At 37.0% G+C, this 72089-nt stretch overlaps 1 protein-coding gene and 1 pseudogene across 12 annotated transcripts; one reads left to right on the forward strand and one right to left on the reverse strand.

Annotated features, from left to right (window-relative positions):
- Positions 1-1860: 1860 nt before the first annotated feature.
- LOC148045111 (centrosomal protein 43-like) lies at positions 1861-40932 on the reverse strand (annotated as a pseudogene). Its single transcript, XR_015697056.1, has 13 exons — positions 40526-40932; positions 33827-33880; positions 32489-32543; positions 25103-25191; positions 23447-23584; positions 22946-23029; positions 16895-16951; positions 10668-10882; positions 9173-9282; positions 7392-7454; positions 6478-6511; positions 5369-5462; positions 1861-2699 (listed from the first exon to the last, which is right to left on the reverse strand). The product of XR_015697056.1 is annotated as a centrosomal protein 43-like (transcript).
- Positions 40933-44679: 3747 nt separating this feature from the next.
- Positions 44680-67543, forward strand: LOC148045112 (ribonuclease T2-like). Of its 11 annotated transcripts, none has more exons than XM_087718549.1 (11): positions 44680-44803; positions 51850-51910; positions 55153-55197; positions 57982-58054; positions 58764-58819; positions 59383-59440; positions 60031-60095; positions 63665-63778; positions 65158-65203; positions 65559-65633; positions 67133-67543. In XM_087718549.1, exons 5-11 carry the CDS (start codon positions 58764-58766, stop codon positions 67343-67345), a joined length of 627 nt encoding a protein of 208 aa, XP_087574675.1. In that variant the 5' UTR covers positions 44680-44803; positions 51850-51910; positions 55153-55197; positions 57982-58054; the 3' UTR covers positions 67346-67543. The 11 variants fall into 11 exon arrangements, with proteins under 11 accessions (XP_087574675.1, XP_087574667.1, XP_087574674.1 ...); XM_087718542.1 differs by lacking the exons at positions 55153-55197; positions 57982-58054 and adding exons at positions 44967-45128; positions 49680-49785 and having other exon boundaries at positions 44684-44803; XM_087718547.1 differs by lacking the exon at positions 44680-44803 and adding an exon at positions 44813-45128.
- Positions 67544-72089: the final 4546 nt, after the last annotated feature.

Genomic DNA, 72089 nt, shown 5'->3' on the forward strand with positions numbered 1-72089 from the left:
CATCTGTCCCGCAGGCCGCCAGTTTGACACCCATCTTATACATATATGTAGTTGCATTATAAGTCACATTGTCTCATACTCGAGATGCAACCCTGTGTTGTGTGCAGTACTCAAAATATGTCCCACTGAACTAAGTAGGACATTTTATCAGGTGAATTGATATAGTACAACTTTAGTATTCCCTAGGAAGCTTGGACCACAGCTTCAGGGACACTTCATTCTCAACATGTGACCTGGAGCATATAGAAAATGCAGTGCAATACCAGAAAAGCTTTAAAAATTTCAGTGATGTAATTATATCACTACATGTAATTACGGAACTAGCTTAGGGCCTTTCAAATACCACTGGCTTAGTACTTGGTATTAACTGAGCCACTATAATCACAGCTTATGGCTTGATAGGAAAAGTGAATTTGGCCACAGAATGCAATGGAAACTTCTGACTTCATACTGAACTTCAGTAGATCCATCTTTTCCTAATACTTAATACCTAATGAAAGTATGCTGTATAAAACTCGATTATTTTTTGTGAGTCCTTTGCAGTTATTCTTCTCATATTTACCATCTAACTACAATGAATAGTAGTTTAGGTAGGAATAGATCTTTGAAAGTACTATTTATAAAAGGAGAAAATGGAATGAAAACACAATGTCTGCAAATCTCAACACATTTTTTTTTGTTTTAAGCTAAGTAGGGACTCTTGTTAAACAGTATTTATCCCACATGACTCCAACCCACCAAAGCCCATCACAACACTAGTAACAGTTGCATGGACGTCAGCAACCGTAGTTGTATTAATTCATGAAAAACTATATAAATTCATTGTTGGCTTCACCAACTAAAGTGGCAAAAAAGTACACGCAAGTGTTACCTTCTCTAGAACTCAGTCTACCACAGAAACAAGATTTGGGGGGGGGAGGGGAGCCCAAAATTTAAATGTTCACAATGTTTCCACCATAAGTGCTTGTATGGAAAGGAATCACTTTGTTATTTAATATACTCAACAAGTAGAAAGCAGACTGAAACTAAAGCAGCCTTTCCTACTAATACCTTCCTCAACTGCTTGGCTATAATTCATATGAATTACAAATATCATGGCCTAACAAGCCAGTGGTGGAAGGCAACCTTAAAAATAAACTGCAAATCACAACCAATTTCAGTTTACTGATAGTAATTGGAATAATTTTAATTTTAAAAAAATACTTCAAAAGTTGTCAGTTTTTATTAAGGTGCACTAAGATGCTCAAAAAAATGGCCAAGGATTAATATAACTAAATCACAGATAATATATTGCTGAGTATCAATTAAAATTCTTGTACAAAGCTTATTAGTAAACACTGTATTTCTATATGTATTTAAACATAAGCATAGCCATATATGATATACAGACCACTTAGGTTTTATAACTTAAGGTGTCTAGAAGCAGGCTAAAGAAGGTTCATACTCAGCATTAAAAGACAAGGATGTATGTGTTCCTTGTGCATTGATTTTACATCCTTTTTCGAGCCAGTTATACCACCTATTCCATATCTTGTGGTACTGTTTCCTCTCTATCTCTTAGTTCCATCGTAAACATAATGAAAAGAGATGGCATATACTTAGAAAGCAATAGAAATGGGAATATTGTATATAGATGTATATATTGTAAAAATGAGAAAGTAGGAAACAAAGAATATGTATAAGATAATAGAATGGAAAATGGTAAACCCGAAATCAGAAAAAAGAAATACCGATAACGGAAAGCTGTAAAAGTATAATTGTGATTTTAATGTTTAGAAAATGTCAAATAATACTTAAAAAAAATAAAAGACAAGGATCACAAAGAGAATTATTTTAAATAAAGGACTGTTATCACAGAACTTTTAAGTTTTTTGGAAATATTTTTATTTTGCATTCACCTGTGTTTCAAAGAAAAAAAACATGCTAATAATCATTTATAATTTTCATTAAATTAAACAAAATGGTAACAATGTTTTAATATATATAAAAATAGGTTTAAAGTTAAGGCTCATATTTCAGCGGCAATATTCAGAAGTACTTAGCAATCTTGGCCACAAAACTAAACACTTAAAGCTGCAAAAAAGGTCAACTTGCTAGAAATCCTGAGGGATTCATAATTCAGAACATGTAATATACCTCAAGTTAGGTATTCTATTGCCATTTTGAGAATTATGCCCTGTCAACTAAAATAACTTCAGTAGCTAAAAGATAAATTATACTGAAAACTGAGTCAACAAAATAGCAACCTTGCTGAATTTTCTTACTTTCTTCAGCTAAAAAAACCTAGATAGTTGCCATAACATCAAACCATGTCTGCCATTCTTCATATACTTTATGGATTTCTTCCCTTATGAATGTTTATAAATCAAATGGTGGTGTGTCTGTCGCCTGCAACAGACATCTCTCTGGGACCTAACTACTACCTTAGTTGAACTAGTCAGCAGTATTAAACTCCATTCTTTGCGAGCTTAAAATCTTTCCCCTCTCCAGCTTTGTTGGGTTGTTTTATTTTTTCTCTTGAAATAAAAGGCACGATTTGTGAGGGGTATTTCAGAAGATTGATTGTCTTAAAATACAGTCTACAAAGGTCGACAGTCCCACCATTTAAGATTTCTGCTCTCTACTCATGCAACATCCTCTAGGTAATCTGCTTCAACGCTTAACTGAGAAACAGTGAAGTCTTGTGTGAGGTCTTCAAGCTAGAAAGAAAAAAAATAGGGAAATTACTAATATTAAAATTTAGATTAATGTATGTTGTCTGTTAAATACATTGTTTTTGTTTTAAAAAGGCTGTATCAGAGACTTTAGGAAACATACAGTGCAAAATATATATACAATAATACAATAGCAGAGTTGGAAGGGACCTTGGAGGTCTTCTAGTCCAACCCCCTGCCTAGGCAGGAAACCTTATACCATTTCAGACAAATGGCTATCCAACATCTTCTTAAAGATTTCCAGAGTAGGAGCATTCACAACTTCTGGAGGCAAGCTGTTCCACTCATTAATTGTTCTAACTGTTAGGAAATTTTTCCTCGGTTCTAAATTGCTTCTCTCCTTGATTACTTTCCACCCATTGCTTCTTGTTCTACACTCAGGCGCCCTGGAGAACAGCTTGACTCCCTCTTCTTTGCGGCAACCCTTGAGATATTGTAACACTGATATCTGTTATTGAAGAAAGGTCCCGTTCAGAATGTGGCATAATCCAATCTTGATTCAAAGTTTCAGATTAGCTTCAATTTTGCTTTCGAATTGGCAGCGAGAAATAAACTAAACTAAAAGGCTCATACCTATTGGCAGCCATGGTGGTGCAATGGTCAGAGTGCAGTATTGCAAGCTAATTCTGCCCACATTCTGGTTTTGATCCTGACCGGCTCAGGTTGACTCATCCTTCCATCCCCCCCGAGGTTGGCAAAATGAGGACCCAGATTGTTGGGACAATATGCTGACTCTGTGAACTGCTTAGAGAGGGCTGTAAAGCACTGTAAAGCAGTATATAAGTCTAAGCGTTATTGTTATTCTTCAGGTAAGATTATCGTACCCTGCATATCTTGAATATCTGGCCATCAACCACTTCAAATATTGTATTCTGGGACTGGGCTAACTAAATGAAATTCTGTCACTTATAGCCAGGTTTTTCGGTGCAGGTTTTTCCTACTTTGTCAATGGAAGAAGTATGACTAGATTTTGTATTTGTCCCCCTTTTTGCCATGCCTTCTAAAGCAGCGGGGCTTCTTTTTCAAGCACAATATTAGAGCCGTGATGGTGAACACAGGTGGCACATGGAGCCATTTGTCAGGGCACACAAGTCATTGCCCTGTCAGCTGGCCAGCCTTCTTTTGAGGCCATTTTTCACCCTCCGGAGCATGCGAAAACTGGCCCTACGGGCAAACCAGAAATCACTTCCAGTTTGCTCATAGGGCCATTTTTCGTCCTCCGGAGCCTTCAGGGAAGCCTCCTGAAAGCTCCTGAAGCCTCCGGAGGGTGAAAAACGGACCTATGGGGAACCCGAAGTTCGACTTCCGGGGCCTTCAGGCTTCTCTGAAGGCTCCAGAGGGCAAAAACGGGCCCTATGAGCAAACCAGAATGACTTCTGGTTTGTCCATAGGTCCATTTTTTGCTCAAGGAAGCCTCCTGAAGACTCAGGAGGTCGAAAATCGCTTCTACGGACAAATCGGAAGTCACCATTCCCAAACTTCCGGGTTCCCTGTAGGTCCATTTTTTGCCCTCCGGAGCCTTCAGGCAAGCTCCCGAGGCCTCTGGAGGGCGTTGGGGAGAAAGCTGTTTTCGCCCTCCCCAGGCTCCTAGAAAGCCTCAGGAACCTGGGAAGTCCAAAAAAGTCATGGCAAATGTGGGGTGGTGGTGTTGCTGGTCGTGCACATGCGTGCAGGTGGTGGTGGTGTCGCACGCATAGCATTATGGGTGTGGCACGCCGGCGCACGACCCCCCCTTGTGCTCCCCCCACTTTTGGCACGGCAGCCAAAAAAGGTTCGCTATCACTGTTTTAGAGTATACAGATGATACTTTCATGGTCATTGTTCTCATTAGTTTTCCCCCTATTGCTCATTTTGTTATTTGTGAGCTTTATTAAAAGCTGCAATCGTATAGATGACTGCAAAAAACAGTGCATGCATTGTGTTCCCTTTTTCTCTAGCTCTTCCCATTCATGCCAACAGTTATACTAATCAAAGATGAAAAACGTATGGTGGTGTTCAAACTGGAGTTTATTACATTTAAGATCCTAAATGAGGATTTGCTTTTTGCTTATAAATTGTGGACTGAAAGAAGTAAAATCAGCTAAGATCTTAGACCTGTGCATCATATTAATATTTGAGTTTCTGATCATTTAGCACTGCTTACACTAATGCAAAAAGCCACACAGAAGCAAACAAATGCAGTCCATATGCATTTGTAACAATTAGTATTTCTGCAATTCCTCCTTTATATTTTTGTACAAACTGGGGACCTGCACAAACAAGTATGGGAACTGCTCACTTATCTTGGAGTAATATTCTCAATTCAGCTACAAAAATATCATCTTCCTTCCCTTTTCTTTACCATATGATTGTCTCAAACCTTTGTTGTTTTAAAACATATCCTATATTGAAATCTGCTAATATTCAATAGCCACCTCATTTATATAAAATATTATTGGGAACAGTTCTGGATCAAAAGCAATATATTGACTCTCTCTCTCTCTCTCTCTCTCTCTCTCTCTGTGTGTGTGTGTGTGTGTGTGTGTGTGTGTGTGTGTGTGTGTGTGTATCAATTTGTGATATTAATTCCTTTGCAAGTAATGGTTTATTTTGCTATATACTACATAGATATATCATCAACCCCAATTAGAGTGTTAAATTAAAGCAAATCATACCTTTTCACTAGTAATGAAGTCTTCTATTTCCATAGAAATATCATCAATTTCTTCACCAATGCTGACTTCGCTTTTCTCTGACCGATGACTGGTGCTATAAAAAAAGTTAAAATATGAAAATTAAATGATCATATTACATAAATATTACTGCACTGAAATTTGTCTTGAAACAGTACAATATATGATTTATAACATTACAATAAACATGGAGGCAAAGAACATTTAATCCCATTTATTCTTTTTTGAAACCTCTACAAGAAAAATCTGAAATCCAGAGATATAAGAAGCCAGAAGCATTTATTACACAATAACATAAATCCTTGTGCAATGAAATTTATTATAAAGGATTTATTCCTACATGTAATATTGTGCATATAAAATGATATATAGACTACTTCAAACAAAGTTCATAACTTGGCATCAAATCCAATTTGATATTGATTTACAAATAATTTTGCTCCTAAAAACTCATCTAAGCATTTAATCAGATGCAATGTCAACTGACTTTACAGTTAATGACATATGAATTGCCAGATATCAAAGAATTTATAAAATTAACCAAACTTAAAATTTTATAAAATGTTTAAAATATTAAATATAAAACAAATTTTCAAGCCCCGCTTTTTAAAGTGTAAAGCACTTGAGTAAATTGAATAGTGCTACTGCAGAAAACAATTATAACAATGAAGAGATTTAGGTGAGTTTTCCTGAAAAAAATGATCTCCATTTTGTATTCCTGTGCATAGCATGGTCAAGCAAGATTAGATTTCTAAAAGCAAGCTTTTCCTCCAGCTGCTTCTCTTAATTAGCTATTTCCCCATCCAATTTATCTCAAGTGTTATCTCTCTCCTTTGGAAATACTCAATCATAGCAGGCCTGAAAGGACCAGATAGGTAAAAGGTACTGTTTCACATAACATTTTTGATCATTTCTAGGGAGGAAAATATAAACAATGTAAGCTTAATTAGAAATATGTGAAATTATAAATAGAGTATATCTACTGTAGCGTATAAGCTGGGAAAGTCCTCCTAGGAGTGACCTATCCCTGAATGATGCTATTTATATCCATCTTCCTGAAAATTAATAGTTTTAAATATTTTTCCTCTTACCTGTTGAAATCATCAATATATTCATTTTCCTCTCCTGTTTGTAAACAATTAAATGAAGAATTAGAAGACTTGAAATTTAACCTTTCAATATACATTGATATTTGACATCATTAATAGTTAAGTGTGATTGGAAGATATGGCTCTTTGTCCAGGCTTTGGCTGAGGAACACCCCTGTCTACTTTTTCCTTGTTCCTTTGCGGGATTTTTGTTCTTTTTTTTATGTTGCTGCAGTTTGTATTGTTCTGTTTTAAAATGTTTTTAATAATTGTGAATCGCCCATAATCATGGAGAGTCAGGCAGCATATAAATGTAATATTTTAATATCTATTATTATAAAACACAAGTATTTTTTGAGAAAAATAATGAAGTTTGAGAATAACATGTTTAATGTATAACGCTTACAGGTAATCCTTGATTTATAACCAATTGCTTAGCAACCATTAAAAGTTAGGATAGACTCCCAGAAGGCATTTATAACCTAATTTTAAAGTTCCAATGGCTGGCTCTCAGTCATCTGGTTGCACCAGCCTGCATTTACAATCATCTGCAGTATCTCATGACATCTATGACATTTTTGCCAAAATCTTACATTTATTTCCAGTTTTTGGCAAAAATGCTCCATAGAAAATAATGGGTTTGCTTAACACCTGCAGCATTTCCTTAACACCTGCAGAATCAGTTGACAACTATGGTTATTTGCTTAATAACCACCTCAAAAAAGGTAATAAAATCAAGTCTGCCACACGGTGACCCATTTTATGAACATCATTATTTAACAACCATAATGAGCAGTATCCATTACATCTGTTAATCGAGGACTATCTGTAAGGGCAAACCATACTAATTCCTAGAAAAAACATTCTGCAACTACATATACAAATGTTAACTGTACTTCTGCAGACAAGCTACTTGCCTAGTTCAAGTGATCCGAGTTTAGAATTCACCATCTTTACATCTTTCAAAACTGAATTTGCATCTGAAAAATAAAAATTAGATTAAAATGATGCTTGCATTTTACGTAAACCTGTTAATCAAAGTAAGAGTTTGAAAACATTATTAATATTAAATCCTATTTTAGGTTAATATATTGCTATTATGACTGGTAATGGGAACAGAAATCGATCTTTTACTTCCCTTTTCTCTACATTTGTAAAAATCTATTCCAGAAGGGGTTTGTGAATCTTTTTAAACAATGGGAATTGTTCAAACTGGACAGTGATCTTTGCTTGCTCTTTACCACCTGCACTGTTTGGGTGTGGAGAGCTGTAGTGATAGAAAAAGAGAACCTACAAAAGGATTTTTCAAACATTTCAGGCTGCACAATGTGTTAAATAAAAAATAATAATCCTGGAAACTTTAATCTAGGCAAAGCGCTAATGACAGAGCTGCATGAACTTTTTTCCTCTTTAAATTTATCACAGAATCCTATCAAGTTCTCATGGAACCCTAAGGTTCTGCAGAACGCAATCTGAAAAACCTGGCCTAGAAAAGGGACTTTTTATGCGTACAAAGACTTGTGAAAAAGAGTTTATATGTGAATGGAAATTGGAGAATTAGCATCAGAGAAACAGAAGGGAAATTATATTGGATGAACTTTTACCCATTGGGATTTCTTTTCTGACTGGTGGTATAAGGCCTCAAACCTGCTTGCTTAGGACTATCCATTCCTGCTTTTGGAAGGGTAGTATGCAGTGGGAATGGGAAAGAAGAAGGAATCCTAATGCATAAGTCAAAATCCACTCATGTCTTTGGGTACATCTAAAGGACAAATAGTACATTTTTGCTATCCCATTTTTAACACTTAACTTGGCTTTTGGAGGAAAGCTACCGTATTTTTCGGAGTATAAGATGCTCCAAAGTATAAGACGCACCTAGATTTTGGGGAGGAAAACAAGGGAAAAATATCTGCCTCTCAGCAATTTGCCTGCTTGCAACAAACAGTACAGACAATATACACTGTTTGTAGTGTTATATTTCAGACTATACTTGTACAGATGCTGTTAAAATAATTATTCTCTGCTATTTAAAAGAATAGCACTTTTTAAAACAATAGCATGGGGCCTCTTCAGATCAAGCATTTATTTTGTTAAATTGTGTAGAATAATAATAAAGCAGTCTTTAAAAATAAGTCTAATAATTTGAACATTCTATAAGCATTTATAGTTGTTGACTTACCTCCTTGCAGCAAACAACCTGATAAACACAAGAAAAAAAATCTGCTGTGGAGCAAACAGCAAGTTTCACTTTCAATTTCTCCCGATCATCAGCTGTTACAGGCTGCAGGGATTGCTATAGCTTATTCAAACCTCCGCAAGCCCGTTTGCTACAGAGGTAAATTGGAGGCAGAGACCAAAGGGTTGGGGCCAGTGAGTGGGGCTACATTCAGTGTATAAGACACACCCAAATTTTCACCCTCTTTTAGGGGGCGGGGAAGGTGCGCCTTATACTCCGAAAAATAGGGTACTTCAGTTCATCAATGAAACAATACATCTTGTTGCCAGCTATCAGTTCTGTATTTTTGGAATGCATTAGCTATCACAGGTCATGTGTATCCCATTCTCTCACTTTTCTTATAAAATAGGAATGACAAATGGTTTAACATCTGATCATGTAACACAAACTAACCATGAAACTTGGGCCAATTCCGATTATAGTGTGTTTAGTACAGCCAAGATATCTATGTAAAATACTTACTTTCAGACTCCTTTAATGGAGGTACTTCACTCAAAGAATTCAGACCACTCTTTATGGGTAATGAATCAGAAAGAGATGCAACATTTGCTGCTTTGTTGTAATCATTTTTCCTTTAATAAAAAGAGATGGTGAATGCAATCATCAGCCAACTACTTCAGCATTCACTTACTAATACAATATGACAACTAGCAAAATGAATAATGATTTTTGCTACAAAGTGAGGAATGCAAAGTTCTGTATTTATTTCTTACTTAATCTCAGAAGATTCTTTAAAACAGTTATGTTACAGAATTATTGATCACCAATATCAATAATTCTATGAAAAAAGAGATTATATTGTAATATAACCTGCATACAACTAAGCTAGAATTCTGGATTGATTTAGTTAAACATTTTCTTAACACAAAAGGCAATTCTGAGGGAACATAGTTTATGTTAATTCTCTGAACTTGTAAAAAGTTTTCATTAACAGCCTTTTGACTGTTTCAATCTTTAGCTGAAATTGAAAAAACTGCATATACAAAATGGAATCACCACAATAAAACTACAAAATGAGAGAGCAATTTAGTGTATTTAAAGGTTTAAGCATGTTTCATGGCGTATCATTCTGAACATATATTTTACCCCGTGTACACAGCTGTTCCTAGTGCCAAACTAAATTTCTAGAAAAGTTTAAATAGTCAGGTTTATATAGAGGTAGTCCTTCACTTACAACTGCAATTTTATCTGACAAATTCATTGTTAAGCTGTGCGGTCATTAAGCAAGAAATCACGTGACTTTGTTTTATGACCTTTCCTGCCAGCTTTCCTCTTTACTTGTCAGAAGCCAGCTGTGAAGTTTGGAAATGGTGATCATGTGACTTCAGGATGCTACAAGTATTATAAGTGTGAGCCAGTTGCCAAGAGTCTGGATCATGAGCATGTGACCATGAATACTCTGACTGTCTTAACTGTAAGGACTGATCATAAGTAGCTTTTTTCAGTACCATCATAACTTTGTAAAATCACTAAATAAATCATCCTAAATCAAAGACAATCTATATAACATATTCTGAAGATGCCTTACAAATATACAGCTTATTACAGGATCCTCCAAGCTGGAATACTAATGTGGCATCTTTTGTAGCCATATGTATGAAGAAATCATAGCTTCACTATGATCAAATGTATTTCCATATATAATGTAAATATTTCCAAGTCAAAAGATTTTACTGCAAATAGAAAAAAAAATTTCTATTCCTTTAAAAAATATGTTCAGTACTTTATTCAGGCAGGAAAACACGAGAAAGGTTTTAGCAGTATAACCTATAGGTTGGTTAATTTAAGAAAAGATTTTGCAGTGCAAAATAGGCAGTAGAACAAGCTACTCATCATTTGATTTGGGCAGAAGAAAAGCTTCTAAAAAGCCTATCCTTTATTTACTGTAAAAGTAAAGTCAGTATCTTTCAAATAAAAATATTCTAATAAATACATTAGATCAGTATATTTAACTTACAAACTATATGACTGTTCTGGTTTTGGTAATGGATCGTCAAAGAAAGAATCACCCTTTGCATCCTCTTCTGTTGCTAGATTATTTTTTTCTTTGGTATCTATTTCTTTGTTTGGTTCAGAAATTATTTTTATTTCATTTGGTAGGAAGTGAATGCTGCCTTTGCTCTTTGCTTCTCCAGACAAGATGCTTGTATCACTATGACTGGTTTCAATAACCTTAAAGAAATTACGCATTCTCTTAAATAATGCCACATAATCTGTTTCCTTTGAATTGTTTACAATTTTTGATAATAGAATAACACAGATCTAACAATAGATCAATAATTTATATAGTTATTAGGACTATGGTGTCATATTAATTTAGATAGATAGATAGATAGATAGATAGATAGATAGATAGATAGATAGATAGATATAGATATAGATATAGAGGAGAGAATTTTTTGCTGATAAATAAATGAAGGGAGACTAGTATAGATCTATTTCAAGCTATTTAGCTCTCATCAGCTAGCCATACCCTTACTGGGATTTGAACTTGGGCTATTTTACATGTTAGGCAGTTATAATAACCTCTACGCCACAAGCTCTCCTCCCGTATCAGCTGAATCAGGGAAATGATTAGATGTTTTGTCAAGGCACCTGGTATGCCCCAAATATGGGAAGGAGCATGCTTCCCTCCAATATTTGGGGTATACCAGGTGCCTTGAGAAAACATCTAATAATTTCCCTGACTCAACTGATAAGGAAGGAGAGCTTGTATATGTGTGTGTGTGTGTACACACACACACACATGCACACATATACATACATACATACAACACACACACACACACACACACACACTCAATACATTGCAGGTGTAAGAAGTGATCCCAATTCCAGAGTCTTAAAAATAGTTTTCTACTTATTGCTATTATTAAGGTATCCAATACTGCCACAATGAATATAAACAATAATCTGTAATACTAAACAAATTGACATGTAAAATAAAAAACCAAATTAGAAGTACGAGAATAAAAAGTTGAAGAGATTAAGCATTCTTTCCCACTCCCTTGTTAATTTTTCTCCACTATGATGATACTTCAATGGTAAACATAATGTCTTAAAATGTACAATTCTGCTTTACTAGCAAATAGAAAAAACTATTTCTAGATAAGGGAAAAAACCAACCACTGAACACCCATTGCTACATAATCACTTCATAAATAACCTTAAAAAGATCTAAATTTCCCAAAAAAGCCTTCAAAAAAATTAGTCTTACTTTTTCTTTGAAAAGGGTATTATAAATTAGACATATATTGCTTGAATATATTCCCTATTTTTGCTCAAGAATACCAAAATTATTGTTGACTATAATCAGGCTTAGCAGCACTAAACACCATGTTCAATTATTTCTACAAGTTCTCACATCTTCATTGTTAAATTAAATTCAGCAAATATGTAATTTGCTGCAAGGAAAAAAGGAGGACAATATTAATTTTATATACCACCAAGAATTGTGTGAGAGTGAGATGATTACAATATGGAAAATGTAAATAAATAATAAAGATTAGAAATCTCTCCTTCAAATTGCAAGTTCAGTGATAAAAGGTATTTATTTTATATAATATGGAGTATAAAAAGGAAAAAAAAATTACTGTTAAGACATTCTTATCATATATAATGATGCATATCCACCATAACTGAGATTCTTCAACTATTGGTAGCCCTTGACTTTCAGCCACAATTGGAACTGGAATTTTCATTGCTAGGCAAGTGGGTTGTTAAATGAATAATCAATTTTAACACTTTTGCTGAGGTTGTTAAGCAAATCACTGTGGTCATTAAGTGAATCACATGGTTGTTAGGTGAATCAGGCTTCCTCCATTAATTTGCTTGTTGGAAGCTTGTTGGAAGGTCACCAATGGCAATCATGTGACCCCAGGACTCTGAAATTGTCATAAATCTATACTAATTGCCAAGTGTCCAAAGTTTGAATATGTGGCTGTGGGTACGCCGCAATGGTCATAAGTGTGAGGACCAACTGTAAGTCAGTTTTTTCAGTGACATTATAACTTCAAACAGCCACTAAACAAATGATCCTAAGTCAAGGACTTTCACTTGTTGTGAAAAATGGCCAGTGAAAATATTCAGGTCCATTAGCTGGATGGATATTTTAGTTCCATCCAGTCACCCTGACTCTACTCCAAATTAAGGGATTACAGGATGATAAATAGGGAGTAAAAATTCAGTTTTAACATCTCAAAACAACAACAGCATGAAGTTCAGTTAACCATCTGTGTTCATTTCTTCAGGTTATTACATCTAGATTCAAGGAATTGATTGGATAAATAAGAAAGTGAGAATTGTTTTATGGTCTTAAGGAGATGGTATTATAAGTATTTTTGATTAAATGTCTTTTGGGAAGAAGCAAAAATTAGAACAGGTTAATCGCCCACATTCTCTTCTTGAGCTTGCGTAGCCTCTCACTGTAGGAAAAAGTTTGTATTACAGGTTCATTCCTTCAAGAGATAAGCCTGGTTTTGATACCACATTTCATCTTTGTTATTGGTAAGATCAAGTAATGCTTAACCGTACTTTCCCAGGTTGATGAACTAAGAAGGAAACAATCCTGATACACAATCCCTGATAGCTACTACCTGCAAAAATGTCTGAGGCTACATTTTGCATATTGGCTATTTGAGCAATTTTTGAAATATCAGAGGATACAATACAATTTAAAAACACCCACACAACAGAAGAAAAACAACCCAAATTGCATGCCAGATCTTTCTGGGTGAGTGTTATCCCATCCAGAGTCAGAGATAGCAACTGTCTTGACCCTAGGGAGCCAAAAACTCATAATCAATCCATCTTGATAGAGTTGAAACACAGTCAGTTTTCCCCATCCAGGCTTTTTCAGCTTCTGGGCACAGAGCCAGCAACTGAACAGCACTATTTGTCCAACATGGATTAAAGATGTGTAACTGGTAAAATCAGGGTACTGAGGATCTCCCCTAGCAACTTTGATGTTAAACATGGAGGGACAGAACCTTGATCTCAGAGGTACCCTTGGTAACCTAGGGGTGCATATCACTTCCCACATCACAACTGACTGGTACAAGCCACAGAGAAAGGAGAATCATCACAAAATAGTGCCTCCCAATTTGCAAAGCCAGTCCAAAAAGTTATCATGGTCAGTGATATCAGAAGCTACCAAGACCCTCAGGACAGACACACAACCTCTATCCCAGGTTTTCCAAAGGTTACTGACAAGGGCAACCAATGCTGTCCCACTACTATAGCTGCTTTATTCAAGGCCCTTTGCAATTTGGAGCTTTCCTATCTCATTTCTAGGCCAACCTGCAAACAAGATTGGGAAGGTATATCAAGCTTTTCCAGGTTTCTCTGCATTTGTTCATAGTAAACTTCATACATGAATTAGTTTACAAAAATCAAGACCTGATATTATCCCTGAACAATATCAATTAAATTATATAAATATAGGTGTATGTTAAGGATTCAGATGTTAAACGGAACATGAAGCACCAGCATGTCGAAACACTTAACCTATTAAGTTATTAGGGAGCCAGACAAATGGGCACTTCGTAAGTATTTGTCAACCTAATTTAATTATAGACATTTCATTAAATTTTATATACCGTATTTATCGGCGTATAACACGCACCGGCGTATAACACGCATTCCCCATTTTAACACAAAAATTTGAGTAAAAATTTTTTTCATTAAAAATAAATGACTTGGAAGCTCGGAACTTAATGTTGGATTAAAATTTATAACATTAGAACATGAATTATAACATTAACTCCTCTTAAAAGGCAAATATGAAATGAAAAAACACCTCTTTGAGCAAAAAAACTTAATCAGAATCACTGCTTTTTGGAAAACCAAAAAACTCTTCCTCATCTTCACTTGTATCCTCAAAATCAAACTGAGCACTGCTTTCACTGCTTTCACTGTCTTCATAGATCAGTTCGTCTTCTTCCCCATCCAAAGCATTGCTTATGCCACATTTCTTAAAAGAGTTGATAACAATATCTTCTTTGACTGCGTCCCATGATGTTTTCACCCACTGACACACTTTTGAAATGCTAGGTCTTTTCATTCGCCCAGAATTTGTAACTTCATGTTGAGTTTCATCACACATGTATTTATTCCACTCTTCACGCATAAAAGCTTTGAAGGGCTTGTTAATGCAAACATCTAATGGCTGTAATTGTGAGGTCAGTCCGCCTGGAATAACTGCTATATCAGTTTTGAACTTTTGAAACTCCGCCTTTGTTGTTTCTGTAAGATGAGATCTAAATGCGTCCAATACCAATAAGCATGGCTTCTTTAACAAAGCACCTGGGCGCTTCCCCCACACATTTTTAATCCAAAGCTTCATGCCTTCTTCATCTATCCATCCTTTTGGATGAACATGCACTTGTACGCCACTAGGAATTCTCTCCTTTGGTAACGTTTTTCTTTTAAAAATTACCAATGGAGGCAGCTTATTTCCATCTGCAGTGCAGGCAAGAACAAGAGTGTAACGATTTTTTTCATGCCCTGAAGTTTTAATTGTTACTGTTTTAGTACCTTTTGAATCCACAGTTTTATTTGAAGGAACATCGAAAGTGAGGGGAACTTCGTCCATGTTGCCGATTTGACCCATTTCAAAATTTTGTCTTTTTCTTGCATTGATAATAAATCTATGAAAATGTATTATCTTTTCCTCATAATCATCTGGCATACGCTGGGCAATCCTTGTTCTTGTTCGCATCCGAAGGTCATGCCTCTTCATAAATCTTTGGCACCATGACGTTGTCCCTTTAAAATCCTGGATTTGCAGCTCTTTGCTGATTTTCACAGCTTCAAAAGTCAGCATTTTTGTTGATAAAGCAATGCCTGCTTTTCTTTGGTTCAGGACGAATTCCTTCACTTTACTTTCTAGTTGTGGCCATTTCGTTATGCCACTGCGCAAAGCACATTTTGATTTTGGTAACATCTTGATTTTTTCGACATTTTTTCGCCACTCTCGTATTGTGCATTCTGTTGGTGGCTCTCCAAAATGCCTTGCTGCAGCCCTATTCCCATGTTGCTTGGCATATTCTACAACTTTTAACTTGAAAGCAGCTGTATATGCTGAACGCTTCTGTCTTGATTCCATCAGGGATATACAGTATTTTACCTATGGCTGTTTAAACAATAAAAGTTACCGTCAGACATGCGGTTCATTTCCCCCTCTGCCACTTCACTTCCCCACCCTCTTCTGTCACATCATTTTCCCCCCTCTGATCCCCCTGTACCACCTAATCCCCCCCCCCAGATCCACCTGTACAACCTAATCCCCCTGTACCACATAGTCCTGATACCACCTGTACCATATAACCCCACCCCCCATATCACATACTCTTTCCCCCTGCGCCACATAACAAGCCCCCCCCACATAAACCCCTATTTCTATATGTTTTTGTTTTCACCACAGTACCTGGCCTGTGTCGCTAGCAGACTCAGGTTACTCTTTAATTGCGCTGACGAGTAACGTCCTCAGCATAACGTCAGGGACGTCACTCGTCAGAAGTACGGCAGAAGTAACAGCAGCGCGGGCGGCTGCGGACTCACAGCTGATTGGGAGAATGCCGGCGCGTACACTTGGGACCAGAGAGCAGGCGGGCGGGAAGGTAAGCACCCGCAATGATGGAGAAAAAATACAGGCAGCGGGCGGCTCTCTGGCCGCTGCGAGCCGCTGCTGCTAGGATGGGGTTAAATCAGGCAGCGGGCGGCTCTCCAGCCGCCGCTTGTTCAATGATGGGGTTAAAGCGAACAGCAGGTGGCTGGAGAGCTGCCGCCACTGCTGCAAGGTAGGGGTTATATCAGGCAGGGTAGCTGGAGAGCCGCCGACGCTGCCATGAAATGGATGCTGCACTTCTATGAGTATCATGGGCGCCGGTGAATCAGCTGGAGCAGGCAGTTTGGGACCCGGCGTATAACACGCAGTATCGGCGTATAACACGCAGGCAGGGTTTAAGCTTGCAATTTTAGTTTTAAAACTGCGTGTTATACGCCGATAAATACGGTAATTGTGATTATTGTGTGTTTCAAAGTACATGTTACACCTGAATATATATGGAGTTAGTTTACCAGAATGCAATTGAGCCAGTTGCATTTACTTTTTAGTGCAAGCTGCTCTTTTATTCAAGTTAGAAATAGAGACACTTGCCAGGTTCTTTTGCTCATGCATTTTACCTGCTCAGTTGTGTTCAAGCACCTTTTCTGTTTACGATGTCCTTTATACGTTGGTATCTGAACATAAGAATAAAATAATGGCATGAAAATGAAAATAAATTGTATCTAGGGTATATCATGTAAAACTAAATACTAATATAACAAAATTATATTGTGTTTACTAAGAAAAACCTTCAAAATCCATGTATTAAAAATATTGTGGGTTTTGTGGAATAGCACATGAACTTTAAATGAAAAGTGCCATCTCCAATTCTCTTTCACTTGCAAAAACAATTGACTTCTTTAGTTTCAGTTTATTAGATATGGAATGAAACACGCATTCTGTTTGGGCTGGTGATAGTCTCTTATCTAGTCAAATTTCTAATTTATTTTACTGTCCAGAGCACTTCAGTATTCTACTAGACAGTGTCATGTTTATCTAGGATGTCCTTCTGTAAGCAAAAATGAAATTAAATCCAGTATTACTAAAAGATAATTGACCATTCTCCATTTCTTTTTACATTTCATTATGGTATGCTGCTCAGAGTCAATTTATATGAGATGGATGGCCATATAAATTTGATTAATAAAGTAAATAAAATAAAATAAATCCATTATTCAAGCTGGATCTTACTTTTAATTAAATATTTTAAAAATGATATTGATAATTTATCTTCTACATAAAGTAGAATGTCACTCTGATCTCTACTCTTTTATTACCCCAAACCTTTATAATATTGCTGCCATTTCTGGCAAAACACTGTAACACTAGTTTGAGAGGGTTTTAAATATATGATGTTTTGTTAGGGATTTTTTAACTGTTTAAAATATTGTCCTGGGTCCACCACTTTTTTATCTGACTTTACTTTTCTACCCTGACTGTACCCTTTTTTGAATAGAATTTTCAATGTGCAACTCTATAATAAACTTGAGGAGAAAAGTTTCAACCCTGAAATAGAGAATATTGTTATTTTTCTGCCACAAAAAACATACTGCTTCATGTTGCATTATATTAAATGTCTTTGATTATACAGCTTTTATTACAATTTACAAAGTTATCCTTAAAATTAACATAACCTATACAACTGAGTTGAAAATTCAGACAGAACATCCCTGCTAATCAAACATGATTTGAATAAAACTTATTCATAATTCATTATGTAATGATACTGTACATACATTAAAAGCACCATTTATCTGCTTAAGGTAAGCATAGGTAAGGTTAGCTTAATTTAGCTGTGTCATAGTTATATTTCTTAAATACAAACATCCTTGATCATCACTGATTGTTTAGATCAGTTCAAGTAGACGTCATTTTTAAAGTGTTCATCATCTTTCAATAAGTTATCAACCAAAGAAAGTAGGAAAAACTGAGTCACAAAATCTGAAATCCAAAGCTCCCTGTCAACCAGCATTGCGAATATTGCTGTCACCAAGCATTTTATATGTAGAAAAAACATTACAACCAAGCTAGGCAATACAAGTGTCGCTACATAACTCTTCAATCAATGAAACAGACTTCTGCATTATGAAAACATTTCACATTAAAATATATAAATCTTCTTGAAAACTGAAACAAGCGGCTGATAAAAAAAATCTGGCTGAATTTCATGATGCAATTTTATAGTGTATAAGTGTCATCTTGCTTTCTTCTCTGCCAACATTTGGCTGATTGGAAAATGGAAACAGGTACTATCATTTTTAACTGATTCTGATTGCTCAAGGCTTCTTTGCAGAAAATATGTTTTTCATGTAGACTGAAGGAATAAAAAAAAAATATCTCCAATGAATTTCTCTTTCCTTTCTGCGTTACAGAAAAGTGCTTAAAAATACGAGTTAAGTCTGGGAAATGAGGAAAATATAAAAAAGAAACTCAAATTGGCTCTATCTTAAGTATTTGGAATATAAGTTGGAGGGAAGGGAATACACATTCAGGCTGTCATGTAGTATTAGGGTTTCTTTCCTTTTTATTCCATGCTACAGAGTATTGTTGGATTTGCAATTACAGGTAGTTTTTGACTTACAATCACAATTGCGCCCAGAATTTGCAGTTGTTAGTTGCAGTTCTTGCAGTTGTAACTTGAGTCACCACATGACCAAATTCATTTTTATGACTATTTTTATGGTGATTATAAAGCAAGTTATCATGGTTGTTAAGCGAATCGAGTAAATATAAATCCAACTTACTCAATGGACATTTTTCCCCGAAACATTAAAAAAAAAAAACCTAGCTGGTTGATAAATGCCCAAAATGCAATCAAATGACTATATGTGGTAAACGGCTGGTTCAGCAGTTGTAACTTCAAGGACAAATAGCATTTTTCAACTCTACCATAACTTCAAACAGTCTTTAAGTGACTAGTTGTAAGTCAGGGACTACCTATATACAGCTCAATCATACTTAACATATTAGTGGCAAATTCTGATCTATGATATTGATTCTAAACAGTCACTGGGATCTATGTTCTCCATTCCCAAGCAAAAACAAGGAATATTTGTTACCCCTTCTCTCTTCAGAGATTATCTCTGTTTTACATACAGAAAAATGCTTCTTGTGTATCCATCAAACAATGAAAGTTCAGTTATCTGCAATGAGATTCCTCGTGTCGAATTTAAGTTTCTCTATAGATTCATAGTAAGTCCCTCAGATAAAAAGGCCCTAAACCATTTTTATGCATGGAATAAAATCAACAGCTTGAACAGCAACTAAATCTGGTCCTTCAGTACAAGCATGACTTCTGTTATTATGCACTACTAGTGAGCAGCTCAGCTATCATATACTGCACTAACTGAAGCTTCAAGGTACTCTTATATACAGCCCATTGGATTAGTCTGATATAACCAAGTTTATATAACTGTCAACAGCTGGAAATATTCCTGGTCTGCTTTTCTAGGAGGAATGCAATCCCACATGTAAAACTATTTGTGACTATTTATCTCTTGTTTAGATTTCATTCGAACTTATTTTCTCTTATACACATCATCCCTGAACATGACAAAGGGATTACATCCTTAGAGCCAGATGGTAAACATTAGTAAACCTAACTGTTAGTTATACACCTGTATTTTATTTTGTGTGTGTGTGTGTGTGTGTGTGTGTGTATTTTTGAAAAAAACCTTGTATTTTCTATATTCTTTTAAACCTCTATTTGAATCAACATTAGGTTCCCCCCCTTTTTTTCCCTTTAATATAAATAAAGAATGACTTGTTGTCAAGTTCTTTTATTCTAGATTATTTCACTTTGCAATTTAAGCAGATACAGTACAAGGGCAAGATAAAATCTTGCAGGATACCAAAGGCCAATATATACATAAAACAGCAGGCTCACAGCAGCCACCATCGTATGAATATGGCCTGACCTAGAAAACTACACCTCAAAATAATATTCTCAAATTTCAGAAAATATTATCAAAACCCCAAATACATACAGTGGTTTAGCTAACAAAATTGTGACCAGCAATTCGGTCATTAAGGGAAGTGGTACAGAAGTAGGAAATCACATGACAGAGACTGTGCTTTCCTTTTCCTCACTACCCATCCTTTGGAGCTAGCAGCACTGGGATAGCTGGCTCAATTCTGACAAAACTAATCAGTCTGACACTGACTTTTGTTTGCCTTGTAACTACTCCTTGTCATTTGGAATGTTCCCCTGCACTGCGATAATGAACAAGAATTGGATTAATATTTGTATTTACATTTATTGGAAAGGAATCCGGCATACAATGTAGAATCATTTGTTTTTGCTAGTACAGTTTTCAAAATGTATTCTCCATTATGTGCCTGCTTACAACAGGTCAAGCCCAGGGCAACAAGCAACGAGTACAATGGTGATCGTGTTTCTGTGAGATGCTGCAAGGGTCACAACTGTGAGCATTAGTCATAAAGTTATTTTTTTCAGCACCATTGTAACCTCAAATGGTTGCTGAATAAGGCAGTTAATAAGCAAGGACTGAATATACTGAAGAAAATTAAAAGATAGACTTCCTCTCATATAGATTCTGGTATATATCCCCCACCAAGGCAACCAAAACAAACTCAATCCAATATCCTGGCTAAAAGGCAGACTGCAATGGATTCAGATACTGGTAGTCAGTATCTTCTAAATACTATACATCTGGGCTTGTAACTCTTTTTTTTAAACACTTTAACTAGAATTGTACACTTGAGAAAGCAACCTCTTCATGATTAAAAGAAGGGTTATTTAAAAAATAAATTCCAACCCAATAGAATCATGGAAAATGAAATTACATAAACAAGGTTGGAATTTTTCTGTCTTGTGTGTCTATCTATACTCTAGCAGTATAGGTTTCTGAAAATAAAACAGAATGGGGCAAACATTTGGTGGGAAAAACTGTGAAAAGAAAGATCTAGCTTTAAATAGCCCAAATTGGATGGGGGTTGTGGAAAAAGCATTCCAGAAAAAAAACTCTTCCATACATCCCTATGGAACGAACAGAAAACTTCAAAAGAATTCCAGGAGCCTCATCTTCACATTTGCCCCATCTTCCTTTAACAGTTTCACTGCTCTTTATTTAAAGGGAAGCATTAATTATCTCTTAATCATATAATTAAGTATCCATAGCTAATTTAATATTTATTCAATATTTATTTTATTTTAATGTTATACATTACTGGCATATTTTCCCTTTGAAAATCCTGTACTTGTTTTTTTAGTAAACCCAGTAAACATATAACACCATTAATTACTTGCACAGACATCACTATCAAAATCTGCCCCACTAAGTTTCTATGTATAATGCAAAAAAGTATGCCCTAGAAAGAACTTCATCTGTATAATTAAACAGTTTCTGAATATGAGCATTGGAAATTTAAAAAAGGTCAAGAATGGTTCAACAAGAATTAAATTGGAGAGAAATTTGAAATACAGGTAGTCTTCGACTTACAGTCACAATTTAACCTACAAGTTACTAAACGAGATATTTGTTAAGTGAATTTTGCTCCATTTTATGACCTTTCTTGCCAGAGTTAAGTGAATCACTGCACTTGTTAGATTAATAACACAGCTGTTTAGTGAATCTGGATTCCCAATTGACTTTGCTTGTCAGAAGTTATAAAAGGTGAGAAATATGTGTCAGTTGCCTAGCATCTGCACTTTGATCATGTAAGCATAAGGATGCTGCAATGGTAAGTGTGAAAATCAGTCACTTTTTTCAGTACCATCATAACTCCAAATAATCACAATATGAATTGTTGTAAGTCAAGGACTACCTGTAGAGTGAACTTGGATTGTTAAGACAATAAAATTACTGAACAATTCTTCCAATAACATGGTACTTGAGAATCAGAAATAATTCTAAATTAGGGTATTTTTATTCATGGTTTATTGAACAATCCATATCTGTTTGGTTCAGATTTAATAGGAAGCTGTAATAGGTGCTTTCTACCATCAGTTCTAATATTTGATTGTATAAAAACCCATTCATATGTTTTTTGTTAACTATACATTAGTTTGTTTTGCTTTAAAATAACAAGTTGACCCAGAAATATTTTCCAAATCAAACCCATTAAGCAATTTCTGGCAAAACTGTCTTACAACTTCATCCTTAAAAGAAATGTACAGAACCAAAAGCTTTAGGCAGAATAATTTTAACTTTTTAGAAGAATCAACCAGGATAGTTTCTGATTAAGATGGATGGGAGGTATTCAAGAAAAGACGGAGCTGCAATTACAACTATGAAAATCTCTATAAGCTGCCAGTGATTAGGCCTCAAAACATCTTAAACAGTAGGGTAGTTCAAATAATTTAAAAATAAAGATTTGCTAGGCTAAAAAGCCTCGCAAAGCCCTTCTCATCTCCAATTTTGGCAACCACAAGTCAGCAATTTTATGAAAACAGTGAAAGATCCACCAACAATTGCTCTATATGTGGATATATAAAGTTCCATAATTATTTCTATAAAACCATGTTTCTAGCTTTAATATATGTATATATTTGTGGTATTGCTATTATGGTAATATATATTTTCCCATTACAAAGAATGCGTAGACTAGCATTAGATTCTAGAAATATCACTTTTAAAGATATGCTTTATTTTACTATTCCAGCTTACCTTACTTGGCACTGAAAGTATGTTAGACCTTTCATCTGATGATTTTGGAGGTGAATGTACATTTTCAGATATTACTGGAGCTACCTAAATAGAAATGTAGAAAACAAGTCAATATAAAATATGATTTTATTAGAATACAATTAAGCAGTAGTCTAATGGGCAGTATAGTCTAATGGTAAAGATGTGTAAACAGGACTAAGGAAATCGAGTCCTGCCAGATGGGCAATTTGGAGCCAGTCATTCTTAGCCCTAGGAAGAAGGCAAAGGCAAACCACTTCTGAAAATGTTGCCAAGAAAACTTAAGGAACTTGTTTGCTTAATCAATAGGAATCAAGATTGACTTGGACATGCACACAAAAACGGTACTGACATACTCTCTCCAAAGGAAACACTACAAAACATTTTAAATCAACATCACTAGTTCAACAATAATTTGCTCTTCAAAGTACCTACATCAAAATGAAGAATTCATTAACATGGTTAGGATGTTAACAGTCTTACGTCTCCACTGTTAGAAAAGCCTTTTTTCTGCTGACATCTTCTGACCACTTCCAGTAGCAAGGGCCCGTCTACTGGAGCTTTAGGTTCTAAAATGCCCAAGTCTTGAGCTAAACTTTCTCAAGGTTCAAGTCCATTTGACTGCAAAAACACAACAAAGATACACACATACATACAACTCTAAGCCAAAAGGTAATTCAATAGTTCTCTTATTTTTTTATAGCAAACTAAATATAAAACATTTTCATGTCAAAATTCATGGCCATATATTCCTTTTTACATTATGCAGGTGTGTGCCACAAATATCCTCTTTTTCTTTTAGCTTCCCCATTTTTCATTGGTCTTGTAAAATTATTTAATTCTATAGCTTTATATACAAATGAACTTTACATATAACAGGGATTATGTTCTTTTACCTTCCAAGTTCTTCTCCATCTTAAGTTTTAAGCTAAGTAAATGAGCTCTCTACCAGATACTACAAACCAAATTCATTATATGAACTAATATAGAGATATCAACATAGCCAACCACGGTTGGACTGGAAAAAAATTTCATTTGTGCTGTGACTTTATTGTGGCTATTGTAGTATAACTTCCAATTATAGTAAGTAAATAAACATACTGTATTATATTTTATATTTTACTACACTACACGTTATGTCACCTAGAACCATTCAAAAGTGGACTAAATATATATTTGTAAAATACAAATATAAATAAAAGGTTTTAGCTTTAATGTATGGAGACTTCCATAATTAAGGTTAAAATTTATTTTAATATTAAAATTATGGAAGAAAATAATTGAGAAACTAACCCAGAGGTAGAGAAACTTTCGATAAACTTAAACATGGAAGATGTAATTGTTCAGGGGAACTGGAGGTTCTTCATGTTTCACATCGTTAAGCCATCAAATATACAAGTGGTTTGGTCAATATCAAGACATAAAACCTATTTTTTATCCTATATAAAGTTGCTTGTAAGCTAAATCTATTTTAAATTCTTTGCTTCAGAAGTATAAAACTAAGTTTTGAATGCATACAGAAAATAAAAGCAAGATCCATTCAGTGTTGTTATTCAATTATTAAACCAATTAAGCCATCCCAAATCTGAAATTCTATCATGCATATTATCAAATAATACAAATGACAAAAAGGTATCCACCGTAAATACGATGTTGGTCTTTCTACAACAACCCTAAATGATACTGAAAATCTAAATTGTTTTCTAAACCTAAATGCTTGTTTTTGAATTATCCAATGTTGTCAAGTTTAAAGAAATGTTATGATTTAAATCTTGTGTTAAATCTTGGGAATCTGTGGCCACAAAAGATATATCAAGGGGGTCCATAGTGAAGAAAACACTGAGAACCACTGTGTTATAGGTTGAATATTCTTTACTTGTATCCTGGTCTAAGTGAAATAAGCAAAAACTCAGAAAATTGTAATTTAATAATATCATTCCAGCATAAATAAGACACTGAAATATTAGATTAAACATCTCCTGCATTTAATCTGTAGTGAGCATGACTATATTCCCGTTCAGGGTATGCCAATATAGCAATACAAAGCATACTAATTTTGTTTAAAAATAAATTCAGGTTCCATTAAACCAGAACAATGTCAGAGTATAATGTTGAAATAAAAATATTTAAAATGCTTACTGTGCTTGATTCAGGTTGAAACACAGCTAAAGTAAAATCAAGATTGAAGAACTGAAGAAATCCAGCAACAAGATTACCCACCAATCGGCCTTCTAAATAAATCATATTAAATATCTTTTAATTACAATTGTTAACTATTAAGACACATAATTTAACTTAACAAATACATTTTGGAATAAAAAACAAAAGATTTTAAATTCAAAAGTTACTTGGGATTTTTAATATAAAAGAAAAGCATTTTGAATTTCAGTAATGCTCTACAGTACAGATAGAAGTGGATTGGAATTTTGAGAATACAAATATGGGCATGTTCATCAAATGACTGCCTTGGGACACTTGCCTGTTTGACATGATGGGGCATGGGCATTCACAATTACCCATTTAAACCATTTAGAGCTGAGGTGGCGCAGTGGTTAAATGCAGCACTGCAGGCTACTGCTAGATCAGCAGTTCAGCGGTTCAAATCTCACCGGCTCAGGGTTGACTCAGCCTTCCATCCTTCCGAGGTGGGTAAAATGAGGACCCAGATTGTTGGGGGCAATATGCTGACTCTCTGTAAACCGCTTAGAGAGGGCTGAAAGCCCTATGAAGCGGTATATAAGTCTACTGCTATTGCTATTGCTATAAACTCCATGATATAATTCCAATGGAAATTAGGTGGGGTGGGGGTTCTTGGCATTCCAATAAATACGATGCAACAGCCTAGAATTTTGCTTTATAACAGGGGTGGGGAGTGATGACCCTTTTATGAATGTGTCAGCCATTCTGGGAGTTGAAGTCCACATGTTTTAAAGGAGCCATCGTTCCTCACCTCTGCTTTATAATGATATCTTCCTAATTAATTTTTAATTAAATCTATTTTAAAAAGTCAGGATGGGAAATATAATAAGCACCAATTGTGGATCCCTCGGGCACCCTGGTGCCTAGTCTGATCTAGATCTAAGTATCTCCAAGATGCATTAAGTAATAAATACTTAATTCAAAGTTATTATTTGCAAAGCCCTGCATGGCATACTGCCAGATTATTTGCATGACTGCATTTTCTTAACATTTTCTATCCATTTACATGCTCCAAATGAGATGATGCTCTGGGTCCCATTTTTGAAACAATGTTACCTTGAGAGGCCCAGGAAGTGTTCCTTCTTGGAGATGGCTTTTAGCCTTTGGAACAACCTCCTGCTATATGCTGAGTTTAAAAAAGAAATTGAGACCTGGCTCTTTCCCCTGGAACCTGGGTTGAGATGAGTTCCCATTTTGTGGGGTACAACAAATCTTAGTTTCTGATCACCAGTTAACTGTTTTGTTTTAGGGTCATGTTCCATTTTACTTTTTTATTTTGGTGAGAGATTTTTGTAAGCTACACAAAGTCATTTATTGCTTGAGTTAAGCATTGTTTATTACATATACATGTTCTAAATAAATAAATTACTTTGCAAGGCTACATTTTCTTATTGACCTAGGTATTCTTAAACTGATGCATCTTAGCATTTAAGAGAATGATATCACAATTCCAACTGAACTCAATGGCTATTATTTGGCAAGTGGAAAAAGACTGTAGCCTAAATTTTGAAGTAGGAGTTCTCACTTTGAATGCCACTTTATCATGAACTATAGTATGTTATATATTCCCTTGGATGATTCAGGTAAACTTGATTTCCTTTTTCAGCAATAGCACACACGCGCACACACACACAAATATATTGATTTTCATATCTTCATTAAACTCCTTTCTTCCCAAATTGTTTTTCAATGATAAAGCCTATAAAGATTACCAGCAGACTTGTTTTTGGAAATTGATTTTTAGGTTCCACCACAAAAGCGCGTAGGACAAAATCGCGCTCGACAAAAGCGCGCTGTGACGTCATCACAGCGCGACGAAAAAGATCGAAAAAATGTAAAAATAAAGCTAAAACCTAACCCTAACCCCCCCAAACCTAACCCTAAACCTAACCCTAACCCTAACTCTTAACCTAACCCTAAACCTAACCCTAAACCTAACCGTTAAAGTAACGAAAAACGTAACGCTAACCCTTATCCTAACCCTAACGCTAACGCTAATGCTCTAAAGCTAACCCTAACCCTTAACCTAACCCTAACCCTAACCCTAACCCTAACCCTAACCCTTACCTTTATGTGAATCGGCTTGCTTTAATTTAATTTTTATTAATTTTTATTTGAATTTTTCGATCTTTTTCGTCGCGCTGTGATGACGTCAAAGGTGCGATTTTGTCGATCGCGCTTTTGCCGTCCGCGCTTTTGACGGGTCACGGATTTTTAATACCAAGTATTGGCATTTCAAGTTTAAATTAAATTAAATTAAAACTATTAGTTGTTTATGAAAAAAATCTTCTCAAATAATAACATTATATACATTATTACAATGACCCACATGGTTTCTACTGAATATCTATGGATATATTATATCCCGGTTAGGATTTAAGATAAAGATAAATATATTATTATCCCGGTTAGGATTTAAGATAAAGTTAGTAATTGTTCTGCGCATGTGCGAGGATTAAGATGGCTGCAAGGCTCCGTCCGCTCTAAAAATTACCGACGAAATGCAGGAAAAACCGCAAGTAATAACTTCAAAACATAATATAAGAGGCTCGTTCGGGAAGCCCAAGACCCAGGGAGCCCAAAAAGATCAGTTAGCGGTAGGGGCTACCTCTTTGGGGATAGCCCCGAACCGCAAGGGCTCCAACGTCTTCAGCGGTTTCTATGCTGGTCGGGCTGCTCGGCAGCGAGGAGGGGAATTTCGGTCTGGAAATGGCGGCGGCGTTCTTCGGTTGCTCCGCCGCCTGTTTCATCTTCTAGCTGTGCCTGCTTGCGACGGGAGCGCCCCACGATTGTGCGACCACCCCCAGGACCATCTCCGGGCCGTTAGGACGCTGCAGTTGCGGACTGTGGGGGTTTGGGCAGCTTCAGCGATCTCCGTGCTGCTTCACTTACATCAGCTGTTCGGCGGCGAGGAGGAGAGGAATATCAGCTCGGTGGCAATGGTGCCGTGTTCTGGCGGCCCCATTGCCTCCCCCACCTTTGCCCCCCGTTTGCCTGCAGTGGGATTGCGGAACTGGGGAGACCACCCCTGGATTATGCAGACCTGGAGGATCCCATTGGCCTTAAAGACTCCGGTGCTTTTCGGGCTGCCTTGGCTATTTATCACTGAGGGAGCAAGCTCCATCTTGGGAACAGCGACGGGGTCCTTAGGCAATTACAACGCCTGTTCCATCTCTTCCCATTTATTTTCAATGGTGTGCCTCTGGGAACCTCTTGGTGTGGCTTCATCTCCAGAAGGAAGACTCTGGATCTGTACTGCGGGTGGACAGATGATGATTGCACTGCGTGTTTGCTTTGAACCCCCACAGGACCTTCTGACTAACAAAGTTATAGAAAAAGAGAGGGGTTATAAGACACTCCCCCACATATTTTATCTGAACTATAACTGGTCCCCAGCCATTTCAACTCTGAACATTGAGAGCCAATTTTTTACCACCTGAACTCGCACCTTAAATTAATCAATTGCGCAATTTTTAATTTCTTTCTTTTCTTTCATCTTTTTCTTCTCTCTTTGCATGGGTTATGTATGAGGTATGCATGAGATGAATGAATGTCCCACTTTTATGATCATATTGTTGTAAAATTTTGTGTTTTTTTAACTTTTTACGTGGGGACTGTTTGGGGGAGTGTATGAGTATGTGTGATTCGGAGGACCTGCCGGGAGTTGTGGGGGCCATGGGGGTGGTTGAGGGGACCAGAGACACGGGAGAGGGTCGGGGTATTATGGTCGTAACAGGGAGGGGCAGATACGGCGGGGACTTTAGGGCAGGCCATTACCGGGGAAGGAGGGTTCGCTACATTACAGAGATCCCTCCTTCCGGCCCTAGGAGTCCCACTCCAAGACCAGATGGCGTAAGTAGTCAGGACCCTGGTCTCAGGCTGTTGTCGCTAAATGCCAGGTCTGTTGTACATAAAGCTCCTCTCGTCCGGGACTTAATTTTAGACGAGAGGGCAGACCTGGCATGTATTACTGAAACCTGGCTGGGCCCAGAGGGAGGAGTCCCCCTTGTAGAGCTGTGCCCAGAAGGATTTCAGGTGCTACACCAGCCGAGAGCCCAGGGAAGGGGTGGGGGTGTGGCCGCTGTTATCCGGGAGTCGTTAGTTCCTCGTAGGGTCCCTGCCCCGGAGATTGTCGGGTGTGAGTCTTTGCTGTTAAAGTTGGACCTCAAGGGTCAAGTGGGTCTGCTGTTAACGTACCTGCCTCCCAACAGCGTTGCAGCAGCCCTCCCCTCGCTCCTCGAGTCGGTAGCCGAGCTGGCAATTGAGTTCCCTAGGTTGATGGTCCTGGGGGACTTTAATTTGCCGTCGCTCGGTGAAAACTCTGATGGGGCGCAGGAGTTCATGGCTTCCATGACAGCCATGGGCTTGACCCAAGTAATTCGAGGCCCAACCCATTCAGCGGGGCACATGCTTGACCTCGTATTTCTCTCGGAGCAGTGGATTTGTGATCTTGGTCTGAGGGGGAACGACATCATACCCCTGTCGTGGTCAGACCACTGCCTACTGAGGCTCGACTTCCGGAGACCAAACCCCCACTGTAGGGAGGAGGAACCGACCAGGTGGTTCCGCCCCAGGCGCCTTATGGAGCCGTCAAGGTTCCAGACAGAGCTTGGGGTTATTCCTGACACTTTCGCCCACAATCCGGTAGAGACTCTGGCTGCTGCGTGGCACTCGGCAGCATCGGAGGCCCTCGACCGGATTGCGCCACTGCGGCCCCTCCGAGGCGGCGGATCCCGGAGACCTCCTTGGTTCACCGAGGAACTCCGGGAGATGAAGCGCCGGAGGAGATGCCTAGAGCACCGTTGGAGGTCCGATAAGTCCGAATCGAACCGAGCAATGGTAACCACCTGCACCAAGGAATACACCAGGGCACTAAGGGCAGCAAAAAGATCCCACATAGCCACCTTGGTTGCGTCCGCTGAGTCCCGTCCAGCCGCCCTGTTTAGGATAACCCGCTCCCTATTGAATAAAAGGGAGGCGGGGGAACCCTTGCAGGGCAGAGCTGAAGATTATGCCCAATTCTTAGCGGACAAAATTGCTCGGTTTCGGTCGGACTTGGACTCCACCCCCGCAGTTCCAGCCGAGGCACAGGAGGATCAAGTAGAACAGCTCTGGGTTGAGTTTCAGGACGTTACCCCCGGGGATGTGGACAAGGCCATGAGGGCTGTAAGTACCTCCACCTGTGTACTGGATCCGTGTCCCTCATGGCTGGTTACTAACTGCAGTGAGGTGACACGAGGCTGGATCCAGGCGGTTGTAACCGCCTCTCTTCGGGAGGGGAACTTCCCCGCTGCACTGAAAGCGGCGGTGGTGAGACCCCTCCTGAAGAAACCATCTTTGGATCCAGCTGTTCTTAATAACTATTGTCCAGTCTCCAACCTTCCCTTCCTAGGGAAGGTTGTTGAGAAGGTGGTGGCCTTCCAGCTCCAACGGTCCTTGGAGGAAGCAAACTACCTAGACCCCTTCCAGTCAGGCTTCAGACCCGGTTACAGCACAGAAACCGCTTTGGTCGCATTGATCGATGATCTCTGGAGAGCCAGAGATGGAGGACACTCCTCCATCCTGGTCCTCCTTGACCTCTCAGCGGCTTTCGATACCATCGACCATGGTATCCTTCTGCGACGACTGCGGGAGGTGGGAGTGGGAGGCACCGTGTTGCGGTGGTTCTCCTCCTACCTCTCGGGCAGGTCGCAGTCGGTGTTAGTGGGGGGGCAGAGATCGTCCCCTAGGCCCCTAACTTATGGGGTGCCTCAGGGCTCGGTCTTATCCCCCCTACTATTCAACATCTACATGAAACCGCTGGGAGAGATCATTCGCAGGCACGGGATTAGATACCATCAATATGCGGACGATACTCAATTGTATCTGTCCGCCCCGTGCCAACTCAATGAAGCGGTAGACGTGATGAGCCGAGGCCTTGAAGCCGTTATGGACTGGATGAGGGTTAACAAGCTTGTGCTCAACCCAGAAAAGACCGAGTGGCTGTTGTGTTTCCCTCCCAAAGATTCCACCAATATTCCATCTCTCAGGCTGGGGGGTCAAATTCTATACCCCTCAGAGAGGGTTCGCAACTTGGGAGTCCTCCTGGATCCACAGCTATCGTTTGACCACCACTTAATGGCTGTGACCAGGGGGGCATTCGCCCAGGTTCGCCTGGTGCGCCAGTTGCGACCCTACCTGAATCGGGAGGCTCTCACAACAGTCACCCGGGCCCTTGTGACCTCTAGGCTGGAATACTGCAATGTGCTCTACATGGGGCTGCCCTTGAAGAGCATCCGGCGACTTCAGCTAGTGCAGAACGCGGCCGCGCGAGTGATTGTGGGTGCACCTCGGTACACCCGCATAACACCTATCCTCCGCGAGCTGCGCTGGCTACCTGTCGATCTCCAGATGCGCTTCAAGGTGCTATTAGTCACCCATAAAGCCCTACATGGCAGTGGATCTGGATACTTGAGAGACCGCCTTCTGCCAATTACATCCCTGCGACCAATAAGATCACATAGATTAGGCCTCCTCCGTATTCCATCGGCCAGCCAGTGTCGGCTGGCAACTACAAGGAGGAGGGCCTTCTCAGTAGTAGCCCCGACCCTTTGGAACGAGCTCCCCGTGGAGATTCGCACCCTCTCCACCGTCCAGGCCTTCCGCATAGCCCTTAAGAACTGGCTCGCCCGTCAGGCCTGGGGACAATGATAGTTACCCCTCCCGAATGATGAACGTATGTTGTTTACTATTTTATTATATGTCTCTATCTTAACGTCTGTATTCCCCCTCCCCGATTTTATGTGAGCCGCCCTGAGTCCCCTCAGGGAAAAGGGCGGCCTACAAATATTAATAAAATCAAAAATCAAAATCAAATCAAATTTTCATTTGCCATGTGGAAGGAATGTAAATAATAGCTTTTTCAAGGAGCCATAAAAGGTTAATTTCTTTTTTGAGCTCATACAAGAAAAAATGAAATAATTCTGCTAAGTCAGTACAACAGTAATTCATTCATAAACATTCATTCAATCCATGTCAGTTCCACTATGTAGACCACACCAGAAATATATTCTGCAGAAAGGCAAAAGCATCTTTACCTGAGATTGCCTATAACAGAATTCCGCTTCTCATATTCCAGTGAATTAGAGAGAAGGAACCTGAATTCTTTTCAATTGCTATCTAATTTTTCTAGACTTCAAAAAATGTTTCAGCTCTTTTTGCCTAGAAAATGGTTGCTGCAATATTTTGTCAATGTTGTTTCCTTGTTAGTTACAGTCTCCCTTTCGTCACATGATCATTATTTCTAAAGCACATATTGTAACTTTAATGAACAGGAAAGAGGCTTACCATCTTTTGTGCTTAAAAACTTTTTCAAACTTTCATTAACCAGAGGAGTTTTATTCTGCTCAAAAAAAGTAAAAAGAAAACAGTTTAGGTGATTTTCCTAGACTGCAAAATAATCAGTACTTCAAAGCAATATAATAAAAGCAGTAAAGTCCTCAGAGTTGCTTTATCAATGAGATAAACAGCATATGAATTTAATAAATATGTAATGATGGGATTTATGCTGAAGAGACACATAACAGGTATTGATATTTCTGTTAACTTAAATGAACCTCTTTTTGGTCCATCATCAGAATCAGAGAGCAGCAGTCAATGGTTTAGTAGAAATACTAAGCTGATCTAAGTGTTCAATAACCATCAGAACTAGATAAATAATAGTGAATACTATACAGATAGTCCTCAACTTATAACTTAGAAAGCATTCGAAGTTACAACAGATCACTCCTCCAAAGGTAGTTGAAATCTAATTATGATGCTCCTACAGCTACTTAATTACAATGTAATTATGATGCTCTCTGTGGTCATGTGAATACAATTCAGGCCCTTGACAATTGGCCCACAATTACAAGCATTTGCAATGTCCTTTGGTCCCATGACTGTGATTTGCGTTTTTTGTTGCCCAAAACTGCCATTTACTTAGTGATTTTTGGCAAACATGCCTTATTAATGAACAATTAGTTTATTTAATGATCATGGCATTCACTTATTGACTGTGGATTCATTTAATGACCATGATGATTTGCTGATGACTGCTGAAAAAAGTCATAAAATTGGGTCAATCATGTAACGATTCACTTTACAATTATCTCAACATGACTATAATGGGCTGGCTCCATTAAGGTTGTAAGTTGAGGATGACCTGTATATGGTGGAATTGCCAGCTAAAGAGAGGGGAGTAAAAAGGCATTCTGGCATGGAGTTGCTATAAAAGGTACTGTAACATCCTTAAAGATAAAACCAGTGCAAGTTTTATTTCTGCAATGATGGTCCCACAGCAAATGCAGGTGGGGTTAATATTGCTGACATCCTGGGAACCCCCCCTCCCTTTAAGAGTTAGCTGAGGACTTTCCTGTTTTTATTGAAGACGTTTCGCTTCTCATCCAAGAAGCAAAACATCTTCAAAGAAAAACAAGGAAGTCCAGTTGCCTCTTGAAAAAAGCACCTTTGGGGCAACCATGACCTGGATGACTCAGAATCTCCATAGACATTATCTGAGGATCAGAAATAGCTAAAGTTAAGCATACTCAAACAGCTAAGGTTCCTTTACTTAAAAGTGTCAACAAAGAGAGATAATGTATACCATTAAAACTAATTTAAACATTTATGACTTTGGTGCCTTACCTCAACTTTTTCTTGCTCTTCAAGTGCTAAAAATACAGCTGCCCGCAAGTCTGCCTGTAATAAAAGTTTTGTGTAAGATGATGTATTGTACATTAAGTATATTAAGAAAATTAGTTAATAAACAAGCCACATGTGAAGTGACAGAGGGACAAAAAAGTTGGATTTCCACCTGCTCGTTCACAATTCAGTTGCTCATGGTTTATGTTCAACTATAATCATTAGTTTCTCCACTGCATGTCCTAATCTATTGTCATCTCAACTACTTGAGATATGAAGTGAAACTTTAAGAACTAACATATTTCCACTAGCTTTTTATGCCTTACTTTGTGAAATTATAAGCCTATGGGCAGGAATGAGCCTGCTGATCTTACTTATAAAGTGTCCAAGGAACCTTTTGGCTGAAGAATAAAATTAAATGTTTTAAACACATACAGGTCTCACCTAAACAAAAGTATCATACCAGTGGTGGGTTCTGAATCCCGGTGCAACCAGTACGGTGTAACGGGCCCGGCGCCCACCACATGAACACGTGCAGTGTGCGCATGCATACTTACCACCCATGATGCTCCAGCTGCTCAGCGGAGTGTTGTGCAGGTGCCGTACGCATGCACAGAAGCCCCCAAAACCTCAAATGCCAATAAGGAGTGCGGTTGGGCAGGCCCTCCAGAGCACCAGACCGGAACAGTATCTGGTGCTCCTGGCAGGCACCAGTATCATATTATACAAAGTATAGCTCTCTGGAGAAAGTTCTAATGCTAGGAAAGGTGGAATGAAAGAGAAGAAAAGGATCACCAGCAGCAAGGTGGGAGGCCTAAATTGTGGTACATATGGATGCATCATTGGAAACCTGAAGGATCAGGATAGGGACAGATCATCATGGAAAGTCTATGCCAGTGATAGCGACCCTTTTCAGCACTGAGTGCCCAAACCAGAACGCGGGTGCATGTGTGTATGCTAGAGCGCCGGAAACCTGACGACCAGCTGGCCAGCATGTGTATACCTGGTTTTTGGCTGTTTTGGGGGGGGCTTCATTTGTCAAGCCATTTTCCGGTGTTCTGGCACCCACGAAGACCAGCTGGCTGGCATACATGTGTGCACCAGAAATCAGAAGAGCAGCTGGTGACAGCCCACGTGCCTACAGAAAGGGCTCTACATGCCACCTCTGACATGTGTGCCATAGGTTCACCATCATGGGTCTATGTTGTCACTCAGAGTTGAAGCCAACTTAATACTACACAATCAAACTCAACTTTGAGCAAGAAGTCAAATAATTACAACTCCTGCTTGAGCACTAGAAGACTTCCAAGGTCCCTTCCAGATTACATTAGATTAGATTTTACTCTACCTTTACCAAAGTCACTTCGATTTACTCTAGTTGAACTCAGGCTATATAAATTATTTGCAGCTGATTGAGGCAGAGTCTAAATGGTTACCCAGGAAGAGTTTAAAATTGGATGGTACTGAAGAAATGCACAGGGTCCTTCAGACTATGGATGCAATCCACGGTAATTAAGATCTATATTACTCCCCCTTTTTTTTTTAATAAATGTTTTTTAATTTTAATTGAAACAAGTACAGCATCTTTCTTTACATCTGTAGAAAATGTATCAATCGATTACAGATCCTCCACGGTCAACAAACATAACTCATATTAACTCAAACATTATTATATATCCATTTTCATTTGACTGTAATTATTATTTAAAAATATTAATACAAGTAATAATCTTGAACAATACCTGCCCACACCAGTGGGGGGGAAAAAATCAAAAAGAAAAGGCAAAAAAAAAAAGTAAATAAAACAAAAAAAGACAAAAACGACAAAGGACCAGGCAGGAAAAAACAAAACAGAACACAGGTATCTATTATAAAAAAGAAGAAGTATATCAACTGGTTACAACATGCTTTGGTGCTTCTCTTCCATTAACTCATATTAATTCAAATATCTTAACTCAAATGTTTACCATATTAACATCATTATACCTCCAGTTTTAATTACCTATAGTTATTTAAACATCCTTCATCCTTAGCTATGCCAAAGAATTAATCCATAACACATGCTGACATTTCATTTACTTACTTGTAAAATCCTCTATTGACATCAAATCCTCATATCCTATTTTAGCTGAACATCCATAATATTTAATTATATCGTATATCATAACATTTTCCCAGTATTGATTAACATTTGATTGTATGTATTTTATTTAGTTTTTATAATAGTGATAATTATTGTAATTAATACTCTTTATGTATAATCCAAAAATGTTTTCTCATATCCAATTATTATTTATCATATCGACTCCACATTATATACATTGCTATCAATATCAATTATTATTCAGCTATATCTGTTACAAAAAGAGCAATTAGGTTTAGCTAGTTTTCAATTGTATTCTTCAATCTATCAGCCAATTCCACATTATATACATTACCATCAATATCAATTATTATTCAGCTATATCTATTACAAATTAAAGTAATCAGATTTAGCTAATTTTAAGTTATGTTCTTCCATCTGTCAGCCTGTGTCCCTCCAATAGCAAAATTTTCTCAGTCCAATTGCCATTCGTTGGATAAATTTACCAAATGTTTTTATAAGCAAGTCCAGACAAAGATATCTTCGCACCTCTTGGCTCTGAATGTCAGTGATGAAATAATAATGTTGTCCCGGGCTTGTAAAACTTTTCAAATTGACTTTAATTCTCAAGGGTGGAGTTTTCATTTCTCCTGCACTCTGTCTCTTTAAATGAATCTTCTTTATAGCTCCCCCCCCTCCTTTCTTCCTCTGAGATAGACCAGACGCCATTTCTCACATTTTCCATTTGTATTTCAGGAACATTCAAACATTCAACGGTCTCAGTTTTTCCTTCATATTTTAAAATCAGATGGTCCAATTTTCTTTCCAATCTCTGAAAAGAGTCAAAAAGCTCTCGACATGCGGAAAAAAGAATCTGGAGTGAAACCTTAGAAGTATTTTCAGACGCCATGATGTGTCGCAGTTAAAAATTACAAGTAAAAACACACTGGAAACTGTGCAATCTTATCTGATCGTAAACACAGCCAAGTAATAAAAATGTCAGATCGTGAAGGGCTAATTAGTAGAAAGTTAACTTTACGATCCACTTAGAGAGAGTCAGTGGGGAGGGCTGCCGAAGCGTTCCTTGAGGCGTTTAAGTAGCCACCAGCCATAAATCCATTAAAAAAAGACCAATTCGCCACTAGATTCTTCTATTTTTTGGTTTCAATTATCTTAAGCTTTTAGTGCAGACAGTCTCTCTTGAATAATAAAATCAGCTTATCAGACGACATCACTTCTGCCATTCTTAGGGGCAACCTGCAGTTTCAGTTAGCACGCAGCTAATCCAGAAAGGAATTGGCACGAGGGGTTAATACCCCCCCCCCCCCAGAGACTTTGCGAATGTCTCTGGGGTCCTGGGTCTCCCCTCACCTTCACTGTCGTCTCCGGGACAGCTAGGGTCCAAAAACCTGTCCAAAAATCCTTCGGAATAGAGGAATTTCAGGAATAGCCTGAAACTCCGTCTTCTCACAGCTAAGCCCCGCCTTCTTCCTATATTACCCGCTTTTTAAGGCCTCCAAGTAGATCTGTTGTTGGATTGTGCTGGTGTTAAATCATCCATGAGGAATGGGATAGTTAAAGAGGCAGTGACCCATCCTCCTGATGACATTGTCCCTGATCCAAAAATACTATACAATTTTTATCTGATCTAAAAATTTCCCATTTTAGGGAAAGTGCTGAGAAGGTAGTCAGTTTGGAGCTCCAGAATGTCTTAGAGAATAGAGATTATCTGGACCCCTCAGTTGGGTTTCAGAGTGGGTCACACAATGCTGAGATGGTATTGATTGACTTGTAGATAAACTTTGGCAGAGCTGGGATGGGTGGTGCATTATGCAATCTCTTAGAAGTTGTCAATACCATTGATCCTGGTATCCTTCTAGATCAGCTCTGAGGGTTAGATATATTGCTGAATAGGTTCTTTATTCCCTGGGGCGAATTCAAATCAATGTTGATGGGAGAAGAGATAAGATCCTGCTTTGTGGTGCTACTCAAGTTCTACTCCTAATATGCTTATATTTAACATCTACATGAAACCATTGGATGAGAACATCTATTTAGAAATTAGGTATCATTGATATGCTAATGATGTCCAGTTATATATTTCTAGCGTAGGCCAACCAAATGATGCAGTCAAGGTTCTTACCTAGTGTCTTGAGACTGTGAAACTCAGAATGGGGAATAACAGCCTTCAGCTCATGCCAAGCAAGACCAAATGGTTAAAGTTTTTGAGGTTTTCTGGTTCAAGGCATTCTTCTTCTTTAGTACTGGCTGAGGTTACCTCAAATAGTTTCCTCTAACAGAAAGTATGCACAATTTGGGGACCCCCTTGAACTCTCAATTTCTACTTTATAAGCAGTTGGTAGCTAAGAGTGCATATGTACAAATTCATCTTATGCACCAATAGTGCTCATTTCTGATTGGAAGACTCCACTCATGAACATTATGGAATTTATTTTGAAGTAGAAGTGATCTGGCATAATATAGATTATGCCTATAGGTAGGCATGTCAAAAACATTTTGTTTTGACAAAGCTCTTCAACTAAACACAAGTAAACTTAGACAAGAGAAAACAGATCAGTTTAGGACTGGGAAGGAGTTAAAGAATATGAAATGAGAATGAAACTAAATGGAAAGGAATTATGTTTGAGATATGTAATAAATAGGATCACTTACAGAAACCCTATAAAACTTTTAAAGTTACAATATAACAAATGCAAGTCATATTAAATGTGAAATGGTACATAATGAAAAAGAGGAGTAATTTCCTATGTAGAAGAGAAACAGAGAAAGAATTTTGCTAAAGTCAAAAGCCTCTTTATTTCAGTATTATATCACACAGTGGTGATTTAGATTCATCTGGGAAGCCCGGAAGCAATTCATGAAGGTGATGAATATCTTCTGTGGCTGTCTTTTGCAGCTTTATTCAGCATATTGTGCCTTCAATTCTGGCAATAGTATAACTATTAAGACTAGTTACCAATGATAATCCTGTCCTCCATGTAGGTATCAAATCCCCTTACTAATGGGTGAACATTAATAGAATTGTTTGCCATGAATGAAATGATTAAATATGTACACTACTGTATAAAGAATTTTATAGTGATCCTGGATCGCCTTACATCTAGATTTAATCAAACCACATTCTTATGAAAGCAATTTTTTTTTTACTTTTCCACAGCAAACAGGATGTAATATGTTCCCATTCTAATTATCAAATCTTTTATAAAGGGTATTTCAGAGTTGTCCAAGCGTAAGAAGATACAAGATCCAGTTCTTTTTAACGTAAGAACACAAAAGTTAGCTAAAATAAAAAATCGCATTGGATTCAGATTCAATTCCTGATGGCTTCATATTACTTATCCATGCAACACTGTCACAAAAGTTACAGGTCTTTTCATGGAACATTTTCTTCTTTGGATTTTTTTAAAAATTACCCAGCAGGCATGGTATTTCCTGGAATATAACAATTACAACGCTGGGACACAGTGGCAGAAAAGAAACACCTGTATTTTAATATCCTCTGTGACACAAGGTGTAGCAGATAATCTGGTGGCAGTTGCTATTTTTCAGCTTAATTTACACTATGAGATTGTCTTGAGAACAGAGGTAGAAGGGGGAGAAGCATAATCAAGTATACTACCTTGGGTTCCTTGGAAGAATAATTGGTTACCGTATATAGGTGAGATGTAGGATGAATCTTTTTTTTCATTCTGAACCTGAGGCAGAATTTCTTATCTCAATACTGTGGAAAATATGGGGGAGGGGGGGTTTCCAGCTCCCATATAATTTCAACCAGCCTAGTATTGTCCAACAAGGGCCAGGGCCAGGATAGAGAAGACTGACCTTCTCTCATATCCCCAAAACTTTTAACCTTAAACTGTCTACTATTGACCTCACCCCACTCCTAAGAGGTCTGTAAGGGGTGTGCATAAGCACACCATCGTGCCTACCGTCCCTGTCATACTGTACCCATTTCATTCGCTCATGTTTGTTCTTATACCTATTATCTTGTAAACGATTGAAAAATCAAATAAATAAATAAAATGAAACGAAACTGGACAGCCAAAGTGACAAGAGGCAGACAAAGGGAAGCCCTTTCTCGCGTTAACCCCACAGGAACGAGTCGTTCTTACGGCGTGATGCCACCCACTTCACAACTTTAAAAGACGTTTCTTTAAAGCGTCCTGGAGTTGCCATTCTCTACCCTATGACCATGGGCGATTTGAGGGAGCAGAAGTAGCGGCCTAGTGCTGCCAATGACAGTGGAAACAGAATGCTGGGGCTTCAGAGGCCTTTATCTATTCCAGTCCAGTTTTCTGAACGGCCATTCACACCTTCCACCTCTCGACCCCCTAGAAAAAGTTCGACGCATGCGCCTTTAATAGAGAGAGGTGCAAAGCGTCGTTGCCTCGCTCGCCTCCCTTGAAAGCGGGAATGGTCGCGGCAGGCAGCTTGGTGCGGTTGACGTCTCCGCGACCTCCTCTGCGGCTCGCTCAACCGGCAGCTTCGCTCTAGAGCGCGCCTGTTCTCTCTCGAGTGTTGCAACCGGGGCGCTTTGCCCATCTCTTCTCTCCGCCCCTTTAAACCCAAGGCTTAGTCCCGCCCTTCGCCCCCTTCACCTTGATTTTGTTAAGCACTCCAGTCGTCTCCAGCGTTTGCACGAGAAGATCTCTCAGCTCTGCATCTTCCTCCGTCGCCGCCGCCGCCGCCATCTTGCTTCTCCCTGACAACCGCCTAAACTCTAAGCCGCGATCTGCCCAGCCTCGCAGATTCGTTCCTCTATTAGGAAGGGGACGGACTTCGCCGTAGCACGTGACCAACCGGCCTCCCGCCCATCCACCCGATGGAGCCAGGGGAAGCGTCACCCGCGCTTTTTGGCGCCTCAAGCGTGCGGACGGGCAATTTGGGGACCCAGCTCTGCGATTGGCTGGAGAGGCTCGGAGGCGGGAGTTTATACAAAGCGGCAAGTTTATACAAAGCTGGAAGAAGTGGAATATTGCTATTCAGCCCAGGATGGCTGGGCATCAAAATGACAATCCCTTCCCTAGAAAAAAGAGGTTGTGGAGGGATAACATTTTCCCTCCTCTTGTCCTGGGTAGCCTCCTTCAGATGGAATTGTCGTTCAAACACACACACACACACACACACACACACGGTAACATTTGCTAGATATAATCTTGTGATCTCAAAACTAAAGTAAAATAAAATAAAATAAATGGGGGGTAGAGAAGCAGGGCTGGACCTGGACTTTGGAAGGTAACCCAGGAAATCACACTAGCCATCAGAATAGAACTTGGAGATCTTCTAGTTTGCACCCCCGCCCTGCTCAAGCAGGAGATCCTATGCCATTTCAGACAAATGACTGTCCAGTCGCTTCTTAAAATCCTCCAGTGACGAAGCACCCACAACCCGCAAGCTGTCCCACTGATTAATTGTCATCCTTGTTAGGAAGTTTCTCCTTAATTCCAGATTGCTTTTTTCTTTGATTAGTTTCCATCCATTGTTTCTTGTCCTGCCCTCTGGTGCTTTGGAAAATAAATCAACCCCCTGCTCTTTGCAGCAGTCTCTCAAATCCTGCAGCATTGCTATCATGTCCGCACCCCAAGTCCTTCCTTTCTTTAGACTACTCAAACTCAAATCCTGCAACTGTTCTTCATGTGTCCAGGTCTTTAATCATCTTAGTTGCTTTTCTTTGCACTTTTTCTAAAGCCAAGTGTGGGAATCAAAGGGAAAAAAGATACTAGCAAACAATTTTCTTGGCAATGATACAAAAATAATGACAATGTGGTCAATATGTGTAGAAAACTTTTACCTTTTCTAAATATTACTTAGGAAGTACAGAACGCAGATGAGTAAGTTGTTTTCCATCCCTGTTTCTTGGTTGTATAAGTCTTCAAAGTTTACGTCACTATCAGTGCTGGAGCAGGAATTATGGTACCCAGTAAATGAAATCAACTATTTTTTTCTAGAGTGAGGTACTTTGACTAGCTGCTATTTGGAATTGCTGTCCATGGTAGTTGCTATAACAATACAAGTAGTCCAAAATTTACGATCAGAATTGGGACCAGAATTTTCACTGCTAATCAAGGCATTTGTTTTTATGACTTTGCAATCTCTGACCTTTTTTTGTCACAGTTGTTAAGCGAATCAATATGGTTCTTAAGTGAATCATGTATTGTTAAATAAATCTGGCTTTCTCCATTGATTTTGCTTGTTGGAACCAAATGGCAATCATATGATATCAGGACACTACAGCCAACCTAAATACATGCCAGTTGCTAAAGGCTTACATTTTGATCCATGTGATCATGGGAGATGCTGCTATAATTTTAAATGTGAAGACTGGTTTAAGTCGTTTAAGTAATTTTTTCAGTGCTGTTGTAACTTTGAAGCATTACTAAATGAATGATTGTAAGTTGACCTGTACCTGTACAATATAAAAAAACTTTCCCTAAATAAATAAATTGCTGAAGTATTAAATATAAATCAACACATATTTTCAGCCCTCTTTTATCTGCTATCAGGAGAATTATACTTTGATGTAATCAACAAATAATTCAATTGGACCTGTTCTCAAGTAAGTAGCATTCCAACCTCTAATATGTATTTAATTGTACTATTTGTGATTTTCATTTTTGAAAAAGCTAATTAAATATTGAAAAATAATTACTTATAAGCTTATCTTAAAAGTATAGATGACAATGATTTGACCTTTCAGATAAGTATGTTCAGAGACTTTCATGTTGAAATGTGCACTATAATGGATGTAATATGTGAGCATTTTTAATATACTTTCAAATATGCATAGGGTTGGCTGTGTGTCTAGCACCTATATCTATTGTTACAATTTGAAAGTAGCTGAAGACCTAAGGGAAAAATGTGGCATCACAAAACAATAGTTTAAATTAAAGATCCATAAATGAAATTTCTAATTGCAAAGAGAAGAATTGTTCCAGTAAATAAATGCATAATAGAAACTTAATTGAATATGAATATTATTTATCAGCTTGATCAACTGCCTTTATTTCCAAAATGTTCGAATTCCTTTGGATTTAGCTGCTCCTGAAGTGTACAGTCTAAGGATTTTCATCAGTACAAACAAGCTTGAACAAACTTTTCTAAAAGATCCAACTTTTGTTAGCACTGTAAGCTCCAAGTCTTTAACAAAAGCTGAAATATTTTGTGTTAAACTGTGTCTCTCAATACAATGTTGAAATGCCTCCCCCAAAGGCAGTAGTGCAGATTAATTCTATGCTACTGGGATATGTCTAATTTTTCTGCATGATACTGGGTAATGAAAGTTAAATCTTTTAATGTGTTTTTAATCTTTCTGATAAAAATGTGGCATTTATTACTTCTAGAATCATGCTGCAGGTGGCACTAAAAATACATGTCCTAATCTTTAAAAACAACAATATTCAAAGAAATCTGTCAAAGAAATCTGACTGCAAAGATTATTTACTAGCTGAAACTTTCTGTGACAATTTATTTTGTATTATTTTTTATCTGAACTCTATGAGGTAGTAATGAGGTATTGCTTATTTATATTTTTCATTTTTCCAAACTAGATTGTAGATTGTTTGTAATTATACTAATTCTGTGTGTATGTTCTAGTGGCATTTCCTGCCAATTTCCTCAGAGATTTCACTAAATTTATCATGATCTATTAGGTGCCTAAGTAGTTTAAATATTACGCAATAAAAGAAAATAATGAAACATTAAGGCCTATAAAGACTGTGGCGATGCCTTAGAGCGGGCCATGGCCATACCCGGTTTAGCGAAGGGGAAAAAAGTCCCGATACGTCTCGTGACAATGTGAGTTTGATACTCCTGCCTTAGAGGTAATTCATGGGTTCTATAGGTACTTGGCTGTTTCATGTTTGTAACAGTAATCTCTTAAAAAATAAAAGTTGAATACATTTCTCAAAATATTTGGAAAACATCTGAAAAATCACAAATATTGCTGAACAAACTCAGCATTTCTATGTCAAAACGATCTCCATTATAAAATATGAATTAAACTTCCTTATAATTCATTCTGATTTTGCGAGCTTGCAAATAATCAGATACAGTTTGTATCTACACCATATACTTATGTTTAAGCCGAGTTTGTTCAATAATCAAACTGGCTAGGATTGAATAGTACATTTGGATACAAGGCATTTGTCTTCCTTTGGTTATTTAAATATTTGAAAATATTTATAGAATTTATAGAATGTGTCCAATACTTCGTTCTATACATTAAACATATAGCCTTTAACGGTTTCACAAAAAATACCAAAATGCACATTTATGATGTCAGACTTGGCAAAGCCCATTGGTTAGAGTTGATGTGTGATAATTAATTACATATAATCAGACTGTTTCATTGTATGCTTGCTTGAAACTGCCACCAATTTTAAAGGAGACGTTTTCTAGCATACACTCACTTTGGAGTTAAAAATATTCTTAGACTGATATATTTTTTTTAAAAAAAACCTAGACTGATTTAATAAACTTAAGTTATCAATAGTTTAAAAATGACAATCACTTATGGTATTACTGTGTTTCATAGTCTACTTTCTACAGCAGGGATATAGGACATCTTAAAAAGTACATAGATTTAGTCTTACAAATATGTATGTACATATGTTTAATATCAATCAAACAGAAGACAAGCGATTATTAGCAATGTTAAGAGGCAGTGTATAGCACAAATCCCTTTTGTCCTCCGCCCAGCACGCAAAGAAAGTTAAATGGGCGGGGTTTAATTCCGCAGCGGAAGTGCTGGCCCCTATAGGGAAGCGAAAGTTAACACGGGAGCGAGCTTTCCTGATTGGTTTTCGCAAGCCAGACAAAACAAAGTCTCGAGGCTTTTGACTTTGATTAAAACCTTCAGCTCCTGAAGTGTGCATCTTGTAAGTCTTTCTGTTTTGAAGTGGATTTTTAATTAGGGATGATTTAAGTTCTTTGATTAGCGTGCGGCTTTGTTTCAAAAAAATCGGAATTCGGATTGGTTAATTGTAAAGCACCTAAAGCTGACTTTGTATCGAAACATTTTATGACGATACTTTGCCTTAGAATATATCCGTCGAGAAATACGGCGAACTATCCGGAAGAGGTTATAAGAAATGGATCCTTGAAGATGTGTATTTTGGTTTTTCTTGAACTCATTTCGGACGGAAGAGAAATCAGTGCTTTATTTATCAGAGATGACTTCTGAATAACCTTCGATAAGTCTCGGTATGTTTTATGTTTTTAGGAAATTAATTTCCATGACGTGTTCTTAAAATATGCAGGATATTCTTCTGAATGCCTTGAATTTTCGTTTTGTATAATTTGACAGAACTCTTTTGTATTGTTTAACTGAAACTTGGATAAGAACTAGTGCATAATTGCATGTTTAAGTTAAGTTATTAGATAAATGGCAATGATAGACATACTTCCATAAAATATATGGTACACTACGAGATCTCTGGTTGCCTTATCAAGGCACTAAGTAGAGCTAGACCAAGTTAGCTTTGAAAGATTATTTTACCATTTGTGCACATGAAGCAATAAATAACCTTTCAAAACAAACTTGGTCTAACTACATTAACCTCAGAATCTTGAAAGGCATCCATATCAAAGGTTAAATCATAGCACTTGCCCATAGCTAAAGTAGCATGATTTACTTAACCTAATATGAAGGGGGGGGGGTTATACAAAGAACTGAACCATAAAGTAATCATACCAAGTGGGTTTGTATGATACACTGATCTAAAATTTGGCTGGCTAGTTTATTTCTCTGTGTGACCTGCAGGTACAGGTAATCCTCAACTTATAACCATATGTTTACTGATTGTTCAAAATTACAACAGTGCTGAAAAAAGTGACAACTAATCCTCACACTTAAAACCATCATAGCATCCCTATAGTTACATGATCAAAATTTGGGCTCTTGGCAATAGGCATATACTTACAATAGTGGTAGTGTCCTGGGGTCATGTAATAACCATTTGCAACCTTCCTAGCAAAGTCCACAGGTGAAGCTTAACACCCACACAATTCATTTCACAACTGCAGGGATTGCTTAACAATCATGACAAAAAGTCATAAAATTAGGCATGAAAAACTGCCTTAAGCAGAAATTCTGATCTCAATTGTGGTTGTAAGTTGAGGACTACCTGTACAGCCAATGTAACAGATTATCTGTGCTGACTTATTATGCTTGAGAGGGCTCCGTAATCCACTTTATCATGGCTTAGTGGCTCATGGACTGATGGGGGGGGGGTGTATCTTGCCTATTGATTGATACAAAACAAAATTTCTTTTGGCAGGGCAGTTTAGAATTGATCATTGCAACAATGGACATCTGATAGTACCTTGCTGATGCTGACTCAATGCCACAATGTATAATGTTTCTCTATGGAGTATTCAAGCTACTCAGGAGTAGAATAAAGCCCAGAGTTTTCCTTTGTTTCTGCAACAGAATGATGAGATTGGCTTTTCCATTTATTGGAACACCTTGGGCAACAAGTAGCAATACAAATCAAGCCTCCCCTTGATTAACTCCAAAGCTGGAGCTGAAAAGTAATGATTTGGTTCAAACATAACATTTTTATTTATACGTTATGCTTACAGTCAATGAACCAAGCTATTTTATGTTATAAAGCATATCTGATAACAGATGGAGTTAGAAGAGACCTTGCAGGTCATCTAGTCCAAGCCCCTGCCCAAGCAGGAGACCCTTCGTAATCTCTTTTGTCCTTTTAATCTATACCACTAAGATCTGCAAAAAATAAAATAAAAGGGACACTATACCACTCTGTATCAGTTCTGTCATTTTCCAGACCTCATCATTCCATTTACTTTTGTTCCTAGTTTTCTGGCTCTATCCTAGCTTCTTCCAATAAGCAGTTGGTATTCTATACAATGAGCTTTTTAGTTTTTCTTAATTAGTTTGAGGCTTCCTCCCAATTGGGGAGGTACTTGTTCCATTCAGCCTGATGAATTTTGTAAATATTTCTTTACAATATTTTGTTCTGTTTATATATTGCTGAATCAAAAGAATTCATAGTGGTTTAAAGCAAATCAGATAAAAATACTGTAGAATTAAAATGCAGTGGCAAACATCATTGAAATCAAAACAGTAAATAATTTAGAACAAAAAGAATATAAAAGGTGAAAAAGAAACAATGCAGGCAAAATTTTAAAAAAACAACAAAGTATTATAATGAACAGGTATTGTATAGAAGCAAAATGAACAGATGAGTGACCTTAAATAATTATTGAGCTTCTTGACAAATTAAGAAATGACTGAATATCCTTTAAAGATATTAAGTCTGTAGCATTTATTTGATGAACCTATCCAAAACAGTGCATTAATAATTGCACTCTTATTAATGTTTGTCTTTTTTACCACTTAAGACATAAACTATATTGTTACATGCAACTCAAGGAAAAAGAGGAAACTGAATGCTAAAAGTATCAGGATGAACTTCTTTGCACAAGAAAGGGGAAGTTGAAACTTTCCTATTTTTTTAAGGAATCAGCAAAACAATAGTGAATGCATGCCTCAGCATCCCAGTACTACTTATAGAACAGTACTAGAAATACAGATTAAGAATAAAGTCTCCTCCTCTCTTCAACCCATAAAAGTAACTTGTGCTCTTCTATCTGTGAAAGGCTATTTGCAAGATCAAGTCAATAACGTTAATATTTTGAGGAAACTACTTTTAGTATAGTCAATGCACTAAAGGTCTGTCCAATTAGTGTAGTCAGAATAATAGAGAACACAAGAATATAAAAAAAACTATGCAAACAGCACCGAAATAAATGATGAATAAGAGGAATTGTTTATGCCCTAATATGTTTCATTGTGTTTGAAAATAATTCTGTTCTAGCATATGTTCTGATCAGAGGTTGACTGCTAAACAAAACAAACAGAACATCTGTTATAATTGGTATCTGTGTTTGCATGCTTACAGTGCTATTTAAGTGAAGTCTGCCAATACCCAGGAGACTTAACATTTTTCTCTACATCCTTTCCATTAAACCTTTATTTATTCTAACCACAAACAGATATGTTACAATCTGTTCCATGTACACCACGCATAGATAAAAGTTCCTGTTTTCTGAGCAGTCCGCTGTCCATAACAGCAGTGGAACCCTAATCAGTTCTCTGCAATTCATCTGAAAGTCATATAGTTACAAATATTATACACAAACCAGATTATTGTTTGGGCCATACATGTGTGACATCTGATGTGTGTAAGTAAGCTTTCTCCTTTCTCACTATTGGTTTGGGATATCTTCCCAGAATATGTCAAATGATAAGAGTCCTTATAGCATTATCCAACCCTGCCAATCACATCTTCAATGCCTATTCAAACACTGCAATACTATATTGTCATATCATTTTCAGGACCTGTCTGAGCAAAGGAATCAGAGATGTTTGCATTTTTTTCACGTAGTACTCCATAACCTGCAAAATGAAGGAAAACTAGAAACCTAATATAGTCCATGGTATCACTCTGCATGTAAATTTGCATATCTGCAGTAGGATTGGAATGTTTACCAATACAATGATGCTGAAATAACATTTCTGAGTGTCTAAATAGCCAAGAAAACTTATAAAGGGCATTGCTATTCTTTAATATATTTCTAATAAACATTCTTAAGTAGATATTACTATTAATGTATTTTATGAGGAAAAACTTGCTGTTTGATTTACTGTCCAGAAGAACCTTTATGATAAGTTGTAAGAAGTAGTGATGTAAATTATTCTTTTCCTTATTTATCGGTGTTTTTTTAAATACTTATGTACTCAGATAACTATGGTAAAGTGTTAAAATGTTCTTGCATAAATTGACATTCTAATTCTGCGTTAGCAGAGATTATTCATTGTAGCAGTACAATTATCTTAATCTATGGCAGCAAAAAAATCAGCAGTCATCTGACTGTACATTTGCGACTAACATACCTTATTAAAAAGCAATTTTTTTCCCAGGTTACAGCTTACTTCATCAGATGCCTATTTTGCCCCAACATCTACACCAACAGCACTGTTACAGACCTTTATTTAATCTGTATCCACATAACCAAGCTATCTTCACCTCCACCTCACTCCAATTTAAATTTGCATCTGATAAAATGTTGCTCCTGAATGTTTAAACAGATGGTATTTGTTTAACAACAAATTTAACTCTTCAAACTTGTAACAGCACTGAAGGAGTGGTAGTTATGACCAGTTCTTGAACAATCACAGCACTTCTGCAGTCAGTCACATGATTATGATTTTTGATTATCAGTGTCCCATAGTCAAATGATCACCATTTGCAACCTTTCCTGATGGATTCCCACAAGCAAAGTCAATGGAGAAACTTTCAGGAAATCAGAAGTTGTGATTATGTAAAGTCCTTACTTAATGATCTGCATGACCTTTGCTTAATGATGATAACTAGGAACTGCTATCATTAAGTGGGACAATCACATCACACTTTATTACATTACTTTATGATCGCATGAGTTAAGTATCAAGATTACAGTCCACTGTACCTTTTAATAAAATCTGTTAGTTGGAAAATATGCTACCAGACTCCTTCAGATTTCTAAAGTTATAATCATAATCATTGTTTCTAATTAGAAACTTAAAACATGTATACTTTATATAACTTTTTATCTTTTTTAGATATTTTATTTAAAGGGTAATAATATAGATTTTGTTGATGGAAAACAAGCTACTTGCTTTCCATCTTCTGAATGAATGAGAAAATAATTATCAGTATTACATTTTTTTTCTTTCCTTCATAGATATATTGCAAATAAACATGAAATCAGTGACTACTTATGGTTTGCTTGTTGAATGTTTTTGGTTTGCTCTGTTTTGTGGATCTGCTACACATTTATTGGCTGATAGGTAAGTAACATGAAATGAAAAATTTAAAGACAATGACGTTTAATTTTACAAGAAGTCCTGAAAATGTTTATCCAGTAACCAAACAGATTAACATCCAGTTAGTTTTCCCATTTTTGGAAATTAGCTCTCCTTTCCCTCTGCCTTTTTCTTAAATATAGTTTAGGGATTTATCAATCTTCCATTGTAATTTTGAGACATGGAAAAAGGCACCTTCCTGTTTGACTAATGGAAGTGATTCTTTTGGCAGGAATCAACTGTTAGCAGTTCTGTGCTTCTGCCTGCTATTTCAATTAAGTATGTCTGCATCATGAACTTAGGAAAAGATTAAAGTTAGCTCCTATACTCCAGGATCAGAAAACAAGGTTTATTGGCAAAAGAAAATAATAATAATAAAATGTTAAAAGGTAGCCTCTAAAGACTCTGAAGTCAGTAAAACGATTCACTCCTCTATCAGTCTCATCAAATGAAGCTGGGACTATACAACACAATTGGCTGATTAGACATTATAGGACTAAACTAATATTATGTTCTTAGATATGTTAGATGCTAGAGTTCAACAATATCTGAAGGCTATATGTTTTGTATTCCTTGTTTTCAAAAGGCCTTGAAGGAGGAAATAATTGCTTTTTGTGAGCCAATTTAAAAAATTGGCTGTAAACTAAAATATACGTATCCAGTTTACATTTTCTGATACAATGCTCATGGTTTCTCCAATAAGGGTATTTGCAATTGTATAATGGATTATTATTAAAGTTGTTTTAACACCATAGAACAAATGTAATTATACTTTGTTTAAAAGTACAGTATTAATTTCACCAAAAACTATCAGCACATAATTATTGTTTTATGAATAAGGCTCATGTAGAATTGAAAAAATGTGTTTATTGAATTGCATTATGTTTTTTTCCATTCTAAAATGAAATACCTCAGGGTTTTTTTCAGTATGAATATGACAAATGTTTGTGACATGATCAGACAACCTTAGTCTATGTTCATACAACATGATAATTCACTGTGTAGTTTTCTTAATCTCATTTTTATTAACAAACTACAGTAAGATCACTCATACAACATGAAAACAATTAAACATGGTTCATAAGACACTAGGGAGGGTTTACCTACAAGCTAAGCCAAAGGTAAATATATCAAACTCATTCTGGCTTAGCATATTGAGTAAATTCAATTCTATCAATCCATATAGAGCTAACTGCATCTTCATCTATATGTTTGTGGTTTCCACTGTAAATGTTGTCATTGTTGGAAACTGAATATGAAGACGTGTAAATAGTCCTTGATTTACAATTCTTCATTTAACAACTGTTCAAAATTATGCCCCACTGAAAAAAATGACTTATACCCAGTTCTCAAACTTATAGCTGTCCTAAGATCCCTGTGGCATGTGATCAAAATTAGGCTACTTGGCCACTGGCATGTATTTACAGCAGTTGTAGTGTTCTGGGTTATGTGATCATGATTTACACTTTTCCCAAGGGGCATTTAACAAGCAAAGTCAATGGGGGAGCTGGAGTCACTTAATCACCATGTGATTCACTTAATGGCCACAGTGATTCAGTTATGAACACAGCAAAAAAGGTTGTAAAACTGAGATGAATACAATTTAAAATACTATTGCCAGAAAGAATGTAGTAGTATGGAGAGAAATTGTTGGGTTTCTGTATTTTATGTTGCACCTCAGAGGTTATGGCAGATTATAGAAACAAAAAGGAGTGGAGTATATCAGTATTTTGGGTTCAGACAAAAGCCGTTATTTAAATAAGCTAGTCATTGTAAACCAATTTGAAATATGACTTTAATTTGAAGTGTACTGCTAAACTTCACAGTTTGTAGTTACCTTCATAGTTTACAGTTAGCCAAAAAAAAAATCCTTGATAAAGCATTATGTGTGAACTATACCAGGAAAATGTTACTACTGAAGTGTTATGCCTTTGGAATGTTAAGTATCTAAAAAAATAATTTTAATGTATGTCAATTAGTGTACATTTAAAGTGACAATAAAGTTAGAATAACTTTCTAAATATTCTTTCTAAATATTTTATGTTTCAGTATTCATCATAAATGGGAAAAATTATACTTAGTTCATCATTGGCCAGTGACTGTATGCATGGTAAGATCTTCTTAAATGGCTGTAGTTACTTTGCTATCTGTATGCCTATATTAAAATATTTATTTTGCTGTATCATGAAGAGGATGCAAGAGATAAGAAGAATTATTGAGATCTTAAACTTTTGGCCGCTGCACATGGCTAAAATATCTATATTTAACCATGAGGAATTGTTCTGAATTTTCAAATAATTTTAAAAATCAGACCTTGCAAAGAAGGTAATGTTTAGAAGAATTAAGGTATTATTTATTGAAACTAGATGCCAATCTCAAAGTGACATGTACACTTTTAAAAAATAGTTTCCTGTCACTGACTTACACAAATTCAAATAAGATTATCCACATTGAAACAATGTGAGAAGAGGTGGATCTCAGAATATCATCTTCTGAAGTTGGAGAAATATGTCATGTTTTCATTTTTTAATTCAGTTGTTTCAGATGTAATAAAAAGCAATGTCCAATATCACAGCACAAACAGTATTACATTTTATTATAATAACAGTAATAATGGTAATGTGTCCATAGGAAGGGATCACAAAATGTTAATAAGTCACATTAATATTTATAGCATATGAGATTCTTGGATGTTATACAAATCAAAAAAACAAACCCAATTAAACTTATACCCATATCAGCATAATAAACCTCCTAAAAACTCATAAAACTGGAAACAGCAACCGCCTAAGCATTACTTTTTCAATCCCCAGATTGTTCACAGATATAATCAAAACAAAACAAAAAGTAAATCCGTACAACTCCTTTACTATGCTCCCATTCCAGAGCCATCAGGAAATCATCCAGACTAAATCTTGCTAACCCCAAGAATATCCTTACTGCAATCCCAGAAAGGTCCATACTGCACTGCTGTCCATACAGGTGTAAGGCATATGATATTTTAAAGGCTGTGATTTGTGATTCCCTTGGCTGAAATTCCAGGCCTACAAATATAATCTACTACATGGCAGCTTCCTTAGTTAGTACACAAGATGCAGTTTACTGTAATTGTTAAGGCACAAGGGTAGTAATTGGGAGGCTGTGAGTTCTAGTCTCGTCTTAGGTACAAAGTGAGCTAAGTGACCTTGGGCCAATCACTTTCTCTCAGCCTTAGGAAGGAAGCAGTCACAAACCACTTCTGAAATCTTGCCAAGAAAACTGCAATTGCCAGGACTCAAAACTGATCTGAAGACACACACGCGTGTGCATATAAACAATGTGCATGTGTGTGTGCATGTGAACAGTTTATATGTCCTGCAGTTTTTCCCCTTGTTCACTGCTGTCATAGTGTTGGCCAATTGAATTCTTTTTATTCCTTATAACTTTGGGTAAACCCAGTTGATGTTTGACCTGTAGACCACTAAGGGAGAACAGAAAATTATAGTTGTTATATTGTGATTGCTATGTAGTAGTTTTCTGGATTTTCACTGGGTAAGAAATTTTCATATCATCAGGTGACAGAAGCATAACAGATGAGTCCTTTTTATTATGCTTTCAATTACATATGTTAAGTGGAGGACAGATTCATCCATTTCAGGGTTTTTATAACAGCTTAACTCAACCTATGTAGAAAAAGGAAAAAGGGGACTCAGAAATTGGAACTCCAGTCACTCTTGCAACTAAATCCATACTGCAGAATAGGCACTGAATAGACCCCATTACCTGGAAGAAAGTGGTCCTACAATACACGTATCAGATAAATTGGGGATGAGCATATTGCCATGGTGGCGCAGTGGTTAAATGCAGCACTGCAGGCTACTGCTAGATCAGCAGGTCAGCGGTTCAAATCTCACCGGCTCAGGGTTGACTCAGCCTTCCATCCTTCCGAGGTGGGTAAAATGAGGACCCAGATTGTTGGGGGCAATATGCTGACTCTCTGTAAACCGCTTAGAGAGGCCTGAAAGGCCTATGAAGCGGTATATAAGTCTACTGCTATTGCCACTATTTACTGCATCACTTCATGCTACCTCCATGGGTTATCTGGATGGAAGTTCTTGAGCTCAGACTCAGGATTTAAGACATCTTTTGAATTCTTCAGTTGTGTGTTGACAAAATATGCATACTGGCCTGAAGATATATCTAGTGGAAATAATGGGGCATCTTGTGGATGCAGCCTAAATAGTTTCATTCCATGAATACATCTATTGTCTGTGCAGAGAGCGCCTTTATTTCTTGCTTGTAGCTTTTGACATGGGGAGTCTAATGTCTTTCAAATTACCTCTTTCTTAGGAAAGTCTAGTTTTCAAGCTCAAACAAATCCAACTATAAACAGCTTTGATATCCTGCAGTGAAACCTACTTATTTTATTAGTGGGTGAAATAAAAAAAGAAGGGCTGTTAGAAACTTCTTGGTTTCTTTACATCATAAAAGGAGAAGCATATACTGTACAGGAAAATCCTGTCATCTTATATTAAGAAGTTAAGATTCAATCATCTTGTGTTTCCTTTTGTTCTTGCTATAAGATTTGAAGCAATTAAAAATATGTGAATTTTAGGTGAGCAGAAAATAATCTTGGGAATTGCTAATATTAAGAACTGAAACACTTATTGAGTATTTCAATGGGGAATTTACCAGAACCTCCATTATAAAGATACATATACCACCTAACCTAATACAAAAGCTGGAATAAAAGTAGAGTCTTCACATCCTTTTGGAATAGACCTCCTGCTGTACTTTGACATTTGCCCTGCTGCATTGTTCAGCACTGATAGACATTGAGATCCCCAACACCTACAAGGTACCACGTGATAATATTGGTTACTTCGTAGAAAAGCCAAGCTATATCTCCATTCACTGACTATTGTGAGCATATCTTTTCCATTAGACTTTTTGTTAAGCTTCAGGACTGCTTCTCTGAACTGTACTGTTGATCAGAATACTTGGAAATATTTTCTGCTTTTAAGTGTCTCTGATGCCATAGTCAAGGACTGAGCTCTTTAAAGCAATGAATTTCCCCACTTATTTTCTACCGCAAAATTGGCTGAATTCCTGCTCTTCTCTTGCCAAAATAAATGTAACACTTACCGTTGACTGCAAATGGATTTGAGTTTGTTTTTAATGAAGGGTATTCTGCTAGTTCAATGAAATATTGGTGAATATGAAAAAATGGCAAGCATTTTATGACTCATATTTAAAGTAGCCTAAGAAATGTTTTGAGGAAAAAACAGTTGTGATAGGATTTACAACTTTCTTTTTATCATATGAAAAATTGCCTGCCAGAGGGTTTTGTTAAACAATTACTACTTTTTACAGCACTCTGCAATTCTAACATGGGAGTATTGCCTTCCTTAAAACCAGGTAACAAGATTGTTTACTTTTAAACCACACTTTTTACTTAAATATTGCCATATTCTAAACCAACTTAAATCATAATGCAAAAGTAGGCTTTTGGTAGCTAGATGGTGCACTGCATGCTCTGAAAGGTAGGGACTGCAATGGGTAGTGAGATGGAGTTGAAAGGGGGGGGGACTTTTTAAAAATGACATAGTTTTTATATACTAGACCTAGATGGGGTTCTAATTCACTCCTCCCTACCAAAATGGTTTGGATCTATATGTTCTCCATTTCTGGATTTCAATTAAATTGTCTTACGTGATAGTCTTCCACATAAGAGCCAGCTACAGCCATTTTTAAAAATAGGAAAGCATTTATATTTAGAAAATAACTTTTAAAAAGAAATTTAATAATTTCATAGAAAAAAGGATTCAATTTCAAAGCATTTATTTGCTGTATCTGTATGTTATATCAGAAAGTTTTGCAAAGCTAGCAGTCAGTATTAACATAAAATACAAGCAACCATTTCAAAACTAATAATTACCTTTCCAATATTATAAATAAAATTGACAACTTCAGAATAATGTGAAATAATATTCAGAGACATGCACATGTCCAATTCCAACCTTCATTCAGAACAAACATTGTAAGGGTGGTTAATTTTTATTTGGTCCCAGATGTCATCTTACATGCATGGTGACCATTGCAGTGAATGTGGTCAGAAAAGGTTTGCAAGGCTAAAAGGGTTGTTTTTAATATAAGGAGTAAGTAGAATATTTTACTTATCTTAGTAGTAAACTAAATGCTTCTAAAAAGCGCTAAAGAAAAAAAAAGCCTTGACAAATAGGGACCATGTCAGAATAACACAGAGTTAGTTTCTTTTTTTTATTAAAAGTTTTAAAAAAGGTTTTACAAATATTTACCTCCCCTCTCTGACCCAAACCCACCTTCCCCTCCAACCTCCCCCCCCCGACCTCCCAGAGCAAATACAGGGTATAAATCTTTAAGAACCATATTCTAAAATAAACTAAGAGACTTTAGCATCATCCCCCACTTGTACTTTAACTCGCCTTTTGTTAAGCTAACTCTAAACAGGTCATGTCATTCCTTGCTGATTCAATCATAGGCTATCTGGAGTTTCTTAGTCCCATATTTATTTTGAATATAATCAATCCATCTTCTCCACTCCTGCTTATATTTCTCGTCTGAATGATCCTTGAGGTATGCTGATATTTTAGCCATCTCTGCTAAATTTGTTACTTTTAATGTCCAGTCTTGAATAGTAGGCAGATCTTCCTTCTTCCAGTATTGTGCCACCAACAGTCTTGCTGCCATTGTTAGGTTCAAAATCAAATTAGTCTCTATAACAGTACAATCAGTAGTTATACCTAACAAGAATAACTGAGGGGTAAACTTTATCCCCCTTTTAAAGATATTTTGCATAATCCACCATATTTTTATCCAAAATGCTTTGACCTTTTTACAAGTCCACCATATATGATAATACGTAGCATCAGCACAATCACATCTCCAGCATTTAGGTTGTAGGTTCGGATACATATAAGCCAATTTTTTAGAATCTAAATGCCATTTTTAAAACATCTTGTAGAAATTCTCCCTCAGATTTTGGGCTTGCGTAAATTTTACATTTCTTACCCAGGGTTGTTTTCTTAAAACCAGAAATATACAACTGGTTTCAAACACCCATGGCTTATCAGTCCATTTTGTCATTAAATGGAATACTTCATATGACAAAGTATTAATTCAAAATGAAGATAATTTTAGATAAATTGTATATTAATAAATTTTAGATAAATTTCAAATTACTCTGATTTTATCAACTTTTTTTTTCTAATACTAGGTATTCTGAAGAGGCTATTTTCAAATAGTTTACCAGTGTTTTTATTTTTATGAAAATGGGACCAACTTTCTGGGGTTTCCAGTATTAGCACTTCTTGATGAAATAAAGCTTGCTAATAGTATCTCCATATAATTTTACTGGTTTGAGATTATAGCACAGCAGATGTAGAACTCAGTCTTCATACACATTCAGTGTAACATTCCAGAAAGAATGGTAGCTGGATAAATTGCATCAAACTGTATTGTTGGTTTTTTCTCCCAGTTACAATATGGCCTATGAATAATTATAAATGAGATGAATACTATTTATCAGCTTCAACTATTAGGCCATTTATGGGAAGGTATTTTCTAAAATAATCCACAAAGGCCTGCACAGTCTAAGTCCAGGTTATTTAAAAGAGGTATCTTTGGGATACCTCCTTGGTTGACTGTCACATTCAGTGTCTCACTAAAGTTAATTGAAGAGACAACGCCTGCGGGATGCAGGGGTCTCCCCAACCAGTGGTCCACTTCACGGTCCCAATTCCTAAGACTGCTTCCCAATGAAACACAAAGGCAGCAGTCTGGATAAAGTGGCAATCTCTGTCTTGTTCAGAGTGCGTATTTATTAGAAAAAGTTAGTTACAGTGTCATCAAAAAGGAACGTATCAAAAGGCATATATAATGACACATGGCATAAGTAAACTAATAAAAAGTTCACAGCATTCTACAAATCACATCATGGCAAGGGGTGGGCAAAAGGGGGAACAGAAGATTTACAAGCTGCATGGCATTGAGAGGGGGAGAGAGGGGATAGAAAGTTATAACTCAGCATAGGGGGGAGAAAGGGCATGTGTGGGAGTAGCTGGTTCACATAGTTCTTGTTACATGAGGCTGTATTTATGACCGTTAGGCCATAAAGATGTTTTCTGGTGCAAGGTTGTTCATCCCTGTGTATTTGTGTTTCAGATAGCAGAGGCTTGTCCTGCACATAAACACCCGGAATGAATTCCAACACTTTCTTATCTTTGACACGGCCTTGGTAAATTTCCACTAGGTTCTTAATTCAGATAGCTTTGTCTATTCTTCTTTGTTTCCTAGCTATTTTACCTAGCCTGTTATGGCGACAGTTTGGCTCCCACAGTTAATTAAGTGTCTTTTAAATTAATAAGTAAAAAAAGGACTGCTGTGTTCCAAAATAAAACATTATTCTTCCACACCATCTTTATTTACTTGAGCACTGTTGAACTACATCAAGACTCTGTAAGTATTATTGTAGATAAAAAAATATAATGATGGATAAGAACATTCCAGGAAGAAACTGTTCCTCTTTCTAATTCATCAGGAAACGATTAGCTTAAATTACTTTCTGCTTTTTCTTCTGGACAATGTGTTGGAATACTCAGTTTGAGATTGCCCACCATCATATTTATCTTGTGAACAGGAACCTCGGCTATATTTTGCAGATGTTGTGAGGTTGTCTGTCAGCCCAATTGGATATTGATGATTTCTGTTTTTTTTCCCTTAAAACACTCACCTTCTAGGGTTGTACAAAAGTTTGACTCCAAGGTCTAAATCAAAACAAATAGATTCAATTCATGCTGAATCATTACATCAGATGCCTCAATCAAATCTGAGACAAATTGAAAGAACAATCAGAATTAATAATTTGAATCACAGCTGAATTAGACCCTATTTTTCCCATTCTGCATAAAAATGGTTTTCCTTTAATAACCCATTATTTTCTCTAGATGAACGAAAATGAATGCAAAGAACCACCAATGTACTGGACAATCCATGGATTCTGGTAAGGTATAAATTTGGGAGAAAAAAATCTTGTATTGCTAGTCTTTCTAAGTTCATAGTATCTTATATTTGAAATATTCTGGTCTGATGCCCATAGAAGGTGAAAGTTTTTATTATATGATAAATGATTTTTTTAAATAAATGATTTGTTATTATAAATAATCTATGGTAATCCATGAATCAAAACACTTATATAAAAATATCAGGATTTCTAGGTAAATTAAAATTTAATATTCCTTTTATATTTATAAATAGTTTGGTTTATTTACTGGGATTTGTTTGTCTCCCAAAAAAGGAAGTTATGGAATCACTAATTGTACATCTCTATGCTAAATTGCTATGAGATTACATTATATAAATTTTTTTTATGTTCTCAATTTTTTTAACCTTTATGATATCGAATAAGTTACGTACTATATCATCTGTCCTTAACTCTTCTCAAGACAATCCTGTGATGTCTCCCATTTCACAAGATGTATGTTAGAGAAGGAGAATGCATTCCACTACCATTAAGAACAGTTGGTTTTTCACCCTTTGCACTCTTTTGTTCTGCTTCTTCCCCAGGCCTGATAAAGCTGCAGAATGTAATAGAAGTTGGCACTTCAATATATCTGAACTTAAGGTATGAATCAAATAAATTGTAGGTACTGAGTACTTGAAGAAAAACTATAATAATAATTAAGTCAAGAATTTGACTGGACTCAGAAAAGCTTTAGGGTATTCTGCCAAAGTGGTATTATTTATTAATACATTTCAATCAGCAAACGTTTATTATCAAACCAGGAACTAGAAAAAGAGGATGAGTCATTCATTTTTGAGTCCCTTTTTAAATAATTTGCAGAGTTGCTTACAAATTCCAATATTATCATAATCACATGTTAACTAAAGCTGTTGTGTGAAGTATTTTATAGATACGAGGCTGTTTTATACAGCCAGTTGGATGTAGTGGTTAAAGTTCTGGTTAAAAATCAAGAGATTATGAGTTCTAGTCCTACTTTATACATGAAAGGGGGGCAGTCACTCTCTCTCATTCCAGCTCACCTCACAGGGCTGTTGTGGAGAAAAGGTTATGTTCGTCATCTTCAATTATTTATAAAACAATAAAGAGATTAAAATCTAATAAAATAAAATGAAACATTCATTGAAAAAATCTAGATGGAGTTTGCATCATATCCTTGCTTTTTAATTTTATAGGTTTTTTTATATTGCTAGGATTTTATGGAAGACATGAACGAATATTGGCCAGATATACTACATACGAACCATACTTATTTATGGTGAGTTGTGTCACATTTAACCCTATTGATGGCTTTGCATAAATGCTTAATTTTAGTTGCCTTTCTAAATGAAACACCCTAGGTAACAATAGGAGTCAGATATGCAGATAATACAAACTATGGATTTCTGACGATTAGTTTGTTTCAGCATTCATGCTTTCTCAAATAACATACTGTATTTAGACATATAGATGGTATTTTTGACCCTCACGAGAGTTCAACTATAAAATTCAGTTTTAATGTTTTCAGTCAAACTCATCTTTAAGAACATTTAGTTAAAATTTATGGCACTAATTATGTCCTGTTACATTATTTTGTAAAGTATCCAGTATATTGATTATGAAAAGAAATCCATTAAGCTTGTATTATGTTTAATACACTGTACTGTGAGTACTTTGGCTCCAATTCTATAAAGCTAATTTGGCGCATGACAAATACTGTCTTGGCACATTAACATAAATGTATCTTTAACTAGGATTATTAACTGCCCTTTGCAGCTACTGCACAATTCCAGAAAAAGATACAACTCACATGTTTCAGAAAAAGGTGCTGTGTTCATATCCCTGTACTCTTCAAAGCAACTTTTTGGAATCAAATCTGAATAATTTCAGAGCTCTAGTATGCAATATCCATTGATTCCCAGTAAAGAAAGGTAAAAGCTTCCCCAAGCTCTACCTGATTTTAGGAGACTACATGAACATATCCATGTAAGATTTCTTCTAAGTACAATTTTGACTGCACCTTTTTGTGCTTATTTTTAAAAGATGAACAGATATATTGTACCAATGACAAGTAATTTTTAAGCACTTGGGAAAGTGCTTAAAAAGTATGAAGAAGTAATCTGACTGCATCATCGTTCAGATCCTTAACCTTAATTTGCTGCATTATTATGACTGCCTTTAGCTTTTCTGTTTAAAATAGAAGTACATATAACAAAAGCCCAAACTAGACATCAAAGGAAAATGAGTTAATACTTTATTATAATCTCTCTACTATACAAACATAACCCCAGACTGCTTGCCTTTTCATGGGAACAGATAAATAAGGTTCTATGGCACTTAAAAAAAGGGGGTGGGGTGGGGAAAAATCTCTTGGACCTGTGCAGCAATTCAAGGCTAATCCCCCATTTGAGACTCCGCTCTGCCTGGCTAGATGTTTCCCAATAATATATAGCCTATTAGTATGTAACTCTTTAAAGAGCCACAACTTTCCCAGAATCAGAGTCACTATAGAGTACAGTCACACAATCCCTGGAGCATGTGCTTTGTTGAGCACAGGAGTGTAAATGTAACACCTATTTCCAATTTACTGAAGCTGCTTTAAACACTGCAAACAGGTACTATATTCATACTCCTGTAAACTGCAAAGCTCATTTTCCAAATCATTTCTAAAATACTACATAGCCCTAACATGAAATAGCAATTAAGCGAAGATTTTTTTGAGAAATGGCTGTTTATGTATTATCCTCATTTATACAGCTGCATATCGTTCAGTTGAAATTAAGTAATTATTTTAATATTATTTGTTTATGGAACATGCACACTACCTTAGTTTGAGTGGGTTCTAAGCAGATTGTAAGTAACCACATTGCAGCAATGTGGCCCACATGCAGGGCAAATGCAATTCCACATTGGTAGTAACCACAATACCATAAAGCAAAAATATATGAACACAGCATTAAAAGTAAGGAATTATGAATGAAAAATGCAGACTACATTATAAGATGCCATATATTTTGTTTAAGTCTGCCTCACCAGGAAAAAAAATGAATGCTTTAAGACTTGAACAGATAAACTGATTTGTCTTCTGTTTTATACTAGAACTGCTTTTATTTTTCTGATTTGTAACCTTGATGGGAAGTAAAGTTTCCGTACTGACATTTTTCACTGAAAAAATGTATTCAACAATTAACCTTTGTTATTCTGTGTGTCCATCAAGTTGGTAGCAATGTCCTTGATATGCTACAAAATGACTATTTGTTAGGCACAAGGACAAGATTGTTTTCTTTTCATTTGATAAAGTAAAAACAAAGCTTTTCTTTACACTTTGTGGTTTCCATAGTTTTCAGTTCCACATGAAAACTGACTGCAGCATGTCTTCTCTCAAATGCTAAGTTTTCTTGCTTTTGAAAAGCAAATTCAGAAGACTCCAAACTGTTTCTGGTGTCTTAACCATCACACCTTCACTTCTCTTGTCATTTAATTTAAATTATTCATAAAAAGAAATCCTTTTCTCAGCAGAAAGAGACCTCTCCAAGACATTCATGTATACTAAGGAGATAATTTTATATATACAAAGGAGTTTGGAAAATACACATTTAGAGTACCATTTACAGCAGGGGTGTCAAACTCAATTTCATTGTGGGCCGCATCAGGGTTGTGTTTGACCTTGGGGGGATGGGCGGACATGGCCAGGATGGGCATGACCAACGTTTGACATTACTCATGCTGGTGGCCTGGGCGGGGCTGAGGGGACCCATTGCCTCCAGTGAAGGAAGGCGTGTCCAGGGAGAGCGCCAAACTCTTGTCCTCCAGAGGACCCTTGCCGTCTGCTGGTGGCCAAGTGCTAAGGCAGGAATTCCTTAGCAGAGCCAAGGTGGCGCAGTGGTTAAATGCAGCACTGCAGGCTACTGCTAGATCAGCAGGTCAGTGGTTCAAATCTCACCGGCTCAGGGTTGACTCAGCCTTCCATCCTTCCGAGGTGGGTAAAATGAGGACCCAGATTGTTAGGGGCAATATGCTGACTCTCTGTAAACCGCTTAGAGAGGCCTGAAAGGCCTATGAAGCGGTATATAAGTCTACTGCTATTGCTATTGCTATTGCTATTCCTCCTTCCTTCCTTCCTTCCCTCTTTGTTCTTTCTTCTTCCTTCCCCTCTTTCCTTTTGCCTTCCTTTCTCTCTTTCCATCTTCCCATCTTTTTCCTCGTCTTTCCTCTTTCCCTTTCTCCTTTCCTGTCCATTCTTGGATGCTTAAATGCAAAAGGGGAAACATTTCTCCTTTTGTTTTGTTTGGCCTTCGGGTCCCATATTTGGCATGGATGGCCTTCTGAAACCTTCTGCCAGCCAAAACGGAGCCCGGGGGCCATACACATTTTCACTGGCAGAGGCACTGCGGGGTGGTCCTTCACTGTTTCCATTTAATTCTTCCCCTGCGGGCCAGAATTAAGCACCCCTGATTTAGAGCATCCCTAAGGAATAATAGTTTGAGTTGCGCTGAGTTCATTGGAGTTGAGCAGTCAAAATATTTAAATAAATAATAAATAAGCTATAAAAGATGTTACAGTTGCAAAACATGCATTATCATACAGAAATGTAAAGATATTACCTATCATTAGATCTGTTGTATCTAACTGTATCTCTTAAGAAGAACAATTACTAAAGCTGGCTTTATGCTTGAATTTTCTAGATTTCCAATGCAATGAGCAAAGTGGTAGAATCTTGACTAGACTCACAATTGAGATTTTCTTCTCAAATAAATATTAGAAGATTACAGAATTTTTGTATAGTTTTCCAAATACATTGGTGTTTCAAGATACTAGTTATTTTTTAACCTTTTTTTCTTTACATAGGAGACATGAATGGGAAAAACATGGGACATGTGCAGCTGAGATAGAGGCTCTTAACTCACAAAAAAAGTATTTTCAGAAGACATTGGAACTCTATAGAAAAATTGACCTTAACAGGTGAGGAAAATTATTTTCTCAGAGTCACTACTACTCTTACTATATGTAAGACTCTCTGTTAAGGAGTATGCAGTATTTCATTTATTTACAGAAATAAAAGTGGTTATTATATCCTGAGTCTGCCAGGTATGTAGGGCTTAGTCTAATGCTTCCTTAAAGGTTAGAAGTTGAAAAATATTTGTTCAGGGAAGTTGCTGATACATAACAAAAACATTATACCATCACTTAGTCTTGAATCTATTGGTGTTGCTGAGATCTCTCATGAGTCTCTGTGTTGGTGGGAAGATCCCAACTCTAGGTATTATAGCAGTGATTCAACCTGTGATAACAACCAGTTCGCTGAGCTTGCACTTTGCACGCTCATGCAGTAGGTTAAAACAAAGCTAAAAAACCTACCTTCTACTGCAGCTGAGGCGTGCCAAAACAGCTGAGGTGCAGCAATCTGTTTGCTGCGCCTTTCAGCTGGGCTAAAAAACAAGTAAGTATAGGTGAGTACAGACATCACTAAGTGCCAGTCCAAGACAATTCTGGCTGTAAGCATTTGTTCTGTATGTGATTATCAAATATAAATATTAAATGAACATGAGAAATTTAGATATTGTGGATCAATAAATGAAATGCAATTCCTCAAATTAGTCATAAATATCAAACAAGAAACCATTATATGTGTGCATATACAGTATCCTTGAGACAGATAATGAAGAAGACTGGAGATAACACAGCATTTTGGAAAAATAGTCTCAGTTAGCATAATTTGAAATATTTTGTAAATACTCAATTCTTGTAGGTTGCTAGCTATTTCTTTTCAATTTCCTCTCTGATGGGACATCGTAAAATATGCACAATTACTGTACTACTGTATTACTGCATTTGGTCAAACTACATAAACTAGAAGCTTTGTCTAGAAACCTGTCTGCCATAACACATTTTCCTAATAAAGAGCTTTCAGGGCTCCAAGCATTCCCTGAAAGATACAGCAGGAATTTTCAATCTGTTTTTAGAAAATTGATGTCATGTAATGTTTGTCAGTGTACAATGTATAAGTAGCCCTAAAATGAGTGGGTTACTTTATGAACATTGTAAGGTTTCACTTATTCTATGGATTATCAATTCAGCATTATTACCCCAATGTTCCAGCTACAATAGGCCTTATAACAATTTTAAGAGAAAGTGAGCAGCAAAATGTAATACTAGTCAAACAATGTTGGACATACTGTGTAGACATAGAAGATTTCAAGAATTTGACTTCTTGAAGTCTTATATGTGTTTTCTATGTAATCTTTTACATGTGGGAAAATAATGATGGATCTCTCTGTTGTTTAATTGTATATAGTGAATTCTGTCTTTTTAATGTTTGATAAGAGTTCTTTCTCTTTCAGTGTTCTCTCGAAAGTTGGGATAATGCCAGGCTCTACTTACTATCAGGTGAGAGAAAAGGTCACTCTGCATTGCATTCTGCAAAACTGTAGCCTTTAATTGTCGTTGTATAATACTTAGTGGTGACGAGAATCTAATTAAGTCTTTCCACTGAAGAATTCCATTAGAAGAACAAACATATCTAATCAAAATTCATTTCAGGAAATTTAAGAGTTAACTTTGGGAAGAAGTATGAAAAGAGACAATTCTATTACAAATGCAGACTTTCATCTCACAACTTGTGTATTATTATTTTTCTTATTTTCATACAGAGTTTTCATAATTCTAGACTATGAAAACACATCTTTTGTTAAACAGATGCTTGATTCTTTTTATATTATTTATTTCATGTTTAAATCTTCAGCTGACAGTCATCAAAGAAGCTCTTGAAAAATTTTACAATATAATGCCAAAGATTCAGTGTATTCCTCCTGAAGAGGTACATATTTCTCTTAATGCCTGTCTAGTTAATATTTAATCATTCTTTTTTTAAAAAACATTGTTTTAATATTTGGAAGTTGAAGATTAAATACATTAGTTATTTAATCATTCTTTCAGATATTTTTCAATACAGACTCATCAGTCTGCCCTCAATAATGATGAAAATCCCTCCCTCCCTCCCTCCCTCCCTCCCTCTGCCTTTCTTTCTTTCCATCTGTCCAGATTTAGACTTTAAATGGGAAGTAGGTTTAGGTTTAGGTTTATTATTAGCATTTGTAGGCCGCCCTTTTCCCTGAGGGGACTCAGGGCGGCTCACACAAAACCAGGAAGGGGGGGGATACAACATTAAGATAACAACATATAATAAGATAATAGACAACATACATTCATCATTCGGGCGGGGTAACGATCCTTATCCCCAGGCCTGACGGGCGAGCCAGTTCTTCAAGGCTATGCGGAAGGCTTGGACGGTGGAGAGGGTACGAATCTCCACGGGGAGCTCGTTCCAAAGGGTCGGGGCTACAGTAAAAATGAAAGAAAGTTAAAACTGCACGTAGCTAGCTTTCATATGATTTAGGTTTATGGCAATATGTAGATTAAATATTTCTTTTCAAATGTGCCTTTGTAGGTTTATATTTCAGATCAGTTAGTTTAAAATAACTTTTAGATGATATAGAAAATATGAATGCTGAGGTCTTTTTTTGGACTTCACCTAATGACATTTTTGGTTACTTTGTTTGCCTGTTTCATTGATGAGGTGGCAGCCAATGCCATTTGGAAAACTGATTCTGTCAATTCTCATTTGTGGTATATTTGATGAAGGGGCCCTACTTGAGGAAACATTTTCTAAAGTTCTACCTAAGTAGAACATGTATTGCCTTTTGCATCTGTTGACAGAAACTATATTGAGGTCTATTTTAGGTATATGGTTTTTAAAATATTTTCAAGGAACAGCTTCATTCTGAATACTTTTAATGCCATTTATAACAGCAATAAAATGCAATTAAGAAATCAATATGCATTTCTAAGTACAGTTTGTTTATGTAGAAGGTTGCTGACTTCAAATTGTGCTCTTTTTTTTCTATTGCTGGGAGTTCTGTTTTGAGCAAAATAGTTCATAAAATTTACTGCAGTATGTCAAAATAGACTTAATTTATATCTTGGCCATCTATTTCTGATCTGAAAAAAACCAGCATTATTCCAAGTAGTAGATATTAAGTGGTGTAGGGTTTCCTGCCTAGGCAGGGGGTTGGATTAGAAGACCTCCAAGGTCCCTTCCAACTCTGCTATTCTATTCTATTCTATTCTATTCTATTCTATTCTAAGTTTATTGTGTTCTTTGGTAACTATAAATGTAGAGTATCATGCAGCTGTAACTGTTGGCTTCTGAAGATTAAATTCATTCTGTTGAACTGTCAACCACTGAAATATCAATAATTTCTTTATAAACTTTCCTATATACTTTTTCTACAGTGTTGTTTTGTTTTCCTTCTTCAGGGACAGCTACAAGTAATAGGCCAGATTAAATTCTGCTTTACCAAGGAGTTTACTCTGAGAAATTGTACAGAGGAACAATCTGGTTTATCTTCTGCACTTGAAGACAACTTTTACAGATCAGAGGATCTGTCAGTTTGTAATGATACTCTGACTTATTACCCTTCACATATGAAAACCTACAAACATTTTGTTGCAAATGTTGTTGTAATTTAGGAAAGTTGAACTTTTTAAAATTCTGGTGGGGAACAATTATGCATTAGATTTATATAGCAGGACATCTGTGAAGCTAGTATTAAGAACTTTCTTTGTGTTTTGATTGATGACTGTGATGACTGCTTGTTTCGCTAAAATTGCTGTCCATAGTATATGATGTATTCTTTCTTCAATAAAATTGGCTTATTTTTCACTTTTCTCAATTTTATTGGGTGTTGTTTTTAAATCAATATCAATTTCAAAATAATTGCAATCTGTTAGTGATCTGTAGTGTTTGTGTCAAATTTATTTATCTGCCATTTTTTTTGTTTTTTGCATAAATGTGTACCAAATACAAGATTGTAGGAATTCATTAAGAAAAAGTCAAAGAACCAGAACAGTAAATGGCCATCCTTTGGAGCCGTATATTATATATTTAAAAAACCCAAAACAAATGGTAAGCATATAACTGCCTGGCTTGGTACAACAACCAAACAGGACAGTTAGGATTTCAGAAAAAAACAATTGCAACCAGCCTGCCTTCCATTGAAGACCTGTATCCTTCACGAGCCAGAAAAAGGACTGAGAAAATATCTACAGACTCCTCACATCCTGGATATAAACTGCTTCAACACCTCCCCGCAGGATGCTGCTATAGAGCATTGCAAGCCAAAACAACTAGACACAAAGATAGTTTTTTCCCTTGTGCCATCTGCTAAATGCCTTATAACCACAATACTGCCTTATGTCTAAGGATATTTATCCATGGCTATGGGTATGGCTATATTATTATTATGCTTCTCATCTTTTCTACTATTTTCTATTCATATCTTATGATTATATTACTTTGCTGTTTCTATGTACACTGAGAACTTATGTACCAGAGACAAATTCCTTATGTGTCAATCACATAATCATACTTGGGCAATAAAGTCTTCTCTTCTTCCTATTTCTATTATTTCTATTCAACATCAACATTCAGCATCAAAAAACTGATATGCTATAATGTGTATGTAAAAGTAAAATACTCTAGAAGGAACAGAGTGGTGGAACCTTATCCTTTCATTTTTTTTCTAGAAGTACCTTTCCTAAAAATTGCTCATGATTATATATCATTAAAAATATTCATTGATGCAATGATTCAAGCTTTGTACTTTCCTATTGAGTTGATAATTAATCAGCCACATACTATTCAGTTTTCTTTCTATTCATATTAAATTATTTGGCGTTACATAATTTAACTGAAGGCCATGTCATTTTCCAGAGAGAGAGAAAAACTGGTCCCTATAGCAACAATTTTCTTAAATGTCAAGCTTCTCTGCAATCGAAAACTTTTAAAGTAGACCCGTTTATCTCTCAGTTTGATAGGGCACTCTTGAGGGGGAGCTCATTCCTGGTTTTATCCAATCTGACTGATCAATAAAACAAATGGATAAAAGTTTATTATTTAGAGTTACAGGTAGAACTTGACTTACAACCATATGTTTACCCACTGTTCAAAATTACAATGGTATTGAAAAAAGTATCTTATAACCTGCACTTGCACTTACAACTATTGCAACATCCCCAGTCACGTGATCAAAATTTGGGCACTTGTCACGATGGTTTCAGTGTCCCAGGTCACATGATTATCTTTTGCAACTTTCTCAGCTGACTTCCAACTGCTGCAGTGATTCACTTAACAACTGTGGCAAAAAGCTCATAAAATCGAATACCATCTTGTTTAGCAATAGAAATTTTGGTCCAAACTGTGGTCATAAGTCGAAGACTACATGTATTTGTTATACCTAATTATTCTTTGGAGGAATCCAGAAGAAAATATATAATCTCACTTTACATTTAATCAACACATCAGTTTAGTAGGGCAGATTAGTATGAGAAATCATCAAAATACTGCAATTCCTATGTATCACTAATCAAAATAAAAAAAATTACTCTCAGAAAAAAGGTAAATGGTCCTCAGAATAAAATGTATGCAAAGCATTCTAATAATAACAAATAGATAATTCAGAGCCTAAAATAATGACTACATTATTTAGGCTTTTTCTTCCCATCATCCCGAGTGAAAAATATTTTGCCATTTCTTGTAAGTCTTGGGAAATAATCAGATCTCTGTTGACCTAATGGTGCTCTTTAGCCTGCAAATTGCTGGTTCCTTACTTGCATATTCATCTGCTCTCTTCCAAAAATAGGTGTAATTTCAAAAATAGATATTATGTTTTAATTTGTTGCAATATTGCAGGGTAATTTTGTTTAACTTGTAGGAGTGAAAAAATTTCTGTGGGCGTGGCTTGGTGGGCATGGCATGGCTTGGTGGGCATGGCAGGGGAACGATACTGTAAAATCTCCATTTCCTCCTGATCAGCTGGGACTCCGGAAGCAGAGAATAAATGGGGCAGTCAAAGGTGGTATTTACAGATTCTCTGAACTACTCAAAGTTTCCGCTACTGGTTCTCCATAATTGGTCAGAACCTCCTGAATACCATCTCTGTTGCACATGTATTCATATACACAAGGACTTATATTAGGGATTTACAAACATAAAATACATGATTGGCAACATCACACTAGGAATTTCTCCATTTCTATTCTTTAAAAAGCAGCTGTTCACAGCATGGTAAACCATCACATAGTGAGTACAATATGCTACCAATTCTTACTCTGTTTTGCAGAGACCTTGAGAAAATTACAGGGTCTGGATGTTTTACTACCTATGGCATTTCTTAAATGGTATAATTTAAACAATCGGATCAATTGTTTGTTACCCCATTTTTCCACACAAGCAAGTGCTTGAGATTCAAATAATGTTAAGTGTTCAGATTCCAGGGGAAACATATTATTGTTGAAATCTGGCCCATTATCAGATTCCTAAACATTTTCAAAAGGAACAGGTGAAGTAAGGGTCTGTTTGATAGGATTTTTCCAGGTAAGTTATTTTTTCTTGAGATCTACATCCAGGAGAATTCTTAAATATTATGTCTGCAAGACCCTACCTAATTCCATTAGTCATTGTTCATTAATTGTGAAATGCAGTGACATGATTGGAAAATTAAAATATCTTAAAATAATCTTCCCACAGTTTTTCCTTTACTCCTTTATATAGGTATATAAGTTTACCAAACCTGACTTGCAACATTTAAAAATTAGAATAAATGCTTAGCAAGGTTGGCACCAGTGGAAGACCAGAATGACTTGATTACATACAGCACTTGAAAGAAATCTTTCAGACTAATCGCTGCACTGGCGTCACGTACTTAAACATGTCAATGAAAATTCAAGTAATCCAAAATTGAAAACCCAAGGTTTAGATTTTGGATATATTAGCTTACTACAGGTAGTCCTCAAGTTATGACCACAATAGAGCCCAACATTTATGTTGTTAAATGAAACATATAAGTGAGTTTTGCCCCATTTTACGATCTTTCTTGCCCAAGTTATTGAGTGAATACTGCAGTTAAGTTAGTAACACAGAAGGTGGTGGCCTTCCAGCTCCAACGGTCCTTGGAGGAAGCTAGTTACCTTGACCCCTTCCAGTCCGGCTTCAGACCTGGTTACAGCACAGAAACCGCTTTGGTCGCATTGACCGATGATCTCTGGAGAGCCAGGGATGGAGGCTATGCATCCATCCTGGTTCTCCTCGACCTCTCTGCGGCTTTCGATACCATCGACCATGGTATCCTTCTGCGACGACTGCGGGAGGTGGGGGTGGGAGGCACTGTTTTGCAGTGGTTCTCCTCCTACCTCTCGGACAGGTCGCAGTCGGTGTTGGTAGGGGGGCAGAGATCGTCCCCGAGGCCCCTAACATATGGGGTGCCGCAGGGTTCGGTCTTATCCCCCCTACTATTTAACATCTACATGAAACCGCTGGGCGAGATCATTCAGAGGCACGGGATAAAATACCACCAATACGCGGACGACACTCAGTTGTATCTGTCCGCCCCGTGCCAACTCAATGAAGCGGTGGACGTGATGAACCGGGGTCTTGAGGCCGTTAAGAACTGGATGAGAGCTAACAAACTGGTACTCAACCCGGACAAGACCGAGTGGCTGTTGTGTTTCCCTCCCAATAATTTGGCCAGTGTTCCATCGCTCAGGCTGGGGGGTCAAATTTTACACCCCTCAGATAGGGTTCGCAACTTGGGAGTCCTCCTGGACCCACAGCTGACTCTGGACCATCATTTGTCGGCTGTGACCAGGGGGGCATTTGCCCAGGTTCGCCTGGTGCGCCAGTTGCGACCCTACCTGAACCGGGAGGCCCTCACAACAGTCACTCGAGCCCTTGTGATCTCTAGGCTGGAATCCTGCAATGTGCTCTACATGGGGCTGCCCTTGAAGAGCATCCGGCGACTTCAGCTAGTCCAGAATGCGGCCGCGCGAGTGATTGTGGGCGCACCGCGGTTCGCCCACATAACACCTATCCTCCGCGAGCTGCGCTGGCTACCTGTTGTTCTCCGGGTGCGCTTCAAGGTGCTACTTACCATCCATAAATCTCTCCATGGTAGTGGATCTGAGTACTTGAGAGACCGCCTCCTGCCGATTACCTCCCTTCGACCTATTAGATCGCACAGATTAGGCCTCCTCCGAATTCCATCCGCCAGTCAGTGCCGACTGGTGACTACGCGGAGGAGAGCCTTCTCAGTAGCAGCTCCGACCCTTTGGAACGATCTCCCCGTGGAGATTCGTACCCTCACCACCGTCCAGACCTTCCGCATAGCCCTTAAGAACTGGCTATCCCGTCAGGCCTGGGGATAAGATTCTAATCCGC

Source organism: Thamnophis sirtalis, unplaced genomic scaffold (genome assembly GCF_051295495.1).
Source record: "Thamnophis sirtalis isolate CommonGarterSnake01/CBP01778 unplaced genomic scaffold, rThaSir2_p1.2 scaffold_6, whole genome shotgun sequence".
Lineage (NCBI taxonomy): Eukaryota > Metazoa > Chordata > Lepidosauria > Squamata > Natricidae > Thamnophis > Thamnophis sirtalis.

Excerpts from the sequence above, each read along its gene's own strand:
- LOC148045112 (XM_087718541.1), top strand. The coding sequence starts at position 49,697 with ATGAAATCAGTGACTACTTATGGTTTGCTTGTTGAATGTTTTTGGTTT. Across the intron at positions 59,441-60,030 it reads TCAATATATCTGAACTTAAG|GATTTTATGGAAGACATGAA; the intron begins GTATGAATCAAA and ends TTATATTGCTAG. Across the intron at positions 63,779-65,157 it reads AGAAAAATTGACCTTAACAG|TGTTCTCTCGAAAGTTGGGA; the intron begins GTGAGGAAAATT and ends TTTCTCTTTCAG.